The sequence below is a fragment of the Homo sapiens genome, chromosome 6 (assembly GCF_000001405.40).
Source record: "Homo sapiens chromosome 6, GRCh38.p14 Primary Assembly".
Lineage (NCBI taxonomy): Eukaryota > Metazoa > Chordata > Mammalia > Primates > Hominidae > Homo > Homo sapiens.
Genome location: NC_000006.12, coordinates 15,860,475 through 15,931,092, shown reverse-complemented (window position 1 = coordinate 15,931,092; position 70,618 = coordinate 15,860,475). Strand labels below are relative to the sequence as shown.

The 70,618-nt window shown below is 42.4% G+C and overlaps 10 annotated features.

The window, feature by feature from the left end:
• Positions 18,209–18,868: an enhancer, noted in NCBI's record as "OCT4-NANOG-H3K27ac hESC enhancer chr6:15912456-15913115 (GRCh37/hg19 assembly coordinates)". NCBI's record gives its function as "activates a minimal SCP1, AML or CMV promoter by ChIP-STARR-seq in naive H9 embryonic stem cells {active_cell/tissue: H9 hESC(naive)}" and the evidence as "EXISTENCE:reporter gene assay evidence [ECO:0000049][PMID:30033119]".
• Positions 22,621–22,915: an enhancer, noted in NCBI's record as "tiled region #12068; K562 Activating DNase matched - State 5:Enh, and HepG2 Activating non-DNase unmatched - State 21:Repr". NCBI's record gives its function as "activates a minimal TATA promoter and a strong SV40 promoter by Sharpr-MPRA in K562 cells, with weak activation in HepG2 cells {active_cell/tissue: HepG2 | K562}" and the evidence as "EXISTENCE:reporter gene assay evidence [ECO:0000049][PMID:27701403]".
• Positions 24,882–25,061: an enhancer, noted in NCBI's record as "active region_24094". NCBI's record gives its function as "activates an Ori minimal core promoter by ATAC-STARR-seq in GM12878 lymphoblastoid cells {active_cell/tissue: GM12878}" and the evidence as "EXISTENCE:reporter gene assay evidence [ECO:0000049][PMID:35858748]".
• Positions 25,772–25,921: an enhancer, noted in NCBI's record as "active region_24093". NCBI's record gives its function as "activates an Ori minimal core promoter by ATAC-STARR-seq in GM12878 lymphoblastoid cells {active_cell/tissue: GM12878}" and the evidence as "EXISTENCE:reporter gene assay evidence [ECO:0000049][PMID:35858748]".
• Positions 28,674–28,733: an enhancer, noted in NCBI's record as "active region_24092". NCBI's record gives its function as "activates an Ori minimal core promoter by ATAC-STARR-seq in GM12878 lymphoblastoid cells {active_cell/tissue: GM12878}" and the evidence as "EXISTENCE:reporter gene assay evidence [ECO:0000049][PMID:35858748]".
• Positions 29,234–29,513: an enhancer, noted in NCBI's record as "active region_24091". NCBI's record gives its function as "activates an Ori minimal core promoter by ATAC-STARR-seq in GM12878 lymphoblastoid cells {active_cell/tissue: GM12878}" and the evidence as "EXISTENCE:reporter gene assay evidence [ECO:0000049][PMID:35858748]".
• Positions 29,694–29,783: an enhancer, noted in NCBI's record as "active region_24090". NCBI's record gives its function as "activates an Ori minimal core promoter by ATAC-STARR-seq in GM12878 lymphoblastoid cells {active_cell/tissue: GM12878}" and the evidence as "EXISTENCE:reporter gene assay evidence [ECO:0000049][PMID:35858748]".
• Positions 33,825–33,874: an enhancer, noted in NCBI's record as "active region_24089". NCBI's record gives its function as "activates an Ori minimal core promoter by ATAC-STARR-seq in GM12878 lymphoblastoid cells {active_cell/tissue: GM12878}" and the evidence as "EXISTENCE:reporter gene assay evidence [ECO:0000049][PMID:35858748]".
• Positions 34,541–34,835: an enhancer, noted in NCBI's record as "tiled region #4250; K562 Activating DNase matched - State 5:Enh". NCBI's record gives its function as "activates a minimal TATA promoter and a strong SV40 promoter by Sharpr-MPRA in K562 cells {active_cell/tissue: K562}" and the evidence as "EXISTENCE:reporter gene assay evidence [ECO:0000049][PMID:27701403]".
• Positions 50,786–50,835: an enhancer, noted in NCBI's record as "active region_24088". NCBI's record gives its function as "activates an Ori minimal core promoter by ATAC-STARR-seq in GM12878 lymphoblastoid cells {active_cell/tissue: GM12878}" and the evidence as "EXISTENCE:reporter gene assay evidence [ECO:0000049][PMID:35858748]".

Here is a 70,618-nt window from a genome sequence, read left to right as displayed (position 1 = left end):
GCCAAACGTTGCCAGCCAATGACCAGGAGATAGAAAAGAGGCATGAAACAGACTGTTCCTTCCTGACCTCAGAAGAAATCAACTTTGCCAACACTTTCATCTTAGACTTCCAGCTTCCAGAACTGTGGACAATAAATTTCTGTTGTTTTAAGCCATCCAGTTTGTGGTACTTCATTATGAAAGCCTTAGGAAACTAACTCACCGTCCTAGGAGTGATTCCTGCCCAGATTCCAGTGCAAATGAAGATGTTATCTCAGAAGAGCATGCTGCAGAACCCAGACATTTGAGTCCCCTGCAGCCATTCAGGTCTTCCCAGCTGAAGCCACAGACATCTTACGGTGGAGGCAAGCCATGGCTACTGTGCCCTGATTGAATTTCTCACCCACAGAATCCATAAACTTAATAAAACGGTGGTTGTTTGAGGCCACTAAGTGTAGGGTTGTTTGTTACTCAGCAATGGTTAACTGGAACACTACTTGAAACTCTGATCTCTGACCAATCTAAATTACGTCCTCTTCCTTCCTTATCTGCAAAGGGGGATGGCCTAATAAATTATTTAAACTAAATGTCCATGGTAATGGCATCATAGAACCTGAGAATTAGAAGGAAACTCGATACTCCCATTTAAGCAAAAACAAATTACCCACAGTCCCAGCTTCATTCAAATCAAACAGCTTTCATTTTTCCCTTTCAATCCTTGTGCATACATAATTTGCACATAGTTTATTCAAGATTCATGCAACATAGTTAAAATCAGAGTAGACGTAATTTTGGAGTCTGCTTTTTCCACTTGCAATTTATCACAGCATTTCAATATTGCTATATAGTCTTTATATTACTTTAATTGCAAAAATTTTTAGAAGTGATTGTACTTCAATTTACTCAATCATTGTCTTTTTGAACAACATAGAAGTTTTGATGTGAATCTTCTTTAACTGCAATATTTTAATTATTGTTCTAAATTAGGGGTCAGTAAACTATGAGCCTGTGAGCCAAACTACCCACCCTATTTTTCTACTGCCTGTGAGCTAGTAAGTTTCTTAAGTTTTAAATGATCAAAAAGATTTAAAATAATATTTTAACACACTAAAAAATTATGTGAAATCCCTAATCCAGTATTTATAAAGTTTTGTTGGAACACAGCCATGCCCATTTAGTTACATAATGTCTGTGGTTGCTTTCACAATACAATGGCAGAGTTAAGTGGTTGCAACAGAAACAATGACCCACAGAGACTAATATAATTACAGTCTGGCCCTTTACAGAAAACATTTGTCAACTCCTATCCTTAATTTACATCAAACCACCTGCCTCAGAGATTCCAACCTGTCGTTGGCTTCCTTCATGATTTTGGACTTGCCAACCCCCACAATCACATAAGCCAATTCCTTCAAATCAGTCTCTTTGTATATATGATCTCCTGGTTCTGTTTCTCTGGAGAACCCTGACCAACACAGCATCTAACATGCTTTTGTAGAATTAATAAAGCTGTACTGAAGGAGAAAGATCCTGAATGTTCAGGAGTGCTGCTGGGCCGTGAGGGATTGCCTTAGATGGGCCTAGCACACTATACACATGGAAAGAGCCTGAGCTTGGTGTCTGATTCGGTTTGATCACAAGGAAGAGAAATCCACTCAGACTAGGCAGAGTTGAAGACTTATTGGAAGGATACAGAGATGCTCCCAGAATCCAAGGGCAGGAAGCAAAGCAGGGTCTCACAGGACTCAGACATCACCAGGTGGCTTCTCTTTCATCTCTCTGATTCTGAGACTACAGAGTCCCTCTCTCTTTCCACATATCCCTTGCTCTCTCCAATGGAAGGCCAAGTTTTTCTGCTCACCCACAGACCCCCATGGCCTCAGGACTCTGTGGCATCACCACTGCCTTGACCTTCATTGTCTAACTGACTCCATTTCTCAGTCTTCCAATTATAAACTCCCAGGACAGAGATCTGATTGCCAGGAGCCTGCCATATACCCCTGGTCCACAGCTATAGGCAGCCAAGGGTCGTGTGGCACAAACATGACACCTTCCCCACCACCGCTAATTAAGTAGAGGATAAGAGTGTCCATTTCACAAAAAGAGTGCTCCAAAATATGTCTACCGCAGACCTGATACCACCCTATCTTAGTATGCTAAGGCTGCTATAGCAAATACCACAGTTGGGGTGGCTTAAACATAAATTTCTTTCTCACCATTCTGGAGGCTGGAAGTCCAAGATCAAAGTGCCGGAAGGGTCACATTCTCCTGAGGCCTCTCTTCTTGGCTTGCAGAGAGCCACCTTCTTGCTGTGTCCTCACACAGCCTTTCTTCTATGTGTGCGCATCCCTGGGGTCTCTTTCTCTCCTTGTAAGGACACTGGACTTACTGGATTAGGGCCCCACCCTAATGGCCTCATTTAATCTTCATTACCTCTTTAAAAGCCTTCCCTCCAAATACAGCCACACATCAAGTACTGGGGGTCGGGGCTTCAATACATGAATTCTGGGGGGCACCTATGATGGTGAGTTTGATGTGCCACTTGGGCTAGGCTGCAGTAGGTCGTTATTCAGGCACCTTTGATAGCACACCCCTTCGGCCAGGGGATCCTCAGTAATTTACTTTTTTAAAAAGTGGGGACAATATTGCCTCATACAATTTGTGTACAGACTGGAAAAGGGGATGAGTATAGAACATAAATGATAGCCATTATGATCATTATTATTTCTCCCAAACAGGCAGGCAGGGCACCCACTTCCTGTGCTTCTGAACCACTCTTGCTTTGTGTCGGATGGCTTTGCTCTTGCCCTCTTCTGTCCTGGGTTAATCGTGGCGTATTCACACCTTACATGGGATAAGTAGGGTATTTTAACCATCAATTCTATTATCCAGTTATGTTAATGGTCCGTGAAATAACATGTGAAGAGCCCATTAAACATTGTGAAAGAGTCTCCATTTCATAAAAATGAGGGAATAATAAGAGAGGCCAATGTAATTCACTGCTGAGCAGGGGAGAGGTTGACTTTCATCTTCAGATGCCCTTCTAAGAGAAACAACTTTCATAACTTAGAACTCAGCATTTCAAAAGAATTTGGGGAATGGCTGACCCTTCTAGGCATTCACCAACAGGATGTTTCTGACCAAGAAATAATTAAAAGTGTATGGAAAGAAACACAGGAAAGACATTTAATAGCTTGTAGTTGAGATGAATTTTGATCTAAAATGTTAATTTTTTTCTTTCAACACTCTATCCTACCCTCTGAGTCCTACTTAATTGCCCAACTACAGTCTGTCAGTCTTGTGTATAACCTGCTTAGAAAAGGCTGAAAGGTAATTGCATAAACAACTTCCACCTAGATCCTCCTCCTGTTCTGAGCCTAATACCAGCCCTGCCCCCAAGCTCTCAGGAACCTCAGGAACAATGGACTCTAATCCATGCCTACGCATGAATCTCTGAAGGCCATCTCTTCATTTCTTCAGACTGTTTTGTCATAGGTTTATAGATTTCCTGGAATACTTTCCACACTTGGCTTCTGAGACATCACACTCTCCTGGATTTCCTTGTATTTCCTGGGCCAATACTTCTCAGGTACCTTTGCTGGTTTCTCCACACCTCCCCGATCCTTATCACTGGAGACCTCAGGAGCAGGGTTTGGACTTCTTTTCTGTTTCTACAACCATGCCTTACATCCAGTCTCACGGCTGTAAATGCCATTTATAAGCTGACGTCTTCCAGATCTAGCTCTTGCCTGGACTCTAGACTCATATGTCAGCTGCCCACTGAAGTGCCTAACAGGCATCTGAAATGTTAACTTTCTCAAAATCAAACTCCTGATCTTCCCCCAAAACCTGCCGCATCTACACTGTTTCCCATCTTAACATCAACTGCATCCTTGCAGTTTCTCAAGCCAAGAGTTCTTCATTCATTTTTCTTTTCATTCTTATCTCCCAGTCCGACAGCAAATCCTGTCAACTCTACCTTCAACATATACCTTGAGTCTTGCCACTGTTTACCACCTTCACTGCTGGGATCTTGATCCAAGCTACCATCATTTCTCATCTTGACTATTTTTTTATTTAATAGAGATGGGTCATGTCATGCTGTGCAGGCTTGGGTGCAGCAGCTATTCACAGATGTGATCATAATGCACTATAGCCTCGAACTCCTGGGCTTGAGTGGCCCTCCCACCTCAGCCTTCATCTTGAGTATTGCTCTGCCTTTGTTCCATCTTAGACTATTCTTTACCCAGTAGTCAGAGAGATCCTTTAGATCATAATCAGACCATGTTGCTCCTCTACTCAACTCATCAATGGCAGCCATTTCCCATAGAGCAAAAGCCAGGATCTGTCCAGTGACCTCCGGGCCCTGAAGGATTGGGCCTCCCTGCCATCCATTCTCTCACTTCATCTCCTCTCCCCTCCTTCACTCGCTCTAGTCACACTCACCTTTTTGCTGTTCCTCCACCCATGCCAGGCATGCCCCTCTCTCATATGTTTACTGTTTCACCAGCCTGGAAGACATTTTCCCCAGGCAGCCACATGGCTGGTTTCCTTACTTCCTTTTAAGGCCTGGATGAAATGTTACCTTCTCTGTGTGGCATTCTCTGGCCATGCTATTTAAAATGACAGCCAACTTCCCAATCTGTACCAGTACTTCCTGTCCCCCTTCCCTGCTGCGTTTTCTCTGTGGCCTTGATCATCATTCGACACACTAGATGTTTTCTTGCATGTTCTATCTCTGTCTCAACACTGGAACCCCAGGAGGGCAGGGCTTTGTCTATTTTGCTCACTTCTGTATCTCTAGCCCCAAAAACAATTTAATCTGTTGTACGAATATACAAATGATTGTTCCTGCTGGAAAATTTTCAAACCACCTCACATTACAGCTGAGAAAACTGAGGCAAAGCCAATGACAGTTTGCCAAATATCACATAATTTGTTAATGGCAGAGTTGAGAGTAGAGCCCAGTTTTCCTGACTCAGAGTCTAGCCTTCCATCAAGTAAAACATCCTCTATCTTCTGTCCAAATGGATTTTACAATTTTGTGGAACACAAATCATGGTTTCAAATTTCTCTCTAATCATGATACCCAGCACAGTTCAAAGTAATTATAGATGATGTTTAAAAATATTAATTTCAGGGTCACTGAACCAGTGACAAATCCAAATAGTTAAGAGCATTATGGAAGAACTTGTGTTTCCTTAACTTTTATTTTAAGTTCAGGGGTACATGCGCAGATTGATTATATAGGTAAATTGCATGTTGGGGGAGTTTGGTATACAGATTAGTTCATCAACCCAGGTAATAAGCATAGTACCTGATAGATAGTTTTTTGATCCTCACCCTCCTCCTACCTTCCACCCTCAAGTAAGCCCTGGTGTCTATTGTTCCCTTCTTTGTGACACGTGTACTCAATATTTAACTCCCACTTATAAATGAAAACATGCAGTATTTGGTTTTCTGTTCCTGCGTAAGCTTGCTTTGGATAATGGCCCCCAGCTGCATCTATGTTACTGCAGAGGACATGATCTCATTCTTTTCTATGGCTACATAGTATCCCATGGTGTATATGTACCACATTTTCTTTATCTAGTCTACCATTGATGGGCATTTAGGTTGATTCCATGTCTTTGCTGTTGTGAATAGTACTGCAATGAACATACACAGAATGCGTATTTAGGGTAGGATGATTTATATTCCTTTGGGTATACTCAGTAATGGGATTGCTGGGTCAAATGATAGTTCTGTTTTAAGTTCCTTGAGAAATCACCAAACTTCTTTCCACAATGGCTAAACTAATTTACATTCCCACCAGCAGTGGATAAGCTTTCCTAAAGGGACTTTTTCCCACTGAGTTTTAGAGTACAAGCCACTGATTCCTGAGCCACTTTCTAACAGAGGAGATGATAGTAATACCAATGATAGCCACCATGAGAGTGCCCACCAAATGCCAGGTCCTTTGTGTATACTACTGCATTTAATTTTTACAACAACCTCTAAGGAAGATATTATTGTTATTCCCATTTTACAGATAAATAAATTGAGGCACAGTGAGGTTAAGTAACATGTCCAACTCCACATAATGAAAAGCAGAGATGGGGTTTGAGGTCATATTTGTCTGACTTGAAGTCCATGTTCTGAACCACTGCCCTGTACTGCTTCCCATCCATATGTCCAAATGGACAAAAATTTTCAAAGGCCACTCAGCAAGGAGTACTTGATTCTGAGTTTTCTATGACAGCCTAAATCCTGTTATTTCATTCTAGGTGCAGAGCACATGGGAAACTACCATTGCCCACTGGGAGGTAGCCCTTCTGGTAATCCCTGTGCCATCTGGAAAATACTGACTGCAAAGCAAAACCTCTCACCACTAGCTTAAGCAATTAAATATTAGGAAGTCCACATGAAATAGAGAGAAGAGCACAGAACTCTTCACTATTCATGGGGGAGTCATAGACCCAGGATGGGAGAGGATTGGTGGGAAGTGAATGAACTACCATTCGTTAAGGTGTCAACAGTTGTGCTAGTCACTTAACAGGTATTATTTTGTTTATTCCTTATAACAACCTTTCAAAGTGGCTATCACTGCAGTATTCTCTTTCTACAGATGAGAAAACAGAGGTTGACAGATATATCTTGGCCGGGCGCAGTGGCTCACGCCTGTAATCCTAGCACTTTGGGAGGCCTAGGCGGGCAGATCACCTGAGGTCAGAAGTTTAAGACCAGCCTGGTCAACATGGTGAAACCCTGTATCTACTAAAAATAAAAAAATTAGCTGGGCATGGTGGCGCACGCCCATAATCCCAGCTACTCGGGAGGCTGAGGCAGGAGAATCGCTTGAACCTGGGAGGCGGAGGCTGGAATGAGCTGAGATGGCACCACTGTGCTCCAGCTTGGGTGACAGAGCAAGACTCCGTCTCAAAAAAAAAAAAAAAAAAAAAAAAAAAAAGAAAGATATGTCTTGAACAAGGTCATCCAGCTGTCGGAAGAGGAAGGCTTTGAACACAGATAAATATGATTTCAAAGCCAGCAGACATTCCCTCATCTCTGCTGAGCAAGCCAACTTTCTGAGCCTCAGTTTCCTTGTATGACAGGAGAAGGTTGTATCAGAGGTTCTCAAAGCTTTAACATTCTATTGCTCCAGTTTTCACCTAGCAGGCACAAAGACCTTTAAAGGCCTTTAGGTTGATGGAAAAATGAAAGTCATTGCCATTTCCTAACAGGGAAGACAGGCATGACAATAAGTAATTGGTTTAGTCTAATTGTGATGTATACACTGATGAAAGCCTGTATAAAACACAAAAGGATGGAGTGATTCGTACTCTCTTGGTGGGCAACACAAACCCTGCCAGACCTTTCAGTTCACAGAACAAGTGAAGTCACACAAACAGAGAGCCCAGCTGCCATCTTTGTTCAATTGCCAAGCCAGTGGCAACCATTCCCATCCTGCCTGTTATGGTGCCTCCTCCTTTCTCCCAGCTGCCAAGGAGCAGATGTCTACAGAAATGGGTCATGGGATTGGGACATTTGGAAGGTGAGAAGAAGGAGGAATAAGAACATATTATAAAGTACCATTAATGATGCTCAAGTGCAGTGAACTTCAGGCAGGTTGCTAGTGAAGGGAAGATGGCCAGGGCAGGACCCAGGGGTACAGAAAGCATATTGGCAAGAGAGCACTAATGGGCAACTGTACACACTTCCATGCAAGCCTTGAGATGGTTGGGTGTCAGAGTCAGGGAGCTTGGTGAAGCGAAGAAGGGGAGATGGGAAAATTAACAAAGCAAAATAAGATAGCAACCACGATGCTAAACTTGTAGCAAAACATGCCTTTATGAAGATCCTAGTGGACTGTGCTAAGTCGAGGTGATGTCTAAAAGAATCAATGCTGAGCGTCTGTGGGACTATGGGCCTCTTTTACAACTGGGGATGAAAATGTTGGCAAACACACCCTTTTCTCATACCCTTTGGAATGCTTACAGAATAGTGGTGCCAACAGTTGGGTCTGTGTTGGAAGTTCAGTCGACATTTGTACAGTGGAAGAATGACAATGAAGCATCAGTTCCACAGGCTTATCTATCCAGAGGGCCATTTGTGTTCTTATCTTGGAATAGACAGCGGTGTTTGGAATTCTGTTGGTTTCCAGGACATTGCCCAGTGAGGCGTAAAGAAAGGGAAGAATTTTATTCCTGAAAGGTGTGTCCCTGGTACATGTTTTCAGAGAAGGACCCTCTGAGTCTCTCCTTCCCATGGTATGGGCAGAAAGCTGGTGTGAGGAACACATGCATACAGCGGATAGAGACAAAAATCTGTTCAATTTTAAAAAAAGATTTGATTGTGTGACTCACATTTAAGTTCACTCCACCACATTCCGGGCAACTTCTGTGTATCTTGGTATCAGCAGGAAGCAGAAACACTTAAATGATGCAAAAAATACCTTAAGGATTAAAGAAGAAAGCCTGAGCCAGCAGGGCAGAGGAACTGATGGAAGCCAGATGACCAGAACACACAAGGAAGGGGCCCCCGCTGGCCTGCAGCCCTGCATTCTCCCAGGGAGACCTGGTACAGCTTTATATCTGTGGCTGGCAGGCCCTTCCAAGTGGTCTGGCCTCTGAGCTTGAGTTCAAGAATGAAACCTTTCTTCTCAAGAAGGCCCAAATGGCATCTCCTTTAAAGCTGGAACAACCCAGGAATATGTCAACAACTCTTTTTCAATCTACAACCCCAGGTCACAAATGCCCAACCTTCCATCTTGGTGATACTGACATGTACCCATTGAGAAAGTCAAGATTCATCATTAGTCTACCTTGGGTCAGCCCATTTCATAACAGAACTATATGTGTTTGCTAGGGCTTCCATAGCCACGTATCGCATACTGAGTGGCTTAAATCAGAAATTTATTCTCTCACAGTTCTGGAGGCTGGAAGTCTGAGCTCTAGGTGTCGTCAGGACTTTGTCCCCTCTGAAGGTGCCAGAACAGGACTGAGTTTGTTCTAGACCTCTCCCAGCTTTGAGCATTTCCTCTGCGTGTGTCAGCATTACTCCAATCTTCACGTGGTGCTCCCATTTCTATGTGTTTGTGTTCAAATTTCCCTTTTCTATTTAGGGCCCACCCTACTCCTCCAGTAGGACCTCATCTTAACTTAACCAATTACATCTGCAACAACCCTTTTTCCAAATAAGATCACAGTCTGCAGTATTGGGGGTTAGTCAGCTTTGGTTGAAAATCCAATATACGAGTTTGATGTGGGGTGGGGTGGATAAATTTAACTCATAACAAAAACATTGAATTTATTTCCTGGTTTGAGAAATTATTTAAAATTCATAAGATAAACCCACCATAACAAAAAAATTGGGGTTCTGTTTAAAAAGAGAATAAATGTGGCACAAGGTCTTAGTAATAAGAAAGATACAGGGAAAGTCACAGACCCTAGGGTATCAGTAAAAGAACAACTCAGTCCCTCCTCCTTCCACCCCTGGGTAAAGGTAACAAACATCATCAGTGTCTTTAACAGAAAGGGAGGGTTAAACTTCACATTTTGAAATACGGGCTAAGTGTAAGAGTCAGCAAACTGTGGCCTGTGGGTCAAATCTAGCCCTCCATCTGTTTTTGTAAATAAAGTTTTATTGAAACACTGCCTCACCCATTTGTTTACATATTGTCTGTGGCTGCTTTTGCATAATAGCAGCAGAGCTGAGTTGTTGCAATAGAGACCATGTGACCCACAAAGCCTAAAACATTTACTATCCAGTCCTTTACAGAAAAACTTCACCAACATCTGGACTAGTACAAGGCAATGCTTAGAAAAACAACAGTCCTAGAGAAAAGGGAAATTCTAAGGCGGTAACACAGCATGGCTATTAGGGAGCATCTGAGGCCTGGGGACTGGCAGGAAAGGTTGGATAGAGCTCATGAGGATTGTACTGCCTTCCTCAAACAGGCAGAGGAGCAAGCTCTTCAAAGGCTAATTCTTGGGGAACAAATATTCCAGGTCAGCAGACACTGGGTTCCTCTCTTTCCAGTCATGGAAGGTGTAGCAATAGTCTATTTTCCCCAAGGCAAGGCAATTCTCTGCTAGTTACAAAATCCTTTTGCTTGGGGGATCTAATGTCTAATAAAACAACTTCACCTAATCAGGATTTGGAAAGAGGAGTCTGGCCCTTTTGGCCCTGTGTCTTCCTGAAAGTTCTGAGTCCCACCACGCACTTCAGGGCAATGGTTCTGAGCCCACTGCAGTGGTTCATGGGGGCTGCTCTCAGAGGCGCTTTCCCCAGTCCTTTGGGAGACAAGAAAATAAAGTGGGGCTTTCATCACATTATTTTATTCCATTCACAACGCTATCCTTTATTCTGAACCATGCCCTCCACCTTCGGAGTTCGAGCATGGCACATCTCCTGTGAAATGGTGGTGAAAGTAGTTGATCACCGATTATTTATTTTCTCTTATCCTCATTGGATGAAATTAAAAAGTGGCCAGCCCAACTTACTTTTTGTTTTTCCTTCTGAAAATGTATAAGCCCTAAATATTCAAACATCTGGGAAGCATGACTCTGGGCAGGGCCTATGGGCCCAGCTTTCCCTGTGTGGGGCACCAGCCTGTGGAGAATGGATGCCTCAGGTGACTTTTCTCCAGCAAATACGCTGCTCCAGAATGGCTGGAAATTCCCTTTCCCTTCTGTGTGGTCTCCCCCTTTGCCTGTAAGTCACAGACACCCAACTGGAGTTAGCTGACACAAAAAAAGGAAAATGGCTCACATAATCAAACTGCTGAAGAGACAGGGGCAGAGTGGGCTCCGGGCCCCCATGAACCCGGCTCTCCAGGCCCCCAGGACCTCCATGTCCATGTCCTGTCTCCTGTTCTTTCTCTCCTCCATCATCATTTTCTCCTGAAGGAGAGGCATGGCTGTTAGCAGCCCCCGGCTTCCTCCCTGCAGCTCCCTGAAGGGAGAGAAAAAATGGTGGGTTCTAGTCCGCTTTGGTTGAAAAATCCCAGGGAGAGGCGTTGGTTGGCCTGGCTTGAATTACATAGCTGTTCCTGAACCAAAGGACCATTATGACCCAGACAGTCGGATGCCCCTCACTCCCCCAGGGTCTTTATGTCTCCTCAGTGAGGCTTCTCTGCCCACCCACTTAAATTGTACCCCTCAACCCCCAAGAAATCGCTGTCTCTCCTTATCCTACTCTATTTTTTTCCATAGCATTTATTGTCTTCTGACATACTAATTTGCTAAGATTTCTGTCTAGCTCCTCCCACTATAATGTAAGCTCCAGAAGGCAAGGATTATTGTCTATTTTGCTTATTAATATACCCTAGTGTTGGCCGGGCGCGGTGGCTCAAGCCCGTAATCTAAACACTTTCGGAGGGTGAGGTGGGTGGATCACTTGAGGTCAGAAGTTTGAGACGAGCCTGATCAACATGGTGAAACACCATCTCTACTAAAAATATAAAAATTAGCCGGTGTGGTGGCATGTGCCTGTAATCCCAGCAATTCAGGAGGCTGAGACATGAGCACAAGAATCACTGAACCTGGAAGGCAGAGGTTACGGTGAACTGAGATCACACCACTGTATTCCAGCCTGGGAAACAGAGCGAGACTCGGTCTGAAAACAAAACAAAACAAAAAATAAAAAAAAATATATATATATAGTGTAAATATATATATACACATTCCCTAGTGCCTGGTGCACAGCAGCTTCATAAATATTTGTGGTGGAATAAAGAAATGAACAGTCTTGATGGTCAGTCTCCTCGCACTAGAATGTAATCCTCCCATTAGAGCAGGGATTTTGATTTTTTTTTCTTTTTGTTCAGACAGGGTCTCACTCTGTCACTCAGGCTGGAGTGCAGTGGTGCAATCACGGCTCACTGTAGCCTCAACCTCCCAGGCTCAAGCAATCCTCCCACCTCAGCCTCCTGAGTAGCTGGGACTACAGGTGCAGACCACCATGCCTGGCTAATTTGTTGTACTTTTTGTAGAGATGGGGTTTTGCCATGTTGCCCAGGCTGGTCTCAAACTCCTGGGCTCAAGCTATCCTCCCACCTTGGTCTCCCAAAGTGCTAGGATTACAGATGTGAGCCACCACGCTGGCCAGGATTTTGATTTTTGTTTGTTTGTTTTTTTCCCTAGACAACAGATACATCCTAGTGCCTAGAATAGTGCCGCACCCAGCACCCAGAGGACTGTCAATGAATATTTGTTGACTTTGATGAATGAATGATTCCCTGTGGCTGTGGAGATGGCCCAATCAAAGCATTTTATCTCCATGGCTACAGTAACTCATTGATTCCCTTCCCAGAAGTGGAGCTCTGCTGTGGCTAATAAATATCCACTACATTTTCCTAACTTGGAGTGAACGTGGGCCCGAATGTAAAGCTCCAATACGTATAAGGTTAGAGCTTGGCACAAAGCAAGAAAACACAGCTGCCCATATGAACCACAGTAAAGTGAGGATGAGTACAATTGAGCTAGAGTTGACAGGCATACCTGACAGAAAACACCAGGCTTTAAAGCCAAACTCTGATCTTATGGGTACTTCTTTTAGCTTGCCGGGATCCTCCTGCACTTTTCTTAACCTTGCATTTCTAGAAAAATGCGGGTTTCAATTGATGAGCAAATATTAAGTGGTATATTTCTCTGGGTATGCACTAGCCTTCATACTTTCTGTCATAGACATTACAATTTTCTTCAATTTTTAAAAATGTCCATATGCAAACCTTCTATTAAACCAAACCTTTGATCTCCCCATACTCTGAATGCCTCCATATGACGTGTTACCATGGAGATGTTCACATATACCTCATTTAATTGTGTAAACAGCATACAGCTCTGTCCATCTTAATCTCATCAATACACAGTTTCATTTTTCCCCTTTTCTGCTGTAAGTTTTGATCTTGCTTTAGGTGAATTTAGAACACCATGCTTAAGGGCTCAGGTGTTTCAAGTAAACAAAGAAATTAAATTTCTCTTGATGAATTTACTAGCCTCCTCCTGTCCAATATTCAATTAATTCAGATGTAGAAGAAACCCTTTAACACGCTGGAATGTGAATTCATAAGGAGATCAGAGTTTCAATTTCAATGTAATTATCTGAAACTTAAGAATGGCTTATTAGAGTTAAGATGACAAAAAATTAACATTTTTAAAGTAAGAGGTATTCCCTGGGGACAGAATCACAAGAATATTAGATGGCTTCCATAGCAGCTCTTAAACATAACCAGACAACTCAAACTGTTTAGTGTTCTAATTTATCTTTGAGTAAGGCTGCAAGATAAAATATAATATTGGGGACATATCCTACTAAAAATTTATTTGCAGTTTATCTGAAATTTAAATTTAAGTGGGCATCTCGTATTTTTATTTGCAAAACCTGGCAACTCTATTTTATGAGGCATGATTGACCACCAAATACTTCATAAGCCATTCAACATTTTCCTAATTACCAGGAAACACTAAGGAGTCTCTGTTAGGAGAAAAAAGGAGAGATGCCACCCAGAAACCAATGGGTCTGCCGAGGCTTGAAAAGGCCCGGCTCAGATCTTGGGTGCTGGTTCCTCAGCACAATACAGGACCCCTAAAACTTGGCATAGCAACTGAAGACCCTATATATCCAGTTTCATGCAGCGTGGAGTGGGGAAAATAGTTGCAACCTCAAACCTGGTGGTCTTAAGGCCTAGTGGCTAAGTGGTCTTTTAATGACACGGAACTTTTTTCTGATGCATATTGTCCCTCTCTTCTAATGTTGGTTATATGAACATGAGACAGGGAAATACTGGGCAGAAGTGGGCGATTCTCCAGCAAAGCCCCCACCCTCAAGCCTGAATACCCACAGCCCCAAATGAGGACAGGCATTCCTGCTTTTGTGCCCAAACCTGCCTTTTGGCCCACCATTCCCCCTATCCTGTATCTATATAAAGCCCAGACCCCAGAAGAAGAGAAGGAGACAAGCAAATGAACAGAAGAGCAGAACAGTGCAGCAGAGAGAAGAAAAGACATGTCTGAAGGCCAAGAGGAGTTTAGCTGTGGATGATTGGAGAGGAAATCAGCTGCTGGATGGCCAAATTTCAGGGGAAGATCATCTTTCCACTCCATCCCCCTTCCAGCTCCCGATCCATCCCACTGAGAGCCACTTCCACCACTCAATAAAACCCCTGCATTCATCCTTCAAGTCCTTGTGTGACCCAATTCTTCTGGGATGCTGAACAAGAGCTTGGGATACAGAAAGCTGTCACACTGGCCCTGTGCCCTTGCAAAAAGGCAGAGGGATCACTGAGCTGCTTAACACTTAAGCTGTCTGTGGACAGCAAGGCTAAAAGAGCGCACTGTAACACACTTCCATCTGGACTTTGGGAGTCACAGGCTCCCACTCCTGGATGCTGCCATGGGGCTGGAGCCCAGCACCCCAGCTCCTGCACCTGCCCATCTGTATGCTCCTCCTCCCATAAGGGGTTTGAGCAGGGGCGGCAATAGAACAGATGAGCCACACCCCTGCCACATGTCCTGTGAGGGAAGTCAGGGAACTCTCCTATTTTATCGGCAAGATAAATCATGCACAATTCTCTTAGGCTCCTGCTTCTCTTTGGCTTTGGAGTCAAGGGTTCAGAGTTGTAGCACTTACTCTGTAACTAACTTAGCGGGTGGGCTTAGATAAGTTTCTGAAACTTTTTGGCTCTAGTTGAGCCTCCCTTTCCAGTCTTTATCTATAAAATGGAAATAACACTGGCCCTATCAAACTTGGGTTGCTATTGTTCTCAAATGAGATTGTATATGAAGTAAGGTGGTACAACTGTTATACAGTATGTGCAAACATTACATGAACACAAGATGGTATTGTTGTTTATTGCCTGCTGTGATTTCCATGATTTCCATGGGTTGTTCAGTCCTGTGTGTAACAAGAAAGATCAAGGGGATCAGGGCAGGGGCAAGCTGTTTTTCAGAACAGAAAAGCCTCTTGTGTTAAACATTCAAATCTTTCTAACAGGAGCCTGGGGCCTACAGGTCTTAGGCCTGGTAAGGGAGAGCACAATATCACAGAAGCAACAACCCGTGACCATCTCAAAGGGCTGTCAGAGTTCGCTCTACAACAACCCTTTAAGATGGCCATGGGACTGACAGCTGCCATCCTCCCTGGAAACGCTATGAAGTCACCGAATTGCACTGAACACGGGACATGTAGAAGTAATTACAGCCACTGGAAAGAAACCAGGTCACTTTTCAAACCACTGATCAAATCAGTGGTTCCCATTTTGAGGCCAGGAAACAGTATATTATGGAAGACAAAAAAGGGAAAATTATCTTGGTCCACAGCACTTAAAACAGGAGGAGGGGGCAAGAAAGAGACATATTCTTGCTTCAAAGTTTTTATAAGATAAATGTTCCGTCTGCACAAAGAACCTGAAGGGAGGCCAGGAAAGATAAGGTGTTCCCACCTAATACTTGAATGCAGAGGTCTCTGTGACCTTCCTTTATCATTTGAGGGTAGGGTGCTGGTTAGGGTGCTGGCTGAGTTCCAAACTCTGATAAGAGGTTTAAGGAACAGCTCCATCAGCCCTTCAGAACTTACCCAGCCCTGTGCGTCCATGTCATCCGCCTTCAGTGTGGCCTCCCTGTTCTTCTTTCTTTCTTTATTCATCTTTACTCATAATGGTAAGCTGGAGAAAGTATGGATTTATATAGTCGCACTCATTGTGTGAAATCTTATGCTTCTTATTCTTCACTTAAAACTAAGAAATAACATTTATATCTCCCCTTAAGAAAAATTTTTCTTAAGAAAATTGGGCTGATTTTATGTCTGTGTAGTCCTTACCTGTTTTAATTTTCTCTTGGGGGACTGTGGGCCTCAGTAAAATAATCCTCTGCTTCTTGCCTTAAATAGTATATATTTCATAATTCAAATTCAAATCTTCACATTTCTCTTTCAATAACAATTATTTTTAAAATTCTGCTTTGGCAATCACTAACAATTTAGAAAATAGTCTTTTCTCTGAAATTGTCTTTTTATTTCTACATATATGTGTAAAATATATATAGAATATGTAGACTATATATACATGTATTCTTGAAAACAAACATTAATTTCAATTCCTGATAATTTGTCTAACTTGAGCTAGATGTTCTTTTTTTAAAACAAAATTATTTTTATTTTTTCTTGTGGTAAAACACTTGTAAAATTTACCATCTTAACATGTAAGTGTACATTTCAGTAGTGTTAAGTATGTTCATAATGCTATGCAAGCAATCTTCAGAACTGTTTTCATCTTACAAAACTGGAATTCTAACGACGATCCATTCACCCTCCCCCAGCTTCTGGTAACCACCATTCTACCTGCTTTCTCTATGAATTTGACTATTCTAGAAACCTCATAGAAGTGGAATCATACAATATTTGTCCTTTTATGACTGGCTTACTTAACTCAGTGGAATATCTTCATGATTCATCTATTTTGTAGCATGTGTCAGAATTTCCTTTCTTTTTAAGGCTGAATAATAGTTGAGGGTATATACCACATTTTAAATATACATTCATCATCAATGGACATTTGGGTTGCTTCTACCATTTGGCTATTGTGAATAATTCTGCTATGAACATGGATGCGCAAATATCTCTTTGACACCCTGCCTTCAATTCTTTTTTTTTTTTTTTTTTTTTTTTGAGACTGTTGCCCAAGTTGGAGTGCGGTGGCATGATCTCTACTCACTACAACTTCTACCTCCCAGATTCAAGTAATTCTCGTGCTGCAGCCTCCCAAGTAGCTGGGATCACAGGTGCCTACCACCACGCCCAGTTAATTTTTGTATTTTTAGTAGAGACAGGGTTTCACCATGTTGGCCAGGCTGGTCTTGAACTCCTGACCCCAAGTGATCCACCTGCCTTGGCCTCCCAAAATGCTGGGATTACAGGCGGGAGCCACTGTGCCTGGCCCCCGCTTTCAATTCTTCTGGGTGCATACCCAGAAGCAGAATGGCTGGGTGGTATGTTAATTCTATTTTTTATCTTCTTGAGGAATTGCCATACTGTTTTCCATAGAGGCTGTACCATCTTACCTTCCCACCATGTACAAGAGTTCCAATTTCTCCACATCCTCACAAGCACTTGTTTTCTGTTTGGAGTTTTTGTTTTTTATAGCAGCCATCCTAATGGATATAAGGTGGTATTTCATTGCGGCTTTTTTGAATTTCCCTAATGATTAGTGATGTTAAACATCTTTCAATGTGTTTTTTGGCCATTTGCATATCTTTAGAGAAAAGTCTATTCAAGTCCTTTGCCTTTTTCTTTCTTTCTTTTCTTTCTTTCTTTCTTCCTTCCTTTTCTTTTCTTTTCTTTTCCCTTTCCCTTCTCCTTTTTTCCTTCCTTTCCATCCTTCTTTCTTCCTTCCTTTTTGAGACAGGGTCTCACTTTGTCTGTCACACTCAGGCAGGAGGAGTGCAGTAGCACAATCATGGCTCATCGCAGCCTTTACCTCCCAGGCTCAGGTGATCCTCTTACCTCAGCCTCCTAAAGTGCTGGGATTACAGGTGTGAGCTACTGCATCCAGCCTCTGCTCATTTTTAATCAGGATGTTTTGTTTTTGTTGTCGATTTGTAGGCATTCTTATATTCTAAATATTAACCTCTTAGCAGAAATATGATTTGCAAATATTTTCTCCAATTCCATAGGCTTCCTTTTCACTCTATTGGTTGTGTCCTTTTGTTCATAGAAGTTATTAATTTTGATGTGCATGTATTTCTTTTCTGTTTGGTTTTTTTTTTTCAGGACAGAGTCTCACCCTGTTGGCCAGGCCGGAGTGCAGCAGCACCATCTCGGCTCACTCCAACCTCTGCCTCCCGAGTTCAAGCGATCCTCCCAACCTCAGCCTCCCAAGTAGCTGAGATTGCAAGTGTGCACCACCATGCCTGACTAATTTTTGTATTTTTGTAGAGACGGGGTTTCACTATGCTGGCCAGGCTAGTCTCAAACTGCTGACTTCAAGTGATCCACTGGCCTTGGTCTCCCGAAGTGCTGGAGTTATAGGCGTGAGCCACTGCACCTGGCCTGATGTGCATTTATTTCTTTTATAAGGAACTATGTATATTTAAGATACACTGAGTATATATACACATACACACACACACACACATACACATATAAGTGTAGTTTAGCATACACTGACTTAAGAAACTTCAGTCTTAGTATTTCCAAGACATTTCTAAAATGTCTTTTAACCACGAACTATCAAATCCTAGGACTATATTCATCATGGGACATATGCAAATATGTGTATTTCTTTCAAAGAGCAAATTCCAGGGAGCTAAGAAAAGCCCAACCACTTCTCCAAAGCCCTTCCCTATACAACTGGCAGCTTCACCCTTAAGTTCAAGATATTATTCTCAGTTAATATGAAAATATATTCAGAAGGAATAATACTAAAACTCTGTCAGAGCAAGACTCATCTCAAAAAAAAAAAAACACTCTGTCATCAGTCAGTGCAAATGAAGCATTGTAAAGGAGAATAAGGTTTTTTGCAAGAGAAAAGGAAGGAAGAAGGGCAGGAACAACCAAGGTGGGGAAGAACTAATGTAAGGCCAGCAGGGCGCAAGCTAAAAGTAAGAGCTGACATTTCTATGGTATTAATACTTACACTGTATCAGGCATTGCTCCAGGTGCTCTGCATGTATTAAGTCAGAGGTGAGGACAAGTGTTTCTATTTTATAATGAGAACGCAGAGGCACAAGGAGTTTAAGTAACTTGACTAAAGCCACACAAGTAATAAGTGACTCAGCCAAGCTTCAAAGTGATCTACCATCACTTTTTGCTCCCAAGAAGCAAAGGCCCCCCCACCTCCTGGTATTCACACCCTCTTACAGTTCCTAACCACAGTAGCTGAGCTGGTCTGTGTGACAGTAGAATACAGCAGAGGTGATGGTGTATCACTTCCAAGATTAGGTTATAAAGGCATGGTGGCTTCTGTCCTGGTGGCTGTCTCTCAGATCACTTGCTCTCGGATTAGCCAGTTGCCATGTTATGAGCAGCCCTATGGATAGGGCCATGGGGTAAGGTGGGAGAGGCATCCGGCCAACAGTCACCTGAATGAGTTTAGAAGTGGGTCTTGCAACCCCAGGCAGACCTCCAGATGTCTGTAGCTCTGGCCGACATCAACATCTCAACTACATCTCATGACACACACTGGGCCAGAACCACCCAGCTAAACCCAGACTTCTGACTTTCAAAAATTGCACAAAATAATAAACGTTTGTTGTTTTAAGCTGCTAAATGTCAGAATGAATTGTTACACAACAGTAGATAACTAATACAGTTTCTTGACCTTCTTGGCCCAATTCATAATTTTGTCCAGCGAATGTGTTTAACTGAGAATGCTGAAATACCAAACTGTTTCTCATACCTCAGTCTCATTCTCTATTAAATTAATTGTCTTGCACATCCTATTATAAAGCAATGTCACTCTTCTAGTTAGCATGACCCTTGCAATTATAGAGCACAAGCTACGATTCATACAAGATGCTCCAAGCTGTTCTTTCTTTGGGAGAAAACGTCATTTTCAAATAGCCTTTTAAAACACACCAAAATTCCCACAGTATTTGCCAATTTCAGCCCCATCCCAGAAAGTCTAGTTCACTGTCTTACTTCAAAGTAACAAATCAAAGAAATGGTTAGAAGAAACGCTGTTCTTCTTAAGAAATCTGTATTAAATATATCTTAGGTGAATGAGGGGTATTCTCATTCATGTTGTGCATAAAACATCTCAAATTGCATTACCTTAAAGCCAAAGAATAATGATTCCTAAACTATTTAACACTTTTTAGACTTAGAGGAGGGGGACACAGTGGATCTTTACTTTTTATTTTATTTTATTTTTATTGTTACTTGGATATATTGCCTAGTGGTGAAGTCTGGGCTTTTAGTGTAGCCATCACCTGAATAATGTACACTAAGTGATTTCTCATCTCTCACTGGGCTCCAGCCCTCCCTCCCTTCCAAGTTTACAATGTCTATCATTCCATACTCTATGTCCAAGTGTGTGATCTTTACTTTAAAATGTATTAAAATTTAGTCTGGGCACAGTGGCTCATGCCTGTAATCCCAGCACTTTGGGAGGCCAAGGGGGGAGGATCACCTGAGGTCAGGAGTTCAAGACCAGCCTGGCCAACATGGTGAAACCCCATCTCTAGAAAAATACAAACATTAGCCAGGCATGATGGTGGGTGCCTGTAATCCCAGCTACTCAGGAGGCTGAGGCAGGAGAACCACTTGAACCTGGGAGGTGGAGGTTGCAGTGAGCCGAGATCACGCCATTGCACTCCAGCCTAGTATATAGAGTGAGACTCCATCTCGAAAAGAAAATAAATAAAAAAAATAAAATGTATTAAAATTTACAATGTGCCTCTGGACTCCTACCGTCCTTTGAAATTTCTAGATATATTTAAGTTAAAGTTAATTAAAATTTATTTCTTTTGAGAATGTCTTAACCCTCATAGAGAGCACTGGAGACCACCTATGGTGCCTCTAGTGTTGTGATTCAGTTCTCTCTGAAATTGTTTTCTAACCACAAACAGAAAGCACTCAAACCAAGATATTTAGGTGCTCCTTTAAATAACAATTCATATACTGTCTCTGTTTGCCTGGGCAGATTTCCTCTGTATTATTCTATCCTTAAATAAAATCTATAAGAGGCCATTGTTTTGGACTGAGCACCTGCATTAAGCCCCAACACACCAAACCAAAATGCAATCACTCATGATAAGTGCCACATAAGCAAACAGAAATTTTAAAAAACAGAAAAATACCCAAACAGGCCAGTTTTCAAAACAAACAAACAAACAAACAAACGCAACCCAGGAGATTCATAGCAACTAATCAAAAGAAGCCCAGTCAACCTGAGCCAGTGTTAAGGAAGTCCCATCTCCTTTCACCCATACAAGGAAAATAACCCAGAGTCAGCTGATGTTGACCAATCTGCTTTTTGCTGTTTTCCTCGTTCCCGCTCAGGTGCCTTACAAAAATCCACTGTTCTGCCATTCCTGACAGTCTATTTCAGAGACTGGACACTGCCTGGATTATGAATTGCTAATAATAGCCAATTCGATCTTTAAAGCTCAATGTGTTGGAATATCATGCTTTGACACTGTATTTGATAGTGTCGGGAAAAACCACCCTCCTATGGCCCTGACTTAAGAACCTAAAGAAAGCTGCTCTACGGAGTGCCCACAAGGCACTAGGTCCACATATTTTTAGTTCGTGTTATCTTCCTAACATACCTGCAAGCCATGCCTTTACCTTTGCCTCATAGGTGAGCAAAGTGAGGCTCCACAATGGTAAACAACTTACCCCAGGTCACATTGTCACACAGGTGGAGGGAGCAGGATTTGAATTCAAGACTGCTGCCACCAGAGCCACCTTGCCTGCTGCCCACGACCCTTGGACTTTGGGAGCTTCCCCTGAATCAGGTCTGCTGCAAGGACAGCCTCAGCATGCTCTCCCTAACTAGCCCTTTAGAACCTCGGGACCCAATAAAGGCTAAATCGTCCTCTTTAACTATCTCATTCTGCTTGTCTTTTCAGCCCTCTACTCATTTACAGAGATTACTTTAGGGCCTTCCTCCCTCCAGGTGCTCAGAGCTGTCATTATCAGAGATGAAAAAATCCCTGTCTGTATCTTCCTGATACGAGTTTCACACGAAAGTTAATGTCACAGTACAGCCTGCTTCTCCACAATCAAGCTCCTGAACCCTGCTTTTTTACAACCCTTCTATTATTGATTGATTGATTTGATGCATTATATTTGAATGTATTTACAGGGTACATGTGAAATTTTGTTACATGGATAGTCGGTAATGATAAGTCAGGGCATTTAGGGTTTCCAGCACCCAAATATTTATCATGTCTATGCGTTTAGTACATTTCAAGTCTTTATACTGGCTATACAGATTTGCTCATAGACTTTCTTCATAGCCACACACACACCCCGTCTCTCACACCTCATATATACTCCTCAGAGACACGCACATAAACACCCACACACCTAACATACTATACACAGACCTCACACACACACACACACACACGCACACACACATGCATCTTCCACCACACGCATGTTCATCCCCAGTGCTTTGCCCACCAGTAACCCCTTCATCCTTTGAGATTCACCTCCCTCAGGAAGTCTTTCCTTGATACCATCACCCCACAGCTGAATGAGGAGAATCTCTTGGGATCCCATCCCACTCTCCCTGTCCTACCCATTATTTTATCATTGGCTGTTTTCCGCAGCAGCAGGTGGGCTCCCAGAGGCCAGAGCTGAGCATTATTCACATTTGGGTCCCCCATCTTCCCTCCCCAACACCCTGTACCAGGAATGGCATCCAGCGCTCAGAATCTCAGTAAATACTTCTGGAATGTATGAGTGAGCTCTATTTCGGTGATAAAGAGCCCACTGGATTAATCTGCATAGCCTCCTGACTCCAGACTATCTGGGTCCAAACACCAAACATTATAACCTGATGCTAAATCTCTCTGGACTGTGGTGTGCTCATCTGTGAAGTGGAAATGATGTCAATGGCAATTAACACCCGACTGGCTGGCGGAGGAGATTCAATGAGGTTTTACACATATGTAGACCTACGTATATTAGTATGAAGCAAATAACATGATTTTCAATCCTTACGTGGGGAAAGTAAAACCACACAGCTCCCTTTGGAAAAACCACCCCTGATGCCTCATCTGACCAGGGAAACCGATGATTCTTCCGCCTTCCGGGGCCTCTCTCTTATCACAAGCAGACAGGTGGCCCAAGCACAATGGATTCAATCCATAATGGACTCCCAATCCAGTCTAACCGGTCTGGGCATCTCTGCCCCTAGGGGACTGAGCCCTTAATAAACAGATGTGTCTTCCAGCTCAGAACTGCAGACATGTGCGTGCTCATGTTTATGTCAGTAGCCTTTGTTCTAAATCCATACCAATACCCGTTTAGTATTTCTAACAGATTGGTTCTTTCTGATGTGACTGTCTGAACAAATGAAAAGCATTTCCCTGTGGCCTACCTGTCACACTTTTTTCCGTCCTCTAATTGAGAACACTTTCAAACCTCTCCAACTCCTGTTTGCCTCGCAGTAAGGTGAAGATTTGATTTCTTCCCTATTACAATTTTCTTTTGAGTCAAAACGAGTATCTTGGAAAAAAACAAGTATAGCTAAGGGAGAGGGCAAGTCCAGAAAAGCATATATAAGTTTGTGAGCCAAAATAAGGTTAGTGGTTCTGAAACTGCCATTGCAAAATTGTAACTGAAACAGTGAAAGAGATCCGACCTAAGCAACTTCATCTTGCTTCTAAACGTCAAGCTGTCCTTGTTCATTCCTGGGCATAGGCTGAACTAATTTGGGGAGGAACTTAGTTTACAGTTTAAAACAAAGACGATAACAGCCCTTTCCCCAAAGAAGCCTCCTTGTTGCCTGGGGACTAGACTGCCTTTGTAGGACTAACAGATTAGCCACAGATTAGAAATTATGGTCTAGGAGTCATGCAGCTGGAGGCTACAAGATTCTGACCCTCCCTAAACTGCTCCTAAGATCAGTGCTTGAGATATTTTGCAGACCCTGCACTTGATGGATCAGCTGGCACAGCTGGCACCACCCAGGTGGATAAACTGGCTCACCTGATCTTGTGGCCCCCACCCAGGAACTGACTCAGCACAAGAGGACAGCTTCAGTTCCCTACGATTTCATCTCTGACCTGACCAATCAGCACTCCCGGCTCACTGGCTTCTCCCCACCCACCAAGTTGTCTTTATGTTATTTATTTATTTTTTGAGACAGGGTCTTGCTCCGTAGCCCAGGCTGGAGTGCAGTGGTGCCATCTCAGCTCACTGCAACCTCTGCCTCCCTCGATCAAGTGATTCTCCAGTCTCAGCCTCCCGAGTAGCTGGGACTGCAGGCGCAGTCACCACGCCCAGCTTATTTTTGTATTTTTAGTAGAGATGGGGTTTCTCCATGTTGGCCAGGCTGGTCTCGAAGTCCTGACCTCAGGTGATCCACCCACCTCGGCCTCCCAAAGTGCTGGGATTACAGGTGTGAGCCACCGCGCCCAACCATCAAGTTGTCTTTAAAAGATCCGATCCCAGAATGCTCGGGAAGACTAATTTGAGTAATAATAAAATTCTGGACTCCCACACAGCCGGCTCTGTGTGAATTACTCTTTCTCTATTGTAATTCCCCTGTCTTGATAAATTGGTTCTGTCTAGGCAGCGGGCAAGGTGAACCCATTTGGCGGTTACAGTTCCAGTCCAGCCAGATGCCAGCCAGCGTGTGGGAGGCCCAGGCAGAGCAGTCTCAGCTGTAGATCCCTGGCGGTGGGCAACACCCCTCCCCACAGGTTCATGGTAACCTTTTCGCAAGACATCTGCCTCCTCAGATACCAGCATCCCAAATTCCTGCATGGCAATTTCATCCACTACAAATACCATACATTAGTATACATTAGAGAGAAGGGGAAATTGCATGATTTTTCTGGTGAAAGGCTAAGTGAGAAGGTGGGGGAGGAAGGCAAGCTCAATTCTACCTTAACTTGCTGGAAACAGATTGCATTCCTCCTTTCTGTTCCTCACTGTGCTGCCTTTGGTATTTCAGGCCCACAGTGCGTGCAACGGATTCCTCATTTGATTACATTGCTTGATATTTCATAAATTCTGAAAGATTGGCCTAATAGGGATGGAAGAGAAGATAGAATCATTTCTGGGTGCTGCATGTATGCCCTCCTGTCCCCACAGCTGTACCCTTTCTGGAAAAGTTGCCTGGGGCTCAGCCTAACAAGGGGAGGGAGGAAGCCTTCATCCAGTAAGAATCGGGGTAGGGCTCCAGCCATGTACCTCAGTGCATTTCAGCTGAGCACTTGCTATGGGCAAGTACTGCCCCAGGCCCTCGACATAATATCGTATGAGCTACTTGACAAATGATTGGAGGTCTGAGTATATGGGGGATGGGGGGAATTTGCGTTGCCTGACATGCACAATGAAGATAGCAGCAAGTAGCCTCAGAGCAGGGAGTGGGAGTACTGTGTGGGAGACAAGCACTCAACTCTTGATCTGGAATGTTTATCCTTGTCCTGGGCCCCAACCCACAGCTCATTGACCCATGATGTCCTCTACCCTCTGCTTCACCAAAGACACAGCAACAGAGAGAAACAGAAAGAGGAAGAGGAAAGTGAGTCACAGGGAATAACTGTCACATAGCTCTTTATCACTTAAATTTTTACCTTTTAAAATAGGTGCTGCATGAATACGTAACCCAATTCAATAATGTAAACAGTGAAGACTAAGTCCTCACCCACACCTGACTCCCCGCAACCAGTTCCCATCCCCAGATGAAATTGCCTTTGCAAAAATTGTAACAGTGAGAAAATTATGACAGTGAAAGATATCTGATCTAACCAACCCCCACCTTGCCTTTAACCTCCAAGCTGCCCTTCTTAATTATTCCTGGGCTTTTGCCAAGCTAACTTTGCGACACATTTGGTTTATAGTTTAAATGGTAATAGCCCTTCTCCAAAATTAAATGCCTTTGTAAAGAGAGTGAAATGCCACGGGGAGGATGTGAAGAACCTGAATTCTGCTAAGGTATAGATGTAAATGATTACCACCATTATTCTGGCGATCACAAGATTTGCAACTTCCCCAATTACCCCTGCAGGTAACGTCTCTACTGTGGAACCTAAGACTGGCCTTTTGAGATGTCTTTTCAGGTTTTTGCATTTTGGCAATAGCTCCACCCGGACCCACAGGCCCCTGCCCACCAGTCTTGATCTCATCCAGAAGCAGACTCCCTGGCCCAACGAACTATCCTTGAAAAATCCTAGCCTCTGAATCTTCTGGGAGATCAACTTGAGTAACAACTCTGTCTCCCACATGGCATGGCCAGCCTCGTGTCTACTAAACTCTTTCTTCATTACAATCCTGTGGTCTCAGTGAATTGGTTTTGTCTGTGCAGTAGGCAGGAAGAACCCGCTGGGCAGTTACACAGAGACCACCTCCTCTACCAATTCCCTGTGGATGACTCCAGAGGGGTTCTGTGCATATTCAAATGCTTGCATTGCTATACTTTATGAAGTACTTTAACCAAAACAACAAAGCACACTGAGAGCCAAAGATTTTGTTGTGGCAAAAGTGTTACTGAAGCCACCTTTGCAAAAATTATAACTGACAAAATCATTACAGTGAAAGAGATCTGACCTAACCAACTCCATCTTGCTTCTAACCTCCAAGCTGTCCTTGTTCATTCCTGGGCATAGGCCGAACTAAGTTTGGAAGGAACATATAGTTTAAAACAAAGATAGTAACAGCCCTTTCCCAAAACAAATCCCCCTCCTGCCCGGGGACTAGACTGCCTGTGCAGGACTAACAGATTAGCCCCAAGATTAGAAATTATGGTTTAGGAGTCATGCTGCTGGAGGCTGCAAAATTCTGAATGTCCCCAAATGCTCCTGGGGATAACGTCACTAATATAAAACCTAAGTTCTGTGTTTGAAATATTTCGCAGACCCTGTACTCCATGGATCAGCTGGCACCACCCAGATCGATAAACTGGCTCATCTGGTCTTGTGGCCCCCAACCAGGAAGTGCTCAGTGCAAGAGGACAGCTTCAACTCCCTTTGATTTCCTCTCCAACCCAAACAATCAGCACTCCCAACTCACTGGCCCCTACCCACCAAATTATACTTAAAAATTCCAATTCCCAAATTCTCAGGAAGACCGATTTGAGTAATAATAAAATTTCATACAGCCAGCTCTGCATGAATTGAAATCTTTCTCTAATGCAATTCTCCTGTCTTAATAAATCAGCTCTGTCTAGGCAGAGGGTAAGGAGAACCCATGGGGCAGTTACATTATTACATTGGATTCTCATAGCAATCAATGCTATGCAGATCTCTCAGATGAGTTAGGTGAGTTATAGGTTGGTTCAAGTCACTACCTGATATGGTTTGGCTGTGTCCCCACCCAAATCTCATCTTTTTTTTCTTCTTTTTGAGAGATAAAGTCTCACTCTGTTGCCCACGCTGGAGTGCAGTGGCACAATGTCTACTCCCTGCAACCTCTGCCTACCAGGTTCAAACGATTCTCCTGCCTTAGCTTCCCAAGTAGCTGGGACTACAGGTGTGTGCCACCACGCCCAGCTAATTTTTGTATTTTTAGTAGAGACATGGTTTCCTCATGTTGGCCAGGCTGGTCTCGAACTCCTGACCTCAAGTGATTTGCCCGCCTTGGCCTCCCAAAGTGCTGGGATTACAGGTGTGAGCCACTGTGCCTGGCCCCAAATCTCATCTTGAACTGTAGTTCACATAATTTCCACATGTCATAGGAGGGACCCTGTGGGAGGTAATTGAATCATGGGGACTGTTACTCCATGCTCTTCTCATGATAGTGAGATCATGAGATCTGATGGTTTTATAAGGGGCTTTCTCCCCACTTTGATCTGCACTTCTCCTCGCTGCCACCATGTGAAGACAGATGTGTTTGCTTCCCCTTCTACCATGATTGTAAGTTTCCTGAGGTCTACCCAGCCCTGTGGAACTGTGAGTCAATTAAACTTTTTTCCTTTATAAATTACCCAGTCTTGGGTATGTCTTTATTAGCAGCGTGAGAATGGACTAATACACCACCCAAGTCAGTTTATTCAACCAAGTATCTGTGAAACTACTATATCCATCAGCTAGGGCTGCTGTAACAAGTTACCACAAACTGTGTGGCTTAAGACAACAGAAATGTATTCTCTAACAGTTCTGGAGGTTAGAAGGCCAGAATCAAGGTGTCATTGGGGTTGGTTCTTTCCGGAGGTTTAGAGAAAGGATCTGCTTCATGTCTTTCTTCTAGCTCCTGGTGGTTGCCAGCAATCCCTGGCATTCCCTGGCTTGTGGCAGCATCACTCCAACCTCTGCCTCTGTCTTCACATGGCCTCCTAACCTGTGTGCATCCTCTGTGTCTGTGTCCACATTTTCCTCTTTTTCTAAGGACACCAATTATTGACTTTAGGGCTCAACCTAATCTAGTATGACTTCATCTTAAACTTAATAAAGATCCTATTTCCAAATAAGGTCACATTCACAGGTTCTGAGTAGAAATGAATACTGGGGAGAGACTATTCAACCCTACGGCAACCTTAAGAAGCCGTTTAACCTCTCTTAGTCTCAGCCTCTTTATCTGTACCACAAAGCATTCTTGTGAGGATGAAATGAGAAATCCAGTGAAAACAGTTCAGCATCAGCTTTGGTAGTCCAAAATGTTAGCTGCTATTGCTGCTAACCTGTCATCATCATCATCTTTCTTCTTCATCTTCATCAGCCACTAGAATTATTATTTTTTGAGACAGAGTCTTGCTCTTTTTGCCCAGGCTGGAGTGCAGTGGCACCATCTTGGCTAACTACAATCTCTGCCTCCCGGGTTCAAGCTATTCTCCTGCCTTAGCCTCCCAAGTAGCTGGGACTACAGGCACCCACCACCATGCCCAGCTAATTTTTGCATTTTTAGTACAGACGGGTTTTCACCATTTTGGCCAGGGTGGTCTTGAACTCCTGACCTCAGGTGATCCGCCCACCTCGGCCTCCCAAAGTTCTGGGATTACAGGCATGAGACACCACACTGGCCAGTCACTGGAATTATAGGAGCTATGAGAGACAAAAGGGACAGCTCACAGTCTCCACTCCCAAGTAGGTTCTGGTTTAGCTGTGGACACTCCACTAACATCCCTTACAGGCTAAAGTGCTGAGTGCTATGGTTAGGACTGCCAAGGAAGAGGAGGCCAGGGTGGATGTCACCTGAGTGGACAGCACAAAAGGCACCCAACACAAGTAAGTTTTTTTTTGTTTTATTTTATTTTAGCCAGGGTCTCGCTCTGCTACCCAGGCTGGAGTGCAGTGGCACAATCATAGCTCACTGCAGCCTCAACTTCCTGGGCTCAAGCAATCCTCCCACTCAGTGTCTTGAGTAGCTACGACTACAGGGGGGTGCCACCATGTCTGGCTAATTTTTTAGTTCTTGGAGAAATGGGGACTCACTAATATGCCCAAGCTGGTCTTAAATTCCTGGGCTCGAGTACATCTCTTGCCTCACCCTCCCAAATTGTTGGGATTACAGGCATGAGCCACCATGCCCAGCTTTGAAAGGATTCTTAGGAGCAACATGGACCCCAACGGAGCTATGACTCACTGCCTTGAAGGGAGTGGTCTCTTCATTTCCATGCCATGAAACGTGCTCAAGGGCACACAGTCATATCACTCCTGAAGCTGAGATGCTTTCACTTCTCCTTGAAGAAGCATATCTCTAACCAAAATAACATTGCCTGTCATTTTGGTGAAACATCTTTGAGGTTTTGAGCTCATGGGAGTCCCAGGGGAGGAGAAACGTCTGACCTTCTTTACTAACCTTAAAGTCTCAGACAAAAATCATAGGTGGAGCTCTTCCCATCTGAATTTGCAATGCCTGTACAAAGTTAGCTGCCACGTGAAAACTATAAAGTGTGTGTTAGAATGTTTCTACTGTTAGAGTAGATAGGCAGATATGAGCAGGGCAGGAGAGGGCACCCCCAGGAGTGTCAGGTGACCATCAGGTGATGATCAGGCGGTTGTTAAACTCTCTCTGAAATGATAATTGGTCACAGCCGGCACCAGGCAAAGACAGGCTCCCAGTAGATAGAAAATACCTGGAGCTGGTGATCAGCAGCTTCTCAATAAGAGTTCAGGGGTTGGACAAGCAGGCCCAAGCATGCACACTAAGAGGCAAAGTGGCAGGTATATGACCTTCACCTGGGAACAGTCGACCGGTAAAGGAAAATTGCCCCTAGAGAGCATGCGCGCAACTGCAGTAAAATAAACTATGCACGCAGTCACCCTCCCAAGTGCTGAGCAACACTGTGCATGTGGTGGTTGAGCAACAGCCCGCCCCAAGGGAAGGATCAAGGGAGGAGAAAAGAAAGCCCCAAAATCATGCCAATGTATAAATCCCCAAGTCAAAGGCTGAATGGGGCGGTTGGCCTCTCAAGTTGCCAGCTTGGCCTTTTTCCATATGTACTTTGCTTCCTTTTGCTTCTGCTCTAAAACATTTTAATAAACTCTCATCCCTGCTCTAAAACTTGCCTCAGTCTTTCCCTTTGCTTTAAACCTGTGTCTGCCCCTCAGCAGAATTTTTTCCTCCAAGGAGACAAGGATCGAGTTTGCTGCAGATTTGTGTGAATTCCACCACTGGTAACACTACCACTGCTGGAAAGCTTGAGATGTTGCGTGCAAGAGACCTAGAGTCAAAAACATCCATTGTTGGCTGGGCTCACGCCTGTAATCACGAGGTCAGGAGTTCAAGACCAGCCTGGCCAAGATGGTGAAACCCCATCTCTACTAAAAATACAAAAAAACTTAGCCAGGCACGGTGGCGGGCGCCTGTAATCCCAGCTACTCAGGAGGCTGAGGCAGAAGAATAGCTTGACCTCGGGAGGCGGAGGTTGCTGTGAGCTGAGATTGCACCACTGCACTCTAGCCTGGGCAGCAGAGCAAGACTCCATCTCCAAAAATAAAAATAAAAATAAAGTACATTGCTAAAAACCATACTTTGGAGCACTCAGTGGCTGTTTAATTGAGAGTGCAATTGGGATTTCCTTTTTTCTAACCTTTCCATGTGGAGAGGACTCTGGAAAAATAGTGACTGCTGGCCTGTGCATGTACACGTCTGAAGTGTACTGCTGAAGTAACTAGCTTTCTTTAATCTGCAGAAGACCTTGCCTTTCATACTGGTATTATAAATAAGATGAATTCTGTTCATCAATAAGTAGGGACTTAAAGACAAAATTGTTCCTTTAATAATAGATCCGCTGGGCAAAAATAATCTGATTGGCTTCTTTGATATGAGATGAAAGATAAATTGATTCATGTAAATGTGTTTCCCTTTGGAGAGTACTCCAGTGCACTGAGTTGGGGCACAACATGATATAATTAATAGTTGTCATAGCAATGGGTTATATTGCTAAAATCCAGATGTGAGTTGGCTATTAGGGTTTCACAACATGTATGGAGGCTGGATTTATAGACCATCCCATAAAACTTCCATACATCCAATGTATCTATACTAAATAGTCTTAGCTTACATTCTTGGTCCTCTAAGCAGAAATCAAATGCCTGATCATATCACTGGAATTTTCTAGAAGTGTTTGGAAATTAAATTCTTCCCACTGAATGGTCAGGTCATGTATCCTGATGTTCTTTTTGAAACTGCAGCTGCTGTAATCCTTTGGTATGGTGAGGAAGATGAGCAGATGAAGAAGAGGGAGAATATCTCTTTCAAAAGCCCCTGGCAAATTTTTGTTTGCTCGGTTTTTTTGTTTGTTTGTTTTGTTTTGTTTTGTTTTTAAGACAGAATCTTGCTCTGTCACCCAGGCTGGAATGCAGTAGTGTGATTTTGGCTCACTGCAGCCTCCACCTCCTAGGTTCAAGAGATTCTCATGCCTCAGCCTCCCAAGTAGCTGGGACCACAGGAATATGCCACCACACCTGGCTAATTTTTGTAATTTTAGTAGAGACGAGGTTTTGCCATGTTGGCCAGGCGGGTCTTGAACTTCTGACCTCAAGTGATCTGCCTGCCTCCATCTCCCAAAGTGGTAGGATTACAGGTGTGAGCCACTGCACCTGGCCGTTTTTTTGAGAAAGGGTCTTACTCTGTGGCCCAGGCTGGAGGCAGTAGTGTGATCAAGGCTCACTACACAGTTGACTTCCTGGGCTCAAGCAATCCTCCCACCTCAGCCTCCCCAGTAGCTGGAATTCAGGCGCATACCACCATGCATGGCTAATTTTTTGACTTTTTGTAGAGATAGGGTCTCTCTATGTTGCCCAGGCTGGTCTCGAACTCCTGGGCTTAAGTGATCCTCCTGCCTCAACTTCCCAAAGTGCTGGGATTATAGGCATGAGCCACTGCACTCAGCCTCCATGGCAAATTTTTTAAAAGATAAAGGATCTTCTCCTGCCCTATCTTCTATATCCTTCTCCTACTTCCTAGTAAAAATAATATAACAATTAATGATGATAAGAGCACTAGTAATAATAAGAGTGATGATGATAGCTAACATTTACAGTTTCAAAGGTGTCAGGCACCATGCTAAATGCTTTACAGATATCTTCTCATTTAACCCTGCCAACAATGTAAGGAAATCAATACTATGATTATCCCCATTTCACAGGTTAAGTAACTGAGGCCAAAGATCACACAGCTGGAGTTCAACTTCAGCAGTCAGCTCAGGGGCTCACACCCTTAAGCAGTATCCCTTGCCTTTTGCATTCTTCTCATCGTGGTGAATCTCTTAAAACATTTTGACAGAAAAGCATTAAACACAGTCTACAGGAGAAACTAGGAGAGGCCAGGAACAGTGAAGACTCACAGAGAAGCAAACTCAGCTGCAGGTAGAGGTGAGATGTGGCAGTTCCACACACAGGGCAATGACCTTGAGAGTGGTAGACTCCATGAGAGTACAGGGACAGAAAATGGCGACTCTCAGAATAAGCTATTTCCAGACATTCAGAAAAGCAGGAAGAAGCAGAGACCTCTGTCAGCAGGCAGGAAAGGTCAGCCCCTGGACAAATATTCAGGGATCAGTTCCTAAGTGTGTGGGGAGCCCCCTGGAAACCAGTTGCTAGCAATGGTCCTCTTACTGGGAAGGGGTCCCGATCCCTAGATCCCAAGAAAGGGCTCTTGGATCTCGTGCAAGAAAGAATTCAGGGTGAGTCCATAGGGTAAAGTGAATGCAAGTTGATTAAGAAAGTAAAGGAATAAAAGAATGGCTACTCCATAGACAGAGCGGCCCCAAGGGTTGCTAGCGGGCTATTTTTATGGTTATTTTCTTGAGTATATGCTACTTAAGGGATAGATTATTCGTGAGTTTTCCTGGAATGGGGCAGGGGTTTCTCCTGGAACCGAGGGTTCTTCCAGCTAACTTTTGTATTTTTAGTAGAGACGGGAGTTTTGCGATATTGACCAAGCTAGTCTTGAACTCCTGATCTCAAGTGACCCTTCCACCTTGGCCTCCCAAAGTGCTGGGATTACAGGCATGAGCCACTGCGCTGGGCTGGTTACTCCCCTTCTTAGACCATATAGGGTAACTCCCAGACATTGCCATGGCATTTGTAAACTGTTATAGTACTGATGGGTGTGTCTTTTATCATGTTAATACATTATAATTAGCCTATAATGAGCAGTGAGGATGACCAGAGGTCACTTTTGTTGCCACCTTGGTTTTGGTGGGTTTTGGCTGGCTTCTTGACCACATCCTGTTTTATCAGTGGGGTCTTTATAACCTGTATCTTATGCTGACCTCCTATCTCATCCTGTGAATAAGCCTAACCTCCTAGGAATGCAACCTAGCAGGTCTCATCCTCATTTTACCTAGCCCCTATTCAAGATGAAGTTGTTCTGGTTCGAATGCCTCTGACAGTCCCAGTGGCCAAGCCAGGCCACAGCGAGTGTGGATTATACTGAGCCTCCTGGTTCTTGAACTAGAGTACTTGCATACCCCTTTGAATGTAGGCTAATTAGTGCTTCCCAAACTTCTCCAATTATAAGACTCCCCTGGCTTTGGTGAATTCACTGACTCTCAGGACCTACTGCAAACCTCTGGATGAGAATTACCAAAAGTGCAGCCTGGGAATCTGGGTTTGGCAAGCACCCAGGTGATTCCCACAGTCAAGGAGGTTTGGAAAGCACTGAGGAGGTTATTCAGAGCCTGTGGGGCCATATCTGTAAGTAGCAGTTAAGATGGCTTAGCTGTGAGGAGAGGAGGGAAGTGAGAGCAGAACTAGACAGGAAATCACAAACGCCGTCCGGTGATCTTAGGGTCACTGAGTGTCCCGGTTTGCCTGGTACTGAGGGCATTCCTAGGATACAAGACTTTCAGTTTTAAAACTGGGACAGTTCCAGGCAAACCCTGTTTCTGTTACGAAACTACATGCATTATCACCATAAGCCTCACGTGACCCCAGAAGTTCTAAAACTTTCCTTTCCCAGCAGAATCTAGCTTCTGTGGGCATTAGAAGGAAAACATTGCTGCAAAAAGTATTGCATATTAAATTGTGTATGACTGATAGCTTCACTGGTCTCCCAGAGGTATTCACATTTTTTGAAAAGAGGGACTATAATTTGTTTTGCCTCCTGCATTTCCTTTGCAGCTGAAATTACTTTTCAGAATATCTTCAAGAATCAGCAATAAAACTCATAGCTGCATTTTAGAAAAGTGACACAAGTACCTAATTCGTCATTTCTTTTAAGTTTGCTAGAGAAAAAAAATTCTACTTCTCTCTCAAAACTGTGATTTCAACTGAGCAAACTTAGACATGAGTTATCACTATCCTTTTAAAGCAATTTTAATTTCCATTTGATGGCCTTTTCTTATATTCAGTTACTGTAGCTTTAAGAAAGAAATCTTTCCACACATTATCTGAAGTCATTTTCTTGGGGCTTGCTAGAACAAATTAGAAAAGCACGATGGATAATTAAACTAAATATTGTGTGTAGAGTTAATCCAAATTCCAGAGCAGTAAGCTTTACTGAAAAATAATTACAATAAAATATAAACACAGAAGTGATGGGGTGATCCAAACTTTCAACTTGACATTTGCTAGGGAGTTTGCCTCACAGTAGGGGATGAAGTCATCTCAGACCTGACTTTCCCCAAAGCCACAAAGTCCACACTTGGGTTGGGAAGATAAGTTGACTGGGAAGAAACCTTGACCCTGAGGCCCAAGTCTAGTTAGAAGAGAGACAAGAGTCTTCTTCTCTCTATTGCTGTAGCTTAGTGCAGGATTAAGAGAGGAAAGCAGCCATGGAAGGGAGACGGTTACATCAGAGGCCTTTGAACCAGAGTGACTCCATCTTGAATAGGGGCTGGGTAAAATGAGGCTGAGACCTACTGGGCTGCATTCCCAGGAGGTTAGGCATTCTAAGTCACAGGATGAGATAGGAGGTCAGCTCAAGGTACAGATCATAAAGACCTTGCTGAGAAAACAGCATGCAGTGAAGAAGCCAGCCAAATCTCACCAAAACCAAGACAGCAATAAAAGTGACCTCTGGTCGTCCTCAGTGCTCATTATTCACTGATTATGATACATTAGCATGCTAAAAGACACTCTCACCAGTGCCATAACGGTTTACAGGTGTCATGGCAACATCCGGAAGTTACCCTATATGGTCTAAAACAGGGAGGAACCCTCAGTTCCAGGAATTGACCACTCCTTTCCCAGAAAACTCATGAATAATCTGCCCCTTGTTTAACATATAATCAAGAAATGACTATAAATGTCCTTAGACAAGCAGCCAGTGCTGCTGCTCTGCCTATGGAGTAGCTCTTCTTTATTCCTTTACTTTCCTAATCAACTTGTTTTCACTTCACTCCATGAACTCGCCCCAAATTCTTTCTTGTACAAGAACCAAGAACCCTCTCTTGGGGTCTGGATCAAGACCCCTTTCCGATAAGTTACAGCCTAATGGGTTATGTGTACAGACTCTACCTTAGAGCTGCCTAGGTTCAAATCCCAGCTCTGCCAGACCTCAGCTGTGTAACCTTGGGTATTACTCAGCTTCTCTTTGCCCAGGGTGAAACAGTAATAGCACCTACCTTACAAGGTTGCTGTGAGGATAATTCATGAGCTAATATAGACAAAGCACTTAGAATAGTGCCTCCCACTTAATCAGTGCTATGTAAGTGTTTATGTGGGGGCCATAGGCTCTTGGCCCTCTAAAGATTCACTAAAAAAAGTCACTGACATGAGGCAGGTTGATTAATAGCAGAAAAGGTATACAATTTAGCATGTCTATACAGGAACTTTCAGAATGAAGATCCAACCCAACAATACAGAAGCTTTTATACTATCTGGAGATTAAAGAAAGAATGACGACTCAGTGCCTGCCCCCAAACAGGTTTTGGTGGCAGGACAGTTTAAGGGCCAGAGAAAGAAATAGGCTTGGTCAGCAGAGCTGGCATTATTATGTAGATAAAGGCTCCCTCAAAGGTACATGTTTCTTTTTAGACTTTTAAAGGTGTAAGACTCTGAATCTCTCCTAGAGCCTGGTTGTGTTAATGGAGATTCTCTACAGATGCAGATTTTACCCCATAAAAGACAGCTTTGCAAGGCCATTTCGCTTTGCCAGCTCTGCAGCAGCCATTTCAAAATATGTTAAAGAAATATATTTTGGGGTAAAATATTTTGATTTCCTTTACTTACATGAAAGAATGATAGAAATCTTCACATCTGTCTTCAGCATATTGGTTAATTTTTTTTTTTTTTTTTTGAGACGGAGTTTCGCTCTTGTTGCCCAGGCTGGAGTGCAATGGCGTGATCTCGGCTCACTGCAGCCTCCACCTCCCGGGTACAAGCAATTCTCCTGCTTTAGCTTCCTGAGTAGCTGGGATTACAGGCACGCGCCACCGCGCCCATCCAATTTTGTATTTTTAGTAGAGACGGGGTTTCCCCTTGTTGGTCAGGCTGGTCTCGAATTCCCAACCTCAGGTGATCCACCCACCCTGGCCTCCCAAAGTGCTGGGATTACAAGCATGAGCCACCATGCCCAGCCTGGTTAATTTTTAATTTTTAAAAGTTGCTCTGCAGCAGAAGCTGCTCAACAGGACAAATGCAGTCTGTGCAGTTGCTTTCTGGGTACCCAAGGTGTGTATGGTGGTGGTGGTGGTGGTGTCTGAACTAATTGCCAAAATTTTAAAATAGGGAAATATGTAAAAATACAGGTTTCCATCTGTTTTTGAAAAATAGAAAGATCTGGTCATGCTAGGCTCACATTCTGCCTAGTTACTATCGGCTGGAGCTGAGTGGAGCTGGCTATTAAATAAAATATGTGCTCCCTGATTTGTCATGGTCTCTACAGAGCCTGCTTTACTGTAGGCAACTGAATTCGTAATACTTAATTTTGAGTTAGCGATCAGCAAATCATAGCCTATGGGCCAAACCCAGCCCACTGTCTGATTTTATAACTAAAGTTTTCTTGAAATAGGGTACTCATTCATTTACATATTGCCTATGGCTGTTTTCAACTACATGGCAAAGTTGAGTGGTTACAACAGAAATCATGACTCACAAAGCCTAAAATATTTACTATACTATCTGCCTTACAAAGTTTGTTGACCCCTGTTTCTAAGGTATTGTCTTTCAGTAAATAGATTGCTTAAAAATAGCTTATTTTTATATTTTAGAAAATATATAGTGCATTCAAAATTTGAAAATGTATGCTTATTATTTAGAGGGAGAGTGAATTATCTTCAATCAAAAAAATTGACGCACTTAGGAGCTTGTAGGCTCAGGAGCTTCCGATGACTATTATTCCTTATCTCCCTCTGGTGGTAAAATGCATAAATTGCAGGCACAGTTAAGCCATGACACCGTCTTAAGGACATGTATTTTGTTGTTGATTGCAGAATTCTTATCCTAGAGCACCATATGAAGTGGCTATTTCCTCTCACTCCATCTTGAAAAACTTGAATATTTCTTCTTACTTCCTCAGTATGAAAATAAAACTGGGCCAAAACATAAAAATCAGTTGTCTGTAAATCATAATCGTTAGAAAAAATTATCAAAAAATCATATGATAGTAATAAACATTTCTTCCCTCATAAAGTTTATTTTTTAAAACATGGAATATCATTATTTTACTGAAACACTTTCAGATAAATATAATATATTTTATGCATTACTTATATGTAGACCTGTTATTAATTATGCTACTAATTCATACAGTACACCAAAACCCCATAATATGCTTGCATAAGCATTCAGGTAACTCTGCATTTGTACTTGGAATACCTATGTATTCATTCCTGGAGAATAAGGCAGCAAGGTTTATCCCACACAGATAGACCCCAAATGTTATCTGGGATGTCTGCCAAATTAAACCATTAGATTCCAGTGACGATATCTATTGACAACTCCTTTCTCAATTAGTTTTGGGAGAATTAATTAATCTATTATGACATGGTTCAGTTCCTATTATTTGTCTCTATTAAATACAGTTTAATGAGAGTTTCTCTACATTTTTTTTAGCAGAGACCCAAGCAAGGAATTAATATTAATGTTCTATTAGATTCTTTTCATCCCTGAGGACATCTTCTGCATCATGAACATGAGGTAGAGTCTACATGGTGTAGAGTTTGTTGAATATATATCCAATATACTCTTGCCTGTGGATTCTGTCTCATGAAAAGTGCTTAATTAATATTTGTGAAATGAATGAATGAATGGATAAAGTGCTAGGAACAGGAATGGGGAAGGGCTGAAAGACAAGTCAACTCTGCAGGGAGTTCTGAACATAAGACAATCTTTCAGAACTGTCCTGGGTTGGGGCAAGAGGGCTATGCTTTTATCACTTCCCTGGCACCCTATTTCAATAAGTCATTGGATGAGAGAAAGCCCAGGATGTGTTGGAGGTGTATCCTTGGGCAAATTAGCTCTCTTTATTTAAGGCATCCTCTGAAGGGGGCTGACAGCTGAAGGCTGCCTGCCAACAGCACTCCCTCCAGCTGAAATCATTCATTCAAGAAGCAGGATCTCGGAGGCACATTACAACATCCACAGCATCTACCACATGGTGATTGCTCAATAAGTGTTAACCCCTACTCCATAAATAGTTGCCCAGTGAATGAATAAAAAATGAGCTGACTCCTATATCCTTGGTAAGTGACATATCTAGTCATTTATGCTTCATTATTCTTTTTTTTATGTTTTTATTTTTATTTTTTTTTGAGACAAGGTCTAGCTCTGTTGCCCAGGCTGGAGTACAGTGAGGCAATCTCAGCTCACTGCAATCTCCACCTGTTGGGCTCAGCAATCCTCCCACCTCAGCCTCCTAAGTAGCTGGGACTAAGGTGTGTGCCGCCACGCCCAGCTAATTTTTGTATTTTTTGTAGAGCCAAGATTTTGCCATGTTGCCCAAGCTGGTCTCGAACTTGCGAGCTCAAGCAATCTGCCTGCCTCAGCCTCCCGAAGTGTTGAGATTACAGGCAGGAGCCACTGTGCCCTGCCTATGCTTAGTTATTCTAAAATTGTATCTCTCTGTGGACATTTAGGGAAAGAGAATGTTCCTTCCCCGTCTTTCATGCCAGTCAGAGCCTCTATTCCAGGGTGACACAATGCGGGTGGTCAGGGAATGCTGTTCTATGGCCACAGCTTAAAGGCCCTGTGGGGTCTCTACCTAAGGGACTCCAGCCATCAGGAGCAAAGAACAATGCTATCTGTAGAGGAGGGATTTGGTAGATGGGATTTTACCAGCACTCTTAACATTGGATCACAGCCGAATCTCAGGCAGATTCTAAATATTGAAATCCTCTATTGTTACTATTTTGTTTCATTTCATTTAATTATTAATTTTTTTTTTTTGAGATGGAATTTCTCTCTTGTTGCCTAGGCTGGAGTGCAGTGGCGTGATCTCAGCTCACTACAACCTCCGCCTCCTGGGTTCACGCCATTCTCCTGCCTCAGCCTCCCGAGTAGCTGGGATTACAGGCGCGTGCCACTGTGCCCGGCTGATTTTGTATTTTTAGTGAAGACGGGGTTTCTCCATGTTGGTCAGGCTGGTCTCCCAACTCCCGACTTCAGGTGATCTGCCCGCCTCAGCCTCCCAAAGTGCTGGGATTACAGGCGTGAGCCACTGAGCCCGGCCGGTTTTATTTTAAGAAATAAAATGATGGGTTTCACTAATGATCTCTAAGGTCTCTTCCAACTCTAACATTCTATGATCCAAAAATTAGGAGCCACCACTATTGAGTGTTGGTCATGTGCCAGCTCCGGTGCCAAGCACTTTGCATACACAAATTCACTGAATCCCCCCAGTTTCCTCGCCAGGAAAATGGAGATAAAAATAGTACCTCTCTCATAAACAAGGATTGCATGAAATAACTGACATATATAATATAGCCTGGTATTTAGTAAAGTCTAGCTATTATTATTTTTACTTTTACTTATTCCTGACTACTCAGAACTCTCCATGTGGCCTAAGATCTACTCTTCCTTGAGAGATCTAAGCTCCATCGTAAGTGCCTCTTCTTTCCTCATGATGCCCCGAGTGATGAAAATCACCTGAGCTTCAGCACTCAGCCACCATTAGTATGTATCCATGATGGGCTAATAGTTTGGAAGGGGAACGTTTTCCAGAGTATTCAGCATAGAAATTGGTTCATAAATCAATTGTGTTACATATCCGCAAAACCCCATTCTACAAGCCAACTCTTCGGTGTCTTTCATTGTTACCTGTGTTTGTCCACCTTGAACCAAATTGCCATATGATGCAACAAATGTCCAACCTGCAGCTTTCTGCAATCTACATAAACCAGAATTTTTTGTGTATAATTAAACTAATTCGCATGCATTATTAGAAACACATGTTTACTGATTAGAAAGGTAAAACTATAGGCTAAGTCTCTAGCATTTATCTCGGTTTTGACAGGACAAATTTCATAAATTCACGGACAATTTTCAAGTGATGCATATCACCCATCCCAGAAACTCTTCTCAGTCCCTTATCTGCTCTTTGCCATTGCATAATTATTCATACCTTTTGTTATCAACTTTGGCTGCACATAAAAATCACCTGGAGAACTTAAAAAATACTGATACTTTGGCTACAATCCCACAGTTCTGATTGAATGGGTCTAGGGTGCAGCACGGGCATCACAAATTTTAAAGTTCCCTCTGGTGATTCTAACTGCAACAAAATTTGAGAACCACTGAGCAATAGCAGTGTCAAATGAACATGATTGTTTAATTGGCTATAGTTTCATTCTTTTACATAAATACTGGGGATTGATTTATAAAATACCTAAAAATGTTCAACAACTGTAAGCCCTACTGTATACCAGGCCATGTTCAGGAAGCTAGGCATTTCCAGAACATTCTATGCACTGATATTATTTTGTCTTTTTTTGTTTGTTTGTTTATTTTGAGACAGAGTCTCACTCTGTCGCCCAGGCTGGAGTGAAATGCCACGATCTTGGCTCACTGCAACCTCTGCCTCCCAGGTTCAAGTGATTCTCCTGCCTCAGCCTCCTGAGTAGCTGGGATTACAGGCACACATGACCATGCCTAGGTAATTTTTGTACTTTCAGTAGAGACAGGCTTTCGCCATGTTGTTCAGGCTGGTCTTGAACTCCTGACCCAGGTTATCTGCCCGCCTTGGCCTCCCAAAGTGCTGGGATTACAGGCATGACCCATCACGCCTGGCCTTGCTCTGATATTATTTTGGAGGGTTGCATAATTTTACAATTCTATAATGGGTAAAGAAATATTCCACTAGACATGGGTAGGGTTCAGAGGAGAAAGAAAAGGAGAATCTGAACCACAAAAATAAATAAAATTAAATAGTTCTTTACTGTGGGATTCCTCAGAAACTTTACTATACTAGTGTGCATGTAAATCTTCAAGAGCATTTCTCAAGCACATTTGATCACAGAATCCTCCCACCACCCTCTCCACATTCCATTGCCTAACATCTTCTGGAACATTCTGGTGAGTACTTTGAGAAATGCTAGTTCAAAAGGTTTCTATTTGGCAAGAGGAAAAGAGCAGGGTGCTGAAGGAAGCACAGACACAGAGCTGGCGCCCTCAAGGACTTGATTCCACATTGGGAACAAAGGCTTTGTCTTCTGGGAGGCCGACCTCAGAAGTTGATGGGTCTTTTTTATCATTGCTTGTTAAGACCAGCAGCAGAGCAGTTGGTTGATCAGCAGTGTCGTTGTCTCCCAACTGCTGTGAGCCATAAGGAGTTCCACATGTGGAAAGTCTGTTAGTAGCACAGGACGTTTGGCGTCCCTGTGGAGACAGAGTGAGGATTGACAGCATGTGTTTGGTGCTCTTCTCTGGCCAGGGCAGAGAGGAAAGCAGAGGGAGATAAAGGGTCCAGTCCCGCTCAGACCTAGCACTCCCTAGGACTGCTCTGCTGACTGCTTCCAAATTCTGGCAGCGTGTGCCTAAGCCAGCTTTCTTAGGTATAAAATGGGGATATGTACTACCTAAGCGTTCTTGTGGGGACTAAGTATGAACCATAAGGACCTGTGCAAATATTGGAGGTTACTTTTTTTTTGGAGACAGGATCTCACTCTGTTGCCCAGGCTCAGGCTAGAGTGCAGTGGTGCAATCATGGCTCACTGCAGGCTTAACCTTCTGGGCTCAAGCCATCCTCCTGCCTCAGCCTCCCAAGTAGCCTCCCAAGTAGACGTGAGCCACCAGGCCCAGCTAATTTTTAATTTTTTTTTAGAGATGAGGTCTCCTTATGTCGCCCAGGCTGGTCTCAAACTCCTGGGCTCCAGCAATCCTCCCATCTCGGCCTCCCAAAGTGCTGGGATTACAGATATGAGCCACCACACGCAGCCTGGAAGTTACTTTCATTATCATAATTATTATCACCAATAAGATTCTCTTGCTAAGTTCATCTGAATGATAACCCAGGGGAAACTTGATTTGAGAATCCATAACCATGCACAATTTTTGCACTAGTTTTTCATAAATGTTGCAGAGCAGGAGAGAGAGAGATGGAGAGAGACACACACACACAGTCATTTATTCAACAGTGTGGGGGTCCTAGAGTCTTTAGAAGGAAAGTGTTTGTTGTATGTGCTCTCTGAAACCTTGAAAGTGAGCTGAAAATCCACATCATTCTACTGTTTAATAGTCCATGGTCTCCTGTCATCATTCCAAATGTGTCTTATTGACAGACGGTTTCTTTGGGAGAGCACCTCAATGATTAATTGAATAGAAAACACCACTCATCTTTCTGCAGGCCGGCGCTTGTTTAGTAAGGTTAAATTGAAGCAATGCACAAGGAATGGAGAGAGTAGAAGAGCAGCTTATTTTCCTTCAGGCTTTTCTCATCATCCCAATTCTATTTTTGCAGACATGACTGTGAACATGGAGACAGCTTCCACCCACCTTAACCAGACATATCTAGTCCTGCTGGCGACTCTCAAGCTGGAGCCTAGCAACCCAAAGTCATGGTTCTTTTCATTAATAATCCTTCTTGATCCACTATTTCATCCTGTTTTATTTACTAATTTGCTAGAATATGCATTGAACTTATTCTCGAATTGGCACTGTGAACTCTCTGTTCCTCCTTTTATTGTGCAATTTCATTCTGGGTGGGTTTGTTTTGTTTCTAGCTAAATAGCTTCCCTCCTTTCCCCTCCACCCATCCTGTGTGAAGATCCACCCTTTCTTTTTTTGGTGCCACTTTCAGGCCCTGGACAATATCTCCCTTTGATGGCCTTCCTCTACCCAGATAGAACTCCGTGGAGTTTTTCTGTCTGCTGAGACCATCCACGTGGTATTTGGTCTAACGGGCCCCAGCATGCCTGGAGAGATAGAAATACACATGCGCTTTGAATGGGACCTTTACTTCTAATACACAAGAGAATTATGTCTTTCTGCTTGATAAATATGACCATGCTGAGTGCCCCTGACTTTCAATCTTACAAAAACCAAAATAGCAATAAGCTTTCATGCATGTACTTGGGTTTCACAGGTGCCATCTCATTAAGTCCCCAATCACCAGCTCTCTGCTGAGCTTCACTAGTGGGAGTGCGTGCTTGAGCAACCTTCTCCTCATTCAGAGTCAACAGGAAGCAGGCAAAGGTGCAGCTTGCTCTTGGGGGTCTGGAAGTCAAGAGAAATCGGTTGTTTTGAGGACTTAAGAGAACTTTTTCAATTCATAAGCTCCATAAAATGTAGGGGAATCTCTTCTAAAATGTAAACAGCCATATTATAGCTTGGGATATGCTACAAATTAGGTGTGAATGTACACACTGAGGCAGGTGCACCTTGCCCGGGACCCCTCTTTCCCCACCTTCTACCCCCGATATCTCCACAGATTCCCTCCCTCCTTTCACTGAGGTTTCTGTTCAAATATCATCTTATCAAAGAAAGTTCCTCTGAACTCCTCTTCTAACGAAACATCCAGACTTGTCCCCTCCCATCCCCTTACATTGCTTTGTTTTTCCTTTTAGCACTTATCATGAATAACATACTACTTTATTATACTCTTTTTAGTAAATATCCAATACCATGTAAAAAAATAGTAAAGGTTATAATTTTAAAACAATAAAAATGATTTTTTTAAGTGATAGACCAGGGTAAATTAAAGAAAAAAATAAGGAAAATACTTTTTAAAGGCATTGTGCTATTTCTTTAGTTATGGTGTTTGAGATGCTGTGTGATATGGGGGAAGGGGCTTGGCTTTGTGGAGACACAGACTTTGATGCCCGTTCTGGCTCTCTGATGTCCAGGCTTAGTGGCATTGGTTCAATCCCTCGCCCTTTGAACCTCTATGTCCTCATCTGAACACAGAAATAATCATTCGTATCTTTCTAGGATAATGGTAAAGATCAGCAAAAAATCTACAGTGTGCCTAGCATGAGGTCCACCCTTATTAAATTAGAGTTACTATTGTTACCTTAATTTAAATTCCATTAGTGATATGTTTCCTTATTTAATTCAAGTAGCTGATAGCATTTAATTTGTGAAATCAGTGTCACGAATGACATTTCTCGCTTTGGACAGGAACTGAATTACTTATTACCATGGAAGAGTAAGTTTACTCACTTTGCAATTATAATATTAATATAGATTCCTGGTACTTCAGAAACTGTTCAGCCTTATTGATACACAACTGAAAAATTAAAATAAGCAATGGTACCGCCCACCAAAAAATAGAAAGAAAGAAAAAAAGAAAAGAAATGAAAAGTCATAGCATACTACCTCACCAAAGGAGGCAGACAAGGAGGCTTAAGCTATACAACTTGATCTCTGACCTTGGAAAAATGACCCAAAGTACAGTGTGAACTGATGATAAGTTCTTAATAACTGACTTGTTTTCTGAGAGCCTGGCTATTAAAAAAAAATTCCCCTTTCTGACTATTATTATATTCAATTTAAAAATATTATTAAGTGATTGCAACTTATCACACCCTATGCTTGGCCTTGGAATACCACTATGCATGGGTCAGATCCAGACCTGTTTCCCAGGACTCAGATGCCAGTGGGAAATAGAGACAAGTATAGATTCTCTACCACCCAGTGTGGTAAGAGTAATGATGGATAGGAAAGCAGCACATATTACAGTGTTGGCAGCCATCTGTTTCTTCAGTTGCAGTTGGTAGGTGCATAGGTTTATTTTTATGATTCTGCATCATAACGTACGTGTATATTACATACTATTTTGATATACCAAGTGTTGCATAATTTAAAAGGCGAAGTAAGAGGGCTGTGGAGGCAGCCAGTGCATCCCTGTTATAACCTGGTAGATGTCACATCTAAGCCAAAAATAGAATGATGAGTGTGAGCCAGAGTAGGGAAGACAGGCAGTGGAAAGTATTCTCAGGCAGGTGGAGCACGGGAAAGAGGTCTGGAAGGAGGTGAGGGAGAGCAGACTGAGTAGTTTAGCATGGCTGAAATGTGGAGTGCGAGGCAGCAAGAGATGAGGGATGGCAGTAGAGACCTACACAGGACCGCAAACACAAAAGGCCTTGTGAGCCAGTCAAGGAAATGGGACTCTATTTCAAGGACGGTGAGGAGCCATGGAAGCATCTTCTAAAGCTGAGTTACAGGATTGGACTCACACCCTAGCTGCAGAGTGAATAGTGAATCAAAAGGAGCAAGACTGGAAGCAAGAAAATCACTGAAGACACATTTGTTTACTCATACGTTTTGCAAAGATCAGAAAGTTTTAAAATGCACAGCACTGGTAAGAGTGCAGACAGGCAGGGAATATAAATCGACATGCTCTCTTTAGAGGGCAATTTGTCAATATCTATCAAAATGAAAAATTCATATGCCTTTGATCTAACAGTTCCACTACTGTTAGGAATATATCTGGCAAATAAACTTGCACACCTAAGAAATGTGTGGAAAATGTTGTTTCAGCACTGGTAGTATGAAGATTTTTAAAATAAGTTGGATCATTCTAGGTAGAGATAAAAAGAGCACTGAGGGGCCAGGCACCGTGGCTCACGCCTGTAATCCCAGCACTTTGGGGGGCCGAGGTGGGCAGATCACTTGAGGTCAGGAGTTCCAGACCAGCCTGGCCAACATGGTGAAACCCTGTCTCTGCTAAAAATATAAAAATTAGCTGGGCGTGGTGATGCATGCCTGTAATCCCAGCTACTTGGGAGGCGGAGGCTGCAGTGAACTGAGATCGCACCACCACACGCTCCAGCCTGGGTGACATGAGCAAAACTCCATCTCAAAAAAAAAAAAGAGCATTGAGATGTGTTAAGTGATTAAAGCGAGATCACAAATATTGGGTATAGTATTCTGTCATATAAATATCAACAGATATGTTTACTGATACACGTATATCTTTGTTGATGCACAGAAAAATATGTAGAAGAATGTATTCTTGGTTTCCTCTGAAAAGAGAGCACCTGATCTGGAAGAAATGAAAGCTTACTTTTCACTGAATATAGTTTTCTTTTTTCTCTCTTTTTTTTTTTTTTCTTGAGACAGGGTCTCACTCTGTCACCCAGGCTGGAGTGCAGTGATGTGATCTCAGCTCACTGCAGCTGCCACCACCCAGTTTCAAGCTATTCTGCCTCAGCCTCCTGAGTAGCTGGGATCACAGGCACACACCACCATGCCTGGCTAATCTTTTCTGTATTTTTTCTTTTTTTAGTAGATATGGGGTTTCACCATGTTGGCCAATCTGGTCTCAAACTCCTGGCCTGAAGTGATCTGCCCATCTCGGCCTCCTAAAGCACTGAGATTACAGGTTTGAGCCACTGTGCCTGGCTGTTTTCACTGAATATAGTTTTCTATGATGTGATATTTTCATCATTTTTACGCACTTTTTTTTCTTTTTCTGAGACAGGGTCTCTATCCGTCACCAAGGCTAGAGTACAGTGGCGTGATCATGGCTCACTGCAGCCTTGACCTCCTGGGCTTAAATGATCCTCCCACCTCAACCTCACAGGTAGCTGGGACTCACAGGCATGTGCCAGCACACTAGGCTTATTTTTTAAAATTTTTTGTGGAGCCAGGGTCTTGCTATGTTGCCCAGGCTGGTTTCAAATTCCTGGGCTCAGGCAATCCTCCCTCCTTGGCCTCTCAAAGTGCTGGGATTACAGGCATGAGTCACCATGCCCAGAGAGTATGCATTATATATATTATATATATTTTATATATAATATATACACATATGTGTATATATACGTATATACACACACACACACACACACATATATATATACGTATATATATACACACACATATATATATTTTTTTGAGACAGAGTTTTGCTCTTGTTGCCCAGGCTGGAGTGCAATGACGCAATCTCAGCTCACAGCAACCTCTGCCTCCCGAGTTCAAGCGATTCTCCTGCCTCAGCCTCCTGAGTAGCTGGGATTACAGGCATGTGCCACTACACCCGGCTAATTTTGTATTTTTAGTAGAGATGGGGTTTCTCCATGTTGGTCAGGCTCGTCTCGAACTCACGACCTCAGGTGATCTGCCCACCTCGGCCACCCAAAGTGCTAGGATTACAGGCGTGAGCCACCGCACCTGGCCATATTATATTTTAATTAAATGCAATGGGGATTTTTTGTATGTGTGTTTAGAATGAATTTTCCAGTATCTGGCAAAAGATGACATGACCTGTCATTCTTCAGTCCTGGCCTACCTAGGCAAGCCTTTATACCCCCAGAGTTCTGGGAAGAGGGCTCTTCCAGGGTGGTCTGCATGCCTTCCAGTTTTCTACCATGGGAGAGGAAGGGAAAGCAAAAATCTTCTGTTTTAGAAATTTAGGATAATCAGGGATCTAATTATAAACCTTGTGCTGTTTATCAACTCATCCCAAAGACATGTTGGGTCCGTCTCTTATACCTTGTCAGATTGTCTCCTAGACTAAGCCTTGTTCCAAACAGCTGCTGAAGCCCTCTGTCCTGGATGGGCCACGGCAGAGCTGGAAATCAGGCCCTTGGAAGGCAGCCCAGAGAGGGCTTCCTGCATGCCCAAGGCCATCTCTTCCCACTCTCTGCTTCCGCTCAGGCCCACCCGTCCTCTCTGCAGCCTGAGCAGAGACAGCACACCTCCGTTAGGGGTAGATGATGCCCAGACGGTGGAAACCAGGCCTGGAGAAGAGAACTCTTCCCCCACACATGCATCCACACAGAGGTTCATCAGGGAACCTTTCCACTAGACCCTCAGAGACAGGGGCACTACCCCTCAGGATTCCCAGCCGGTGAACTGAGACTCAGTTGTTTTCCTGAAGGTTAGCCAGGGGCTGGAATCCAGCCCATCCACTCCGTCCTTGTTCCTGCCCCTATAACCTGTGTATAAAGAGCTCTTCATTTATAATTTGGTGTTTACTTCAAAATACTCCAGGGGACTTCTGCCCCATCTTCCAACCTCCAAGATTCTGAATAATTTATTTTAAAAGTTGCTCACAGCATGTTTGCTCCATGAGGTGCGGTAGGGGAAAAGAGAGTGTTATTTGGAAAGGCTGTTTCAGTTGATAGAAAGACAGGTGAGCAATTGTTTTTATTTTCTAAAATCCTCATGCAAATATATCTGTACATGTAATGGCTAATGATGAGCTGGCAAATTTGGCTTGGCATTGAATGAGATCCAGCTCAAAATTAGAATAAGCCAGCGGTAAGACCAAAGGCCTCTCAGCCCAGGTTTCTGTCCGACCATTCCTTTCATTTGCATCATGGTTTCTTAATTTTGAGAAATAAATAGCCCCCTTTTAAGGGGGGAAAAAAGTGTTCGAGGAAAATGGATTTAAAAATTATATTTGCTTGTAATAATCACTGCAAAACAGAAGTTTTGATTTTATAATTGGAAGACTAATAACTTTTTAGAAGGTCTTGTAAATGAAAACACAAGATAAAAAACTCTCAGAGTGGCTGAGCACAATGGCTCATGCCTGTTATCCCAGCATTTTGGGAGGCTGAGGTGGGAGGATCACTTGAGTCCAGGAATTCAAGACTAGCCTGGGCCATATAGTGAAACCCCATTTCTGCCAAAAATTAGAAACTTAGCTGGGCGTGGTAGCATGCACCTGTCGTCCCAGCTACTCAGGAGGCTGAGGTAGGAGGATTGCTTGAGCCCGGGATGTCGAGGCTGCAGTGAGCTGTGATTGTGCCACTGCACTCCAGTGTGGGCAACAGAGCAAGACCCTGTCTCAAGAAAAACAACTCTTAGAGAGACCTCAGATTCCAGTTTGAGAAACAGTGGAAGCCATTTTTCCTGGGAAACCTCTGGTAGATGTTATGTACAACCTGGACCCAGACCATTGACCTGTCAGCCCAGCAGCCGTGCCCTAAGATGCCACTGTTCTTAGGTAGTCCCTTCACTATTAATAACTCTAAAGACACTGAGGCATTGGAGAAGTGGACAAAGACTGATACGTTGTGAGGGCTGGAGGGCAAAGAGAGAAAAACTTGCCACTTGGAATGCAGCTAGAGCGGAGCATGACTGTGGAACGACCCTGAGTTGGAAGACAGCTGCTGTGAGCAGAGTGGGAGAAAGAGAGGGGTACTCCTTTTTGGGGGCTGCTGCTGCAAGACACCAAGAACTAACTGGGCAACTTAAAACATCAGAAATGTATTCTCTCACAGTCCTGGAGGCTGGGAGTCTGAAATCAAGGTGTCAGCAGAGCCATCCTCTCTCTGATGGCTCTAGGAATGGAGCCTTCCATGCCTCTTCCAGTTCCTCATGTTTGCTGGCTATCCCTGGTGTTCCTGGGCTTGTAGAGGCATCACCCCAGCCACATGGCCGTCTTCTTCCTGTGTGTCATCACATCCTCTTTCCTCTGCACATCTGCCTCTGCGTCTCTGCTCCTCTTCTTAAACCAGTCTAAATTAGTTCAACCATTGTGGAAAGCAGTGTGGTGGTTCCTCAAAGAACTAAAAACAGAACTACCATTTGACCCAGCCATCCCATTATTGGATCTATACCCGAGGGAATATAAATCATTCTACCATAAAGACACATGCACGCATGTGTTCATTGCAGCACTATTCACAATAGCAAAGATACGGAATCAACCTAAATGCCCATCAACGGTGGACTGAATAAATAAAATGTGGCACATATACACCATGGAATACTATGCAGCCATAAGAAGAGAATAATATTATGTCCTTTGCAGGAACATGGATAGAGCTGGAGGCCTTATCCTAAGGGAACTAACGCAGGAACAGAAAACCAAATACTTCATGTTCTCACTTATAAGTGTGAGCTAAATAATGAGGACACAGAGATACAAAGAGGGGAACAACAGACACTGAGGCCCCCTTGAGGGAGGAGGGTAGCAGGAGGGAGAGGTTCAGAAAAAAAAAAACAGGTACTATGCTTAGTACCTGGGTGATGCAATAATATATACCAAACCCCCACGACATGAGTTTACCCATAAAACAAACCTGTATGTGTACCCCTGAACATAAAAGTTAAAAAAAAGAAAAGAACACCAGTCATATGGGATTAGGGCTCACCCACATGTCCTCATATTAACTTGATTACCCCTGTAAAGACCCTATCTCTAAATAAGGTCACATGCTAAGATACTGAGGGTTGGAGCTTCAGCTTGTACCAAGAGCAGGTTGGGAGAAACCTGGGTGGGTAAAGAGGTGGGAAAACCAAAACCAGAAGAGGGAATGGAGAGGCTGCCAAATCTCTTCAATCCACCCTACAGTGGTGTGCAGAGTCGCCTGGACTCATCTCATTAGGACAGAATGAGAATCTCACTTTATACACCACAAAACACCACAGAGCCCAATTGTTCGCCTTTAGACTGTTGTGCAGATGCAGCTCCAGCACATGGGGCACACAATTTAAAGCACAAAGCAAGACAGACTTTCTCTGTTATTAACAGAAGTCTCTGGAAAGAGCTACTCTTGATGTGACGAACTCACAGAGGTGAAAATGTCCTTCTAGGGCGATGGCTCAGCAGAGGCTGGCGATCGGCCAGGAAAGCACATCTGGTGCCGCTCAACCGGATGCCCTGGGTGGGTGATATTTACAGTAAAATACAGCAGCTCTAATGAAATTTCCACAGTGGTTACTTGGCAAATTGATGGTTTTGTTGAGATAAGGAGAAAGATGGGACGAGGGGGGAAAGGGGGAGAGCCAAACTGAGAAAAACACACACACACACACACACACACAGACCATTTTAGTCATTAGGAAAGAAAGTTGTGAGCATACCAGTCAGGGCACTTGTGATTTAAGTCAGAAAACGGTTTTGATTTAAGTTGGAATTCAGCTTTGAGGGCATGGGATGACCTGGCCTTATAATCCCATAGATTTGAAAGTGATTGCGGATTTATAGACACTCACTGCACACATAGCCTGAGAGCACAGACTCTGCTTTCAAGGGGCGTGTGATGTTTTAAAGAAAGTTCAAAGTGCTGCTAGAAATGTGTCTAAAACAGACAAGTGACTCTGAGGACACATTCATTTTTTATTGAGAGTCCGGCTAAACATGTAGTTGTGACAAGATGTTAAAAACCGTTATTTAATCATGTGTTCCCTCCCTTATGTTCATGCTGGGAACATGCCTGGGTGAAATCATGGAAACACCACACCCAAGATTCTGTTGTTAAAGCACTGATGACTTCTGACCCAATCATAAAGTTGACAGCAAAACCAGCTTATTTTTCAGAGTTCAAAAGAACAATCCTGTAATCTGTAAGATGTTTGAGAAAAAGTCCTAGTCTTAATGTTCTTTTTCTTTAAGCTCTTTGTGGAAGTAAGCTGGTTATAACTAATAGAGAAATAAAGAACAACTCATAACTCTTCCCCTAAATACTGATTCCAGTGACTTCCATGCTGAAAGAGCATCCACGGGTTTAAAAACTCTGTTCAAGGAACAGTGCCAGGTACCAAGGATACAGGAGGTATAACACAGACCCTAACACAGACTCCAATTGCAAGGGATCTGCACTTCATTTATCCATTCATCCTTCACCAATCCATTCAAACAGCCAACGTTTGTTGAAGATTTGCCATGTGCCACCTTTCTTTCACCAGGGAGATGGAGGTCCAGAAGGAAAATCTTTCCCGTCAAGGAGGCTCAGAGTCTATTGGGAAGAAAAACAGGTAACAATTATGCTGCTTCTTCAGAACCAGGTCTACAGGTGACCACCAAGAACTGTGGTCTGTGAGTAACTACTAAGGAAGGAGAAAGCACTTGTGGAAAAGCCAGCCTCAGTATTAAGGCAGACTCTGTGGAGGGCCAGATGAATGGCGAGGACTGTAAGTGTTCTCAGAGACAGAAGAGGGGGGTATTCAGCACATCTAGAATATTAATATATTGAGCTTCCAAGTATATTGGAGAAGAAAATAGAAAATTTAAAGGAATTTTATAACTACACTTTATGGGTAAATATTCCATTTCTCTCATTTTTCCCTACAATCACAACTGTATCAAATATAGTTCCCTAGACCGTGCATGGTGGCTCATGCCTGTAATCCCAGCACTTTGGGAGGCCGAGGCAGGTGGAATGCTTGAGCTCAGGAGTTTGAGACCTGCCTGGGCAATGTAGCGAATCCCCATCTCTACAAAAAATACAAAAATTAGCCAGGTGTGTGGCGCATGTCTGTAGTTTCAGCTACTGTGGGGGCTGAGGTGGGAGGATCACTTGAGCCTGGGAGGTGGAAGTTGCAGTGAGCCGAGATTGTGCCACTGCACTCCAACCTGGGTGACGGAGTGAGACCCGCTCTCAAAAAACAAAACAAAACAAAAAAACACTTTTTAAAAAATAGTTCCTATAACAAGACCTGAAACCCTTCAGTGATTTGGGATGGGAGCGTGAATGCTAGGAATGGGAAAAGGATGGATCTAGTTGAAAATAAACATGAAACAAGGCTCTCAGAGATGACTTCTCTTAAGTCCATATTGGAACCCCCAGAACACTTTCTCTCCACTCCTTTCCTGATGACTGACCCTCTTGAGAGCTCTCTCCTTGTCTATTCTCCTTCCTGGACAACGATCAGCTTGGCCTGGCTTTATTAGCACTTATAGTGAATTCTTCATCTGAAAACTACCAATGAACTACCAACCCTGTCTGCCATAATAAGCCAACAGCCCTGTCTTGGTTATAGACAGCTAATATCATCTGCACTTAAAGTCTCTGCTCCAGGAGATAGCCTCAGTCTTCTCCATATCCTATGATGAGAGATGGATGAGAGCCCTTTAAAATAAATGTATCTACACATGCAAAGGGCTGTTAAAATTAGTTTTAAGCCATGGGAAGAAATTACAGAGGAATATATATTCAATGAGACTGCAAGCTTAAATTACTGATAGACAGACAGAATGGAGGAGAATGCCAGATGAAACTCTCTGATTTATTGGTAATAATAATCTGACTCTATGTCAGATAGAGTATAGGAATTACTATCAATAATGAGCACTTATTTATATATCTCATATAGGGAGAGATCAGGAGAACTGTTCCAAAGATGTACATGAAAGTATAATATGCCAGGAGCAGATAAGTATAATTTTATTGATTAGTCAACTGGGTTAGGACCTCACTTGTGGAAGAATGATGTGCACAACCAAGTTTTAATTGTGCTTATGTCACTGGGCAACTCTAGAGATGCCTCCTCTTTCTCTTTTCCTGTGATTTCTCCCATCTCCTCCACCTCTTAGAATCCTACTTGCCCTTCAAAGCTTAGCTCACTTCTCCTCCCTGATGTGAACACTTCCTTAACTACAGTAGGCTGTATATTAGCTTCCTCTTCTGATCCCCAGCTGCAGTTATTTTCTGAACAAACCATTGGCACTTTTCTCTTTTCTTTTCTTTCTTTTTTTTTTTTTAATTATACTTTAAGTTCTAGGGTACATGTGCACAACGTGCAGGTTAGTTACATAGGTATACATGTGCCACGTTGGTTTGCTGCACCCATTAACTCATCATTTACATTAGGTATTTCTCCTAATGCTATCCCTCCCCTAGACCCCCACCCCACGACAGGCCCTGGTGTGTGATGTTCACCGCCCTGTGTCCAAGTGTTCTCATTGTTCAATTCCTACCTATGAGTGAGATCATGAGGTGTTTGGTTTTCTGTCCTTGTGATAGTTTGCTCAGAATGATGGTTTCCAGCTGCATCCATGTCCCTGCAAAGGACATGAACTCATCCTTTTTTATGGCTGCACAATATTTCACGGTGTATATGAACCACTGGCACTTTTCATATACTACCTTACATATGTATATATCTTGTCTCCTCAATTTGAGGTAAGAACCTCGAGAAGAAGGACCCATTTTAGCAACATCTTATGAATAGCACCTTACACATTTATTTATTGAACCTACTGCATGAATGACAATAGAGGTGCAAAGGTGAACAGTATACCTGCCCTGTCTTTGAAGAGCTAGGGCCATTGACAAGTAGCCTCTGGTGAGTTAGTCAGTTGAAGATTCAAGAAATGACTCAGGAACAGAGTACCAAGCAAACATTTGGCCAGAGAGAATAAGAAAGGAGAAGAGAAAAAGCTGGCAATTATGAGTCAGGGTAGACTTGATTGCTAAAACAAACAATGTAACGTAACATAAAAAAGTTCCCGGTCAAGTCACATTTCAGTGTGGTCGATGTAGAGCTCTGCTCATGCAATCATTCAGGGATCCAGGCATCTGTCAACTTGTGACTGTATGTCAGAGTTCTCTACATTTATGAGATGTATAAAGAAAGACTGAGAGAGCATAGCAGACACACCTAGCCCTCCAAGTAACACACCTTGCCTCCCTGAGATGTGTCACGTTGATAGGAATCAGTTCTGTAGTCTCACATAGATGCCACAGGATGGGAAATATGTCTAATTGTGTGCCTCCAAAAGGAAAACTCAGGTATTGGTAGTTTCTGCCATAGTAGATAAGGTTGAACAAAAATTAAAAGATGAAAAAGACTATGATAAGAAACAGAGCCTCAAACTCCAGATTTTCCCTCTCCTTTTCTTCAAAGAGATGGACACCAGTATAATGGTCCCCCGTTTGAAGAAAGACCTGCATGAAGTGTATGGGGTTGGGCACAGCAGAGGAGAATAATCTTTTCTCTGTGACTAATTAGCCATATGAAGAAATGAAACAATCAATGAGGAAAGTATTTTTTTTAATTTTAGGTTCAGGGTTTCATGTGCAGGTCTATTACACAGGTCTATTGTGTAATGGTGAGGTTTGGGCTTCTAGTGAACTCATCACCCAAATAGTGAACATAGTGCCTGATAAGTAATTTTTTGACCCTTGCCCCCCATCTTTCTTCCCTGCTTTGGAGTCCCCAGTGTCTATTGCTTCCATCTTTGTGTCCATGGGTACTTATTATTTAGCTTCCACTTATAAGAGAAAACATGCAGTATTGGATTTTCTGTTTCTGAGTTATTTCACTTAGGATAATGTCCTCCAGTTCCATCCATGTTGCTAAAAAGGACATTATTTCATTCTTTTTATGACTACATAGTATTCCATTGTGTATATGTACCATATATACATACATATTTTTTGAGACTGAGTTTCGCTCTTGTTGCCCAGGCTGGAGTGCAATGGTGCAATCTTGGCTCACTGTAACCTCTACCTCCCAGGTTCAAGTGATCCTCTTGCCTTAGCCTCCCAAGTAGCTGGGATAACAGGTGCCCGTCACCATGCCCAGCTAATTTTCGTATTTTTAGTAGAGATGGGGTTTCACCATGTTGGCCAGGCTGGTCTCGAACTCCTGACCTCAGGTGATCCACCCTCCTCGGCCTCCTAAAATGCTGGAATTATAGGCGTGAGCCACCACACTGGGCCACCGTATTTTCTTTATCCAATCAATCATTGATGGACACTTAGGTTGATTCCGTGACTTTGCTATTGTGAATAGTGTTGTTATAAACACTGAATGCAGGTGTCTTTTTGATAAAATGATTTTTTTTTCCTTTGTGTAGATACACAGTAGTAGGATTGCTGGGTCGAATGGCAGTCCTATGTTTAGTTCTTTGAGAAATCTCCATACTGTTTTCCGTAGAGGCTGAACTAATTTACATTCCTACCAACAGTATATAAGCATTCTCTTTTCTCTGCATCCTCTCTAACACATATTATTTGTTGACTTTTTAATAATAACCATTCTGACTGGTATGAGATGGTATCTCTTTGTGGTTTTAATGTGCGTTGCTCTGATGACTAGTGATGTGGAGCATTTTTTCATATGTTTGTTGGCCATGTGTGTGTCTTCTTTTGAGAAGTTTCTGTTTATATCCTTTGCCCACTTTTTCATAGGATTCTTTGCTATTTTCTTGTTGATTTGTCTAAGTTTCTTAAAGATTTTGGATATTAGCTCTCGTCGGATGCATAGTTTGCAAATATTTTCTCCCATTCTGTAGGTTAACTGTTTACTCTGTTGATTGTGCAGAAGCTCTTTAGTGTAATGAGGAAAGGATTTGAACCAGGTAAATATTAATCTCGGTGAACTACTATGTGAAAGCAACTGGGTACTTTTCCTCTGTGTCCTCAAAGGACATGGCCAGTGATGGGGACTTCCCTAGTCAGTGTGTAGCAGAGAGCTTCTGTGGGCCCTGAGGAAAATACCTGTTTAACTATCTTGCTTTAGGGTTTCTAACTGTTCTATGAACACCCTGATAATGAGCTGACAAGCTATAAGGCCAGGAGCATTTGAGGCCACATGGGGAGAACAAAGACAGGAATATCCCATTCAGCTGAGAATCACAGTCACTCAAGAGGTCAAGCAAACTCAATTTCAAAGAGCACTGGCGGGGGATCCTACCAGTTGTAGGGGTCAGCAAGGAGGTGAAATTGGGAAGAGGCAAAATACTATAAGACCCTACAGAGTTATTAATTGGAAGGAACGACTCAGTACTGCTGGCTGTCTTGTTTAACCCTTTCTAGCCTTGTATTTTTCAAAAGCTCTCGTAAGTCCCAGTAGCTTGGTCAGCCTAAAGGAAGCCAGCAAAGTAGAAGAAAATTTTAGATGCTTCCCACCTAACTGTTTGCACACCTTGCTGCCTCCCAAGCTTTCTCCCCTCCCTCCCAGGTGACATGTTCCCTTGCTGGCTACCAGCTGCTCACCAAGAACCACTCCATTTCCCCCACCTCTACACAGTGAACTGGAATTCTGTAACTCAGTCTAGCTTGTGAATAACTGAAGGCTGCATTAACTGTTAATGCACGAACCTTCAGAATATTTGCATTTTAAAAGAGGATCTTATAAAGACAAGTGAATCAACCATTAATGGTAGGCTTTGAGGGTTAGAGGTGGGAAGCTATTTTTATTTTGCCTATTTTATCATCAGGGTGGCCTTATACCAGCGGTCTAACATTTCTTTGAAATAATTGATCTAGTAACTGTTTGATCTAGTTAAAGGCTTAGATTTTCTTCATATCATAAATCTGGATTTAAATCAATCATGGGATTATGTGTTGAATTTTTTCAGAGCAGACTGCCACATGTTAATTCCCTTACAATTTCAGTTTAGAATAGCAGAGCCACAGGGTTTCTTTTTTTCCATGTCTCTCTTTGACATAGTTTTGACCTATGAAGTGAACAGTTTCTTTCTAAAACACCACGACTCAAGAGGTAAAGGCAGGTCAAATATGTAATCCAATGGGTATGTTTGGGGAAAATCACCTATAAAGTGAAGAGCTTTTTGATGGGCTTTTTGATGGGCTGTTTCTCATTGTGCTGGTTTCAGCATTATTGCTGTTTTAAGCTTGTGACTTAAAATGACTTCATTTTGTTCAGTTTCTTTTTTTTTTTTTTTTTTTTTTTTGAGTCGGGAACTGGGGAAGGCCTTGGTGGGATGGCCCATCTCTGCTCCAGGTGCATCAGCTGGCGGAGCTGGGCTGGGCTGGAGGATCCACTCCAAGACCATTTACTCTCATGGCTGGCAAATCCCTGCTGGCTATCGGCTGGGACCCCAGCTGTGGCTGTCTCCCAGAGGCCATGATTCCTCTCCGTGTTGGCCTCTCCATGGCTCCCTGGGCTTCCTCACAGCACAATGGCTGGGTTTCAAGAGTGAGTGTGCCCAGAGGCCAAGGTGGAAGCCAATGGCTTCTTCTGACTTCGACGTGGAAGCCATGAAGTGTCACTTGCTCTGCATTTGATTGGTCCAGCAAGTCGCTAAGCCCAGCCCAGAATCAAGAAGAGGGGAGTTAGATTCTACTGCTCAAAGGAAACAGTAGCAAAGCATCTGTGGCCATCTTTAATCTACCACAGACATTCTCAGATAAGAACTGTTACCAAAAGAGCCACAAAATATTGCTTACTGTGTTAAGACCTCCACAAAGGAAGCTGTCTTCTGAAGTTATAGTTCATTCTTCTCTGAAAATACAACCTTTCATTCACTGGCCACTGCTGACTTAATAAATGGCCTCATGTGTTACAGACTGCTTAGTCTTCAGGTTTGAGGGCTTTCTGGATGCTCCTTGGGGCCTAGGTTCCTGCAGCTGGAGTGGACTGTTTATTCGTTTTCCCTACAGTCCATCTCAGAGGTGACAGATGAGGTTTAACATTTTTAACCCTTGTGAGTAGTTTTGGCTTTAAAAGAAAAGAACAGGAAAAATTCCCTAAACATATTTATTAAACAAATGCTTACTAAATTCCTATTATATGCAGAGCACTGTACCGTGTTCTGGAATGTGGAGGGAGGGAGTGGGGGAGATGAGTAAGTCACATTTGCTGTCCTCAAAGTCACTTGTTGTGTAATGGGGAGACAGATGTGTTCATAAATAACAGAAAGTAGTTAAAGAACGCGAGCCTTGAGGAGGCCGAGTGTGGGTTGAGAAAGGAAACAGTTGACTGTGAGTTTCCGAATCTTAGTGCCAGTGTTTGTGTTTAGCAGAGGGAGGTCGCATTCCCGTAGTATGGAAGGTGGTCCCCATCAGGAGAAAGTAGAGGTTAGGAACACGAGACCTAAAGTCAAGCGATGTGGCAAAGAGAACAGTAGCGTGGCATAGAAATTAAAGCTCCAGACCTACCTAAGTCTCAATCCTGGCTCTGCTAACTGTGTGACCTTGGGCAAGTTACTTAATCTCTCTGTTCCTCTGTATCATTACTTGTAAGATAGGGATAATGACCATATCTAACACATGGAATGGTAAAGAGAATTATTGAGTTGAGATTTATAAAGCCCTTAGAATAGTGCCTGGCACACTATACTAAACTCTCAATAAATGGTATCTATTATCTTATTGTGATCTGGGTCTGGAATTGGACATTAACTTAATGTGTTATTGAGACACAATATTTTCACTCATCAACAATTGTAGGCAGCTCATTCTTTACCTAACAAAAACATGTACTGTGGATGAGGAGTCAACTCCATCTTCTTGTCACTGCAAATATAGGAGCAGTATTGGACTTGTTGTAGACACTCATTGGTGGTGTAGACAGCAGTTTTGTTGCATGAATGATGGTTTATGCTGTTCTATTTCCTTGGGCAAAGGCCTTGATGTTGGGTAGAATTTGAATATCAATTATTAAATGTCACTTATCCAGTGTGTGTGGCATGTCTGACACGGTTCCAGGCATACGCTCTGAGTGATATGGCTGTGACACACCTCGTGATACAGCTGTGAGCAAAAGAGACAAAGTCCTTGCTTGTCGGCTCCTGGAGTTTACCTTCTGGTGGTGAGAGAAAGATGTGGGGTATGCCAGATGGGGACACAGCATGCACAGAGCAGAGAGAGGAACAAGCAAGATGTGCGTGTCCAGGGAACACAGGGAGGCAAAACAGATCAGAGCAGGTGGCCCGTATGGTGCAGCACAGGAGATAGGAGCAGAAGGTCATTTTCATTCCCAGAGAGGAGGTCAAACAGAATGGCCCATGCCAGAATTTTTCACCCCCTAGAGCTCCATACAAATGGGTTGTATCTAATGCATGGGTAATTGATATTCAGGCTCCAGTTAAGACCAAAAAAGTGAGGTCAGGCATAGACTGCAGCAAAAGTCTAGGTTTCATGTAACTTTCTGATTTCAAGGGTTGTCAAGCATTAAAACCAAGCCAGAGCATGCAGTAAATTTTTCTTCCCTGGAAATGTTTAAGAATAAAAGAGCATCAAATTTTAGGAATGCGTTAGGAAGAAACTAATGTTCAAGAAAAAATAATCCTTGAAGAAGTTCAATCTCTTCCAAGACTCTCACGCTATAATCTGTGGAATGCCAGGTGTTCATTAGAAAGTTTTCTGGATATGGAGGGACTTACAATTCTGAATATAATGACTGTAGTTTCTTTCCATGGACTCAGATATCTGACAGGCAGGCAGAGGGCTAGATGATTGTGCAAGATTGGTTACAAAACCAGCTCTTACCAACTCTCAGATTCTGGGATACCATCAGCTGATAAAGGAGAACAATAAAAATAGCCCACAGAAGAAATTTCCCAAATCATGCACTAAAGACACACATTTTGAAAATTAACTGATGCTCCCAAATTGGAGAACTGAACACATGCTCATGCTTGCCCCAAAATAGAAATAAGTTGGATTACAGTGAAAACTGGAAAGTCTTTAGAAAACAGAGCAGAAAGTAGGAAAGGATCGGAAAATAACAGGAAGAGTGAGTAATCCCAACTTCACACTGTGAAAAACCAGAGGCTGTCTGCATCCAGGTCTGCTGCTTAGATCACTTAGATCACAACAGAGCTCTTCTCCACTGAAAGGTCTGCAAATTCTCATGGGTATTTAGAAGCTCTTCCAAAGCTGCTTGATAAGTACAATACTCTTTTAAATTTTTCCATGAATACTAATTTGGGGGCCAGGCGTAGTGGTTCATGCCTTGTAATCCCAGCACTTTTGGAGGCTGAAGCGGGAAGATTACTGGAGCCCAGCAGTTTGAGAACAGCCTGGGCAACATGGTGAAACCTAGGCTCTACAAAAAATTTAAAAATTAGCTGGGCATGGTGGTGCGTGCCTATAGTCCCTGGTACTTGGGAGGCTGCAATGGGAGGATTACATAAGCCCAGGAGGTCGAGACTACAGTGAGCTGTGATTGCACCACTGCACTCGAGCCTGGGCAACAGAATGAGACTCTGTCTCAAAAACAAAATTAATCTGGGGCTTCATGTGTAGCCTCCTAATTCTTCTGACATTGTGAACCAGAGTGGGAGTAATTTTTAAAAGTTTGCCTTGGAGGTTTCTCAATCCAACTTATGCCCAAATCAAGGGTAGGATTTGATATTGCACATGGAAGTTAGAACCACAGTCCTTCAATATGTAGGCAAAACAGGCTGGTTTTTCAATTCCTTTTCCAAAACCAAAGAAAATTAACCAACTACTTCTTTGACCTTCTGTTATTCAAAAGCAGCTTTCATCCTCCTTGGAGGCCCTGTATTCTAACAGTCAAGTCAAGCTTTTAGATCATATTCTGACATTCCAAATGGCAGAATTTTTATTGAAATTTTATGTTCAGCTGCTTGGAAAATGTTATCCAAACCTTTGAATTTTTCTGTCAAATCAATCCATTTTAATTTAAAAGCTATTTATTGTACACATAGCAGATATAGTTCTTCAGAATCTGTGGGAGATTGCTTCCAGGACCCCTGCAGATACCAAATTTGAGGATGCTCAAGTCCCTTATATAAAATGGTGTAATATTTGCCTATAACCTAGTCACTTATATAAAGTCCCTTATATAAAATGGCGTTATATTTGCATATAGCCTAGGCACATCCCCCATATAATTTAAATTATCTGTGGATTACTTATAATATGTAATACAAAGTAAATGTTATGTAAATAATTGTTATACTGCATTGTTTAGAGAATAATGACAAGAAAAACAGTCTGTGAGGTACAGGTGCAACCATTCAATTCTTTTTTTTAAGAATATTTTTGATCTGTGGTTGGTTGAATCCACAGATGTGGAATCTGTGGACACAGAGGACCAACTATATATAGAACCTTGGATACTATGGTCTATTCTAGCCTTCAAGAAGCTTGTGGCCTCACTGAGCAGCTAAGACATGTGCACATGAAATGTAAAATGCCAATTAAAGGTAGCCCATGATTGAGAATGCCCTGGGTACATATCCATGGGTATGATAGGCATTCTAAGGAGCAAGAGATCATGCTAGGTTCATGTGGTTCTAGCAGGTGAAACTGGAATTGGGTCTTAAAGTATGAGTAGGAGTTGGTCAGGTAGAGAGGGCAGGAGAAAGCTCTCCTGGCAGGAACATAGGCTCAGAGATGACGATATCAGATGGAAGTATCAAACTAGCCATTTATTCCTTTTGAAAATTTCTGTGGTCACCCCACATAACAGTCTTCATGGTCACCCTCAACAAATTTAAAGGATACTTAAAAGCCTGGAAATTCTATTTATCTGGAATATTACATTGGGCTCATGCTATTTTCTGCTCCATGCCATTTTGTACCCTCCCAGGAAGAGCCCCGCATATTCTACCATGATCACTTGAAAACACCTTGAACATAAGAAGCCAGAATTATTGGCATTAAATCAATAACCGAGTTTTGCTTTGTGAACCAAGACATTATTTTTGCCAGATGAAAGGAGAGAAAGAGACAGCAAGGCCAACAGACAATTTATAAAAATCTCATGGGATGACTTGTGTTTCCTTGGGGAAGAGTTAAAACAAATTAGATTGTGGCTGGTTCTATTTGTGTCAGAACCAAACATGCTGATTTCACAAAGCTTGTAGACCTTTGGATGCTTTGTGTAGAACTGTATTTTAGTTTTCATGCATTTGCAGTGTTTCCCCAAGCTACTCATCTGAGCATGTAGAAGACATGGAGCTGCATTCAAAAAATGGAAACCACAGTTATCCCACACACATGTATGTCCATTAGAGAATAGAAACATGAACCATAAAGGACGACTCCAGGACAGCAAGAAAATCAAAGGGGTATTTTTCATGTGGCTACCATCTGAGCTATCTCCTGTGCTTCTGTTTTTATATCTCCACCATTGATGTTTATAGTACTTTGAGTTTACTACATTTTTACATACCTTATTTCATTTGATCCTCATCATAACTATAGAAGGTAGATATTATTAGCCCCCATTTTATAGCTATGAAGAAACTGAAGCTCAGAGAGTTTATAAATTATTCAGAGAGCGGCCTTTTAAAGTACATTTGAGAAATCTTTTTTTGTGATCATGATGATGATAGCATTAGAGATTTTAAAATATTGCTGTGTGTCTGAGGAATAAAAGACTGCATATGGGTACAGTGTACACTGCTCAGGTGACATGTGCACCAAAATCTCACAAATTACCACTAAAGAACTTATCCAGGTAATCAAAACCACCTGTTTCCCAAAAACTATTGAAATTAAAATAAATAAATCAATAAAATATTGCTATATGTAATAATAGTATATAATAAGACCCTTGACTGGCAGTAATACTGCATATAACCATATTGCCATATTCATTATAATATGAGAAAGAAAGCAGAAATTTAAAATAGGAAAACTCACATCTGGTATCACACTGATGGATTTAAAAGCGTTGCCAATAGTATTGATGTGGCTGACATAACAAGATAGAAAAGATGGCAAATTCTGAAGTGAACGACCAACCATTTTCAAGTTAAATAAAAGAGAGTTGTCCTAAATGTTCTCAAAATACCCACAATTTGGCTATGATACAAGGAGTACAGAAACATTTGTGTTTATGGTCAACCTGTGGATTATGTGTCTCAAAAATACGTAGACACTTTGTAATATGTTGATTTTTATTTTAATGGATAGGCTTGTATTTTGATACACCCTATGTGTATACATACAGATTATGAAAAAGTTACCAATTACAATTCCACAATTGTATACAGGGCCCAGGCAAATTTAGTTTCAGAGGCAGTTAGTACGCAGAACAGCCATTTCTAAGATACTCTTTTCATCCTAATATTACATGTAAACATTTTTGAATGTCTCCTGTTTTTATTTTAACTTGGCTCAGTTAACATCACATACCTGAACTTATGATAAAATCACTGAGGCCAGAAATCCTTCTTTCTTACTGTCCTCTACCCTCAACAAGATACTCCCTGAATGTCCCTTTAATCTACTGTTTTCAGGAGGGGCTGGTGGACTTGAGATTCTAATAGAGCCTGAGCATCTTCCCTAATCTAGTCATTAATCATTAATTGCTTTAATAGTTTAAAATTTATGCAAAGACAGTTCATCCATAATTATGCATGTATTATACCTTTGGGCATATGAAATGTGAAACAATTTTCTATAATTTCTAAGGGCAAGGTAACAGACAATTTTCCAATCATTTTTCCAGAGGTTACCAACAGGATAGATTTTCTTTCTTCAAGGAAATAGTTTCCAAAATATTCTCCCCAGAGTTCTAAGGGTTCCTAGGAGGTGCCCCTGGAGCCTCAGAGGGTGTTGGGGGTGGTAAGAGCAGACACTATGCTTAATCCTGCAACTTTCCTCATACAGAGCAGCAAAATTGTTTTGAATGTTGATATTCTTAATAAAATTTGGCTTACAGCCATCAACAGCAAAAAACTGAAAACTATTGCTTTAAGGTTACTGTATAAATGGTCTCGAGATATCTAGTAAGGTCTACTGAAACTCTCTGAAGCCAGGTCAAAGCAAGTTTAAATCACTTCAACTTTTTTCTTTTAACCAAAAAACTACTATTTTAGGAGGACTATGAGAACATTCAAAAACTAAAAAGCAATAGGATTTTACATTAGTTGGGCATGATTTTAATAAGGAACTCACTTTTTTTTTTTTTCCTTTGAGAAGGAGTCTCACTCTGTCACCAGGCTGGAGTGCAGTGGCGCAATCTCAGTTCACTGCAAACTCTGCCTCCTGGGTTCAAGCGATTCTCCTGCCTCAGCCTCCCGAGTAGCTGGGACTACAGGTGCATGCCACCAGCCCGGCTAATTTTTGTATTTTTAGTAGAGACGGGGTTTCACCATATGGGCCAGGCTGGTCTCGAACTCCTGACCTCGTGATCTGCCCGCCTTGGCCTCCCAAAGTGCTGGGATTATAGGCATGAGCCACTCCGCCCGGCCAGGAGCTCACGTTCAAAACCATGTGTTCGGCTACCTGAGCTCCACAACTGCTCCTTCTTTGGCCTCCGGTGAAAGTACAGGAACCCCAAAAATGGTTTATTCCCTCTCTTTTGATGCTTCAAACAACTCTGGGATCTGCCTCCCATTTGCCATGTTGAACCTGTTGGTTTGGTCTTGCCTGACCTCAGTAGTAGATTGCTGGCTTCTCTCTGGCTGCCTGTGCTGGTCATGCTATTGCACACTGTCCTTGGATTCCCTAGCTGCTCTCATCCAACACTCTACATCTACATCCCAACCTCTCCTCAAAACCAGCCTCAATTCTCAAAATCTTATCCTATAGGAGGTCATCAAGAAAAGAGCTCAGTTGGTTTACTAACACAAAATAGAAGCACCTTTCAACTCTGCATTTTAATCTGAATGTAAATTATAGAATCATGGAAAAACAGGTCTTTGAAGGGACATGAAGGAGCCGGTGATCCAATCCCATGACTATTCTTACCCTGGCCCAAAATCTTAGCTCTATTTAAAAATGAGTTCTAGAGAAGAATTCACTGCTTTCCTAAGATTCAATAATTATTCTTATACCCTGTGGTAGGAAATTCATCAAATTAGTTTGTATTTTAAAATTAGCTTTTCAGGTAGAGAACAAACCTTTTTTCACATCCTCAAAGACTCATTAAGATTATATGTAAGAAAAAAACTGAATCAACTAAAAAATAAAATTATAGGCCAGTTTTAAGCCTCAGTTGGCTCCTCTGTGGAATGGAGAAAATAACCTTACTCCCTTGTAGGGTTGTTCTGGAGTCTTAAGTGGGTCCCTGCCATGTAAAGAGATTGGCACAGCCTGATGTATAGGAAGCAGTTAAGAAAATGTACCTTGTTCTGAATGGTTGTTGGCTGTTGGTTAATAGGACCAGGCCTTTGAGTTTTCTGCTCACCCAGTATGACAACAGACATCAAATCACTTTATCCAGATTGCTGAATAACTGCTGGCTAGCAATGTGGTGAATCGTTTCCAGTTAGGATCTAACCCAGCATCTTTCATTTATACCCAGGACTCTATTTCCTACCACCATTCCTAAAGCCACTAGCTCTTGTTTCTTTACAAAGAAACAAGCCAAAAAGAATTCACAAATGTCTTTCTATTTCTCCATCCCCTCTCCATCCCATGAGATCCCAAACAAAATATATCACATGAATGTGACATGGAAACTTTATTCTCCAGGAACAATTTTGGTTAAATTTTGACATTGTGTGTTCCTTCCTAGAGCAAGACAAAGTCTCTTTATTTACTTAGCACTTCCTTAGAAATGTTACCAAGCCTTGTTTGGCTATGATGCCTGATCAAAGGCTCTCCTTATTGTTACTTAATCTATTTCATTTAACTTTGATATACAAGAAACTCTTTAGGTGTTTTTATTAAATACTTTTTATGAAAATGTCTAGAGTCTGTTATTGTAATTTAGCAACCAAAGAAGACATTTATCCTTATAAAATGAAGTACGTCACCCATTCACCATTAATACCTAAGCTTTTACTCCATGGCTTTAAAAAAAATTAAAACGTGGGAAGGAACTTGGCAGATAGATATGAGTCAGTGTGATGAAGTGGAAAGAATAAGGCATTTGTAGTTAGAAGACTTGGTTTCCAATCCCAGCTCTGTTATACATTAGCTGTGACCTTGGGCATATAAATCCTCTGACTTTTCTGAGTTTTTCTCTATTCATGAAATGAACATGACAATTTTTGCTTTTCCCTTCTTCACGGGGTTGATGTGAGGCTCAAGCATATGTAAGAGAACTCTAGTCCATTCAAACTTGCTCTCTCAGCCCTCCTCTGACTTCAGCTCTTCCTGATTTCTCCAGCTGGTTCTGCACTGACCGCCCTCATATTCCACAGCACTGCTCACCCACGTGTGTGCCACTTGTCTCAGGAGAGAAATACTTTGGCCTTTCATGGAGTTAGCACTTGTTCTTGTTCTTACTCATTGTTGATTCCAGACAAGTAAGTCTAAGAGACCTCACAGGGCTTAATAAGATCTGAAAATAGAAAAGGCTTCCAAACAGAATTATCTTCTAAACGTAACTCACGTATGAAGAACCCTCATGTTCACACTGTGTCCTGCTATCATTCAGGTCACTCTGTTATTCAACAGAACATCACTGCAAAAGTCATTTCATAGAATGTTGCACACACACACAGACACACACACACACACACACACACACACAATTTTCTTCATCCTAATGGCAACTATTAATGGTTGAATAATGAATTCCTGTTAAAATTCTTGACCATTTCTTGCACAAGATAACCTCTGGTAAAACCAAATTTTAGTAACATGAAGAGTCAGAAATTATTTGGGGAATCTGAGCTATGCAATGTATATAAAAATACAGATTTATATATCCATATATATGACATATAAGTATGTATGTATATATGTATATGTATGTGTGTATATATATCAACACGTAGCTATATAGATATCTAGATATATCTATTTCTATCTATCTATGTATGCATACACACATACAATTAAGTTGATTATATTAAATGATTATGCAACTCCCCATTACTTTATGGCTTACAGGCCCAATCTAAGTCATTATTTTTATTGGGGCCTATCACCTTCTTTAAAAATTTGGTATGAATTTTAATGTCTATAAAGTTGAAAAGATCCACACTCATGAGATACGCTATTTTCTGACAAATTAGGTGTAGCCTTATTATAATCAATGGAAAACATATTTGGCTGTTTTTCTGCTCCCAATCAAAGGCAGTCACACTGCTGCCTAAGCAACTGCATTTTTCCACGTGCTCATCTCATGATTGACTCCCATGGTGGTTTTTCGTATTTAATTTTAAAAATGCATTCTAAAGTTCAGAACCTAGCTTGACGGTACAGTAACATGTAGCTCTAAGTACTCCTGGGGAACAGAAAGTGCCTCCAAAGATGTAGAGCTGGAACCTACACACAGAAGTGTGAGGGATCCAGCAATTCCTAAGAAAGATGAGGACCCAGATCTGAGCCCCCAACTCTACCACTCCCTCCCCTCTGGCATCACCATCTGGATGAAACTGGGCTAAGGGAAACGTCAGGGAGAGTCTAAAATGGGCTGCATGTGGAGTGGTGTCACATTCCCATGGTAATAGAAAGTCAGGGAGGGGCCTTATAAGATACTATTTTTGATTCCCAGATCTTTTTAGCACTGATAGTCAAAGCCATCTCCATGTCTCCCTCCACCTCCCTTATAGCCCTCCCAAAGTGGAGGGGCCCTTTTAACTGTTGCCAAAGGTTAGCTATCTGATCAATTCTCCATAAGCTGTCTGAAAACTGAAACATCAACCCATTCTTCCTTCTAACTCACCCCTAGCCACCAACCTGACTTGGTAGATTTTTCTTTTTTGGGTGGGGCAGGGGCATTGACAACATACATGGCAGACCCTGTTCATTTATGCTAATGGTAACAAAGTTAATTGTTTAGTAAGCAATTGGTTAAACATATAGATTGGCTGCACAATTTTGCCCAAGCAGAACATCGTTACTGTCTTTCCATCATCCATATAGACCGGCGTTCTACAAACCTCTGTATTTATACATCAGTACAAAAGCCAAATTCCTTTGATATAGGAAGTAATGGGACTGCCAGGCCTTTCCCCCTTCCTACTTCTCACCACTTTTAGATGCTTTATATCATTATAAATGAGCCAGTTATCAATGTATTGCCTCTCAGATCCAATGTCACCCTTCATACCTACTCTGCCATAATCCACTGGACTCAAAGCATTTCTCCCTTAGAGTGAAAGTGATAGAAGCTTTGTCAGTAGAGGGTACTGCAGAGACATTCCAGGAAGAAGGAGGCTTCTCTTCCTGGCTCTAGTTGCCACATTTTGCTTTTCTTATCCCTACCACAGTCTGTCAATGGGGCATGGGTGCAGAGATACCTGGTGGTGTTCTGCCCCAGCCACACATTTGCAGTCCCTCAGTGACCAGTGCAGTCCTGCTTGGGTCTGGTGACCACCTTCCCATGGCCCTTCCCATGTGGACACCAAACGATACAGGCCTTCCACCCGCTATGGAGCCCTGACTCCCTCTGTGCCCCTGTCCACCTGTCCACTCGCCTGTATCTCAGAGGGCTGTCTCTTGTTGCTCAGCACCAATGGATGAGCTAGAACTGGAAACCCAGCAAAATTATCTGCTACCACTGGGCTGCAACCATCCCTTCTCCAGCAAGGTCTGAACCCCAGGCTTGGTGGGTGGGGGCCCTCCCAAGTTTGTCCCTCCTTAGATACTCTCCCTCAGCCCTATGGTATCTTTTAGGGTTATCTTTACATCCTGATGGTTGCTCTCCTATCATAACTCAGCAATTTTTTATATTAAACTTCCCTGTGTAAATGACTGTGTATTTTCTCTCTCCTGATGGGACCCCTGTGGATTCACCGTCTGCCCATACGGGAGTGACTTGGGTATCTAGCAGTCTCCCAGCTGACCATTAATTTGACCACCACTTGAAGCCTCACTCTTTGTTTCCTGGACTTTTTCTGTATTCAGCAAGGCTCCAGTGAATTAGTTAGAAAGAACTTGGTTGATCAATGAATGTTTCTGCTTAATGGTTTTGCGAACTTTCACCCAATGATACCCATTCTCTCTTTGTAAATAGTGATTTCTTCAGGTAAAATGGATAAAAACGTGGGTTAAAAAAACCCATCCTTTCTTAAAAGAGACTCTATTCAGCCCCTAAGAAACTCTTCATTATCTGGAAGGATATAGAGAGCCAACTTGTGCTGTTTTTCTGCTATTGTAATATTCATGAACTCCAGCAGAACACACAGGCTCCACCAGTCTAAAGTAACTAAGTGATCACTATATTCTTTTAATAAGAAGGGTTTTGAGAATGGCAGGTGAGTAATTCTGGCCTCCGTCAGCTGAAGGCACTGTAAGCATGGAGGCTGAAAGATGAAATGGTAACTCTGTTATCTTGCTTATTGTAATCCTTTCCATAACATTGGGGAGTGTGACAGCTGCCACTCCTGACTGATTATCATACATTTATGGATTGAAACACAGAAGGTATTGATCAGCTTTCCAGGTAGCAATCTCTTTCCAACGCAACTCCCAGTTCAAAGAATTCATTTTCTTTTGTACTGCTGAAAGCTACTTGATTTTCAGAGCATGTTCTTACCTAATGGCATAAAGATTGAAGCTGTATTTTTTTTTAAATAATGAGCCTTTAATTAGAAGAAATTTTTTAGTAAATTGGATGATAAGAGCTTTTTACAGAAAGGAAAATCAATTTGAAAATAACTTGTTTTCATCAGGTCTTGTTGTGAATGGTTTGTTGCTCTTGGGAACAGAGTGAGATCTATTCATGGGACAAGCACATGGGAATTACGAAGGACACATAAGTAACATACTGTTAGCAACAGTTCTCTTGGAAAACACATTCAATGAAAGTGTCTTCCTTATAAAATGGCCTCTTCTAAAAATCTGAAAATTAAAAAAAATTGTATTAGATTTAGACTTGGAATCTCACCCTAGAGACATATAGTTTTATAAGTAAGGGCATCAATGGCCACTTATGTAGAAAATAAAATCCCAGGAAGAAAACCTCCTCTGTACCTGTCTTGTCATTGTGAACAAAGCATTTTCATTAAAGACCATTTC